Source organism: Bufo bufo, chromosome 3 (assembly GCF_905171765.1).
Source record: "Bufo bufo chromosome 3, aBufBuf1.1, whole genome shotgun sequence".
Lineage (NCBI taxonomy): Eukaryota > Metazoa > Chordata > Amphibia > Anura > Bufonidae > Bufo > Bufo bufo.
In genome coordinates, this window is record NC_053391.1 from 201,869,594 (window position 1) to 201,941,682 (window position 72,089).

Here is a 72,089-nt window from a genome sequence, read left to right on the forward strand (position 1 = left end):
GCTCCGCAGTCAAGAACAGCTCAAAAAATCCCAGGGCCGAACCGATTTGAGCCGTCTCAACCCGAACTCCAGACTGGGCGGTGAAAGGGGGAACTAATGGTGCGGCTGAAGTTGGTGACTGACAATCAGGGTTTGTCAGCACCTCAGGGATTCTAGGGGCTCTACGGGCCTGTCTGTGCGGTGGCTGCGACGGGGTAACTAGTGCACGTGCCACCGTACCAGCTTCAACTGCCCTTCTGGTGCTCGCCACGTCACCATGTTGTACGGCAGTGCTGGTACTAGGTCCAGGGAGGGCTGCGCTGCTGGTGTATGCCTCACCACGTGATCCGGCAGCGACAGCCCCACTCTGCTGCTCTTGAAGCGGATCCTGCATAACCTGTGGTCTAGCGACACAGGGCCGGGTACGCCTGGTGCTGCCAGGGACCTCAACCTCCTCGTCCGAACTTTGGGTCAGAGAGCCACTGCTTTCTACAGGTTCATATTCTGACCCGCTAGATTCGTCAGATGAGGGTTCCCACTCCTCATCCGACTGGGTCAGAATCCTGTAGGCCTCTTCAGAAAAATACCCCCTGTTTGACATTTTGGACTACTAAATTTAGGGGTATTCCCTGAGACTACCCAAGAAAAAAAGCAAGCCTGTCTTACAAAGGGGAGGCTAGCGAAGTACCGGAGGCCGCTGCGGTTGATAAAAAATATCAAAACTGATTTTTTTATCGCCGCAGTGCGTGTAAAATGAATGTGCAGTGATCAAAAAAAAATATATTTTTTGTCACTGCGGTGGGGCGGGCGTGGGTGAACGCACGTGTGGGCGACCAATCAGGCCTGATCGGGCAAACACTGCGTTTTGAGTGGAGGGCGAGCTAAGGTGACACTAATACAATTATAGATATGACCGTGATCAGTTTTGATCACTTACAGATACTATAAAAGTACAAATGCTGATTAGCGATACGCTAAACAGCGAATAAGTGACTGCGGTGCGGTGGGCTGGGCGCTAACTCACGCTAAACTACCTAACCAAGGGGCCTAAACTATCCCTAAAACCTATCAGTCAATACCAGTGAAAAAAAAAAAGTGACAGTTTACACTGATCCCTTTTTTTCCTTTCACTAGTGATTGACAGGGGCGATCAAAGGGGTGATCAAAGGGTTAATTGGGGTGCAGGGGGGTGATCTGGGGCTAAGGTGTAGTGTTTGGTGCACTCACAGTTCAGTCTGCTCCTCTGCTGGATCCAACCGACAAAAAGGACCAGCAGAGGAGCAGACAAGCCATATAACAGATCATTTTTACTAATATGATCTGTTATATGACTTGTGATTGGATTTTTTGAAAATCGCCAGCCTGCCAGCCAATGATCGTTGCTGGCAGGCTGGTGACGAGATGACGCGTATATGCGTGATTGTGCGCAGCGCTGCCACCTCCGGAACGCGAATCTGCGTTAGGCGGTCCGGAGGTGGTTAAACACCCTTAATGACCAGGCCATTTTTTACACTTCTGACATTTTTACACTTCTGACCTACACTACTTTGACCGTTTATTGCTCGGTCATGCAACTTACCACCCAAATGAATTTTACCTCCTTTTCTTCTCACTAATAGAGCTTTCATTTGGTGGTATTTCATTGCTGCTGACATTTTTACTTTTTTTGTTATTAATCGAAATTTAATGATTTTTTTGCAAAAAAATGACATTTTTCACTTTCAGTTGTAAAATTTTGCAAAAAAAACGACATCCATTTATAAATCTTTCTATAAATTTATTGTTCTACATGTCTTTGATAAAAAAAAAATGTTTGGGTAAAAAAATGGTTTGGGTAAAAGTTATATCGTTTACAAACTATGGTACAAAAATGTGAATTTCCGCTTTTTGAAGCAGCTCTGACTTTCTGAGCACATGTCATGTTTCCTGAGGTTCTACAATGCCCAGACAGTAGAAAACCCCCACAAATTACCCCATTTCGGAAAGTAGACACCCTAAGGTATTCGCTGATGGGCATAGTGAGTTCATAGAACTTTTTATTTTTTGTCACAAGTTAGCGGAAAATGATTGATTTTTTTTTTTTTACAAAGTCTCACATTCCACTAACTTGTGACAAAAACTTCCATGAACTCACTATGCCCATCACGAAATACCTTGGGGTGTCTTCTTTCCAAAATGGGGTCACTTGTGGGGTAGTTATACTGCCCTGGCATTTTAGGGGCCCAAATGCATGCAAAGTAGTTTGAAATCAAAATCTGTAAAAAATGGCAGGTGAAATCCAAAAGGTGCTCTTTGGAATGTGGGCCCCTTTGCCCACCTAGGCTGCAAAAAAGTGTCACACATCTGGTATTGCCGTACTTCGGGCCCCTAAAATGCCAGGGCAGTATAACTACCCCACAAGTGACCCCATTTTGGAAAGAAGACACCCCAAGGTATTTCGTGATGGGCATAGTGAGTTCATGGAAGTTTTTATTTTTTGTCACAAGTTAGTGGAATATGAGACTTTGTAAGAAAAAAAAATAAAAATAAATCATCATTTTCCGCTAACTTGTGACAAAAAAAAAAAAATTCTAGGAACTCTCCATGCCCCTCACGGAATACCTTGGGGTGTCTTCTTTCCAAAATGGTGTCACTTGTGGGGTAGTTATACTGCCCTGGCATTCTAGGGGCCCTAATGTGTGGTAAGTAGGTAAATGACCTGTGAAATCCTAAAGGTGCTCTTTGGAATGTGGGCCCCTTTGCCCACCTAGGCTGCAAAAAAGTGTCGCACATGTGGTATCGCCGTATTCAGGAGAAGTTGGGCAATGTGTTTTGGGGTGTCTTTTTACATATACTCATGCTGGGTGAGAGAAATATCTCGGCAAAAGACAACTTTTCCCATTTTTTATACAAAGTTGGCATTTGACCAAGATATTTCTCTCACCCAGCATGGGTATATGTAAAATGACACCCCAAAACACATTGCCCAACTTCTCCTGAGTACGGCGATACCAGATGTGTGACACTTTTTTGCAGCCTAGATGCGCAAAGGGGCCCACATTCCTTTTATGAGGGCATTTTTAGACATTTGGATCCCAGACTTCTTCTCACGCTTTAGGGCCCCTAAAATGCCAGGGCAGTATAAATACCCCACATGTGACCCCATTTTGGAAAGAAGACACCCCAAGGTATTCAATGAGGGGCATGGCGAGTTCATAGAATTTTTTTTTTTTTGGCACAAGTTAGCGGAAATTGATTATTTTATTTTTTTTCTCACAAAGTCTCCCTTTCCGCTAACTTGGGACAAAAATGTCAATCTTTCATGGACTCAATATGCCCCTCAGTGAATACCTTGGGGTAGCTTCTTTCCGAAATGGGGTCACATGTGGGGTATTTATACTGCCCTGGCATTCTAGGGGCCCTAAAGCGTGAGAAGAAGTCTGGAATATAAATGTCTAAAAATTTTTACGCATTTGGATTCCGTGAGGGGTATGGGGAGTTCATGTGAGATTTTATTTTTTGACACAAGTTAGTGGAATATGAGACTTTGTAAGAAAAAAATTAAATATTTCCACTAACTTGGGCCAAAAAAATGTCTGAATGGAGCCTTACAGGGGGGTGATCAATGACAGGGGGGTGATCAATGATCAGGGAGTCTATATAGGGTGATCACCCCCCTGTCATTGATCACCCCCCTATAAGGCTCCATTTAGATGTCCGTATGTGTTTTGCGGATCCGATCCATGTATCCGTGGATCCGTAAAAAACATACGGACATCTGAATGCAGCCTTACAGGGGGGTGAGCAATGACAGGGGGGTGATCAATGACAGAGGGGTGATCAGGGAGTCTATATGGGGTGATCACCCCCCTGTCATTGATCACCCCCCTGTAAGGCTGCATTCAGATGTCTGTATGTGTTTTGCGGATCCGATCCATGTATCCGTAAAAAACATACGGACATCTGAATGCAGTCTTACAGGGGGGTGAGCAATGACAGGGGGGTGATCAATGACAGGGGGGTGATCAGGGAGTCTATATGGGGTGATCACCCCCCTGTCATTGATCACCCCCCTATAAGGCTCCATTCAGATGTCCGTATGTGTTTTGCGGATCCGATCCATGTATCCGTGGATCCGTAAAAAACATACGGACGTTTGAATGGAGCCTTACAGGGGGGTGATCAATGACAGGGGGGTGATCAGGGAGTCTATATGGGGTGATCACCCCCCTGTCATTGATCACCCCCCTATAAGGCTCCATTCAGATGTCCGTATGTGTTTTGCGGATCCGATCCATGTATCCGTGGATCCGTAAAAAACATACGGACGTTTGAATGGTGCCTTACAGGGGGGTGATCAATGACAGGGGGGTGATCAGGGAGTCTATATGGGGTGATCACCCCCCTGTCATTGATCACCCCCCTGTAAGGCTCCATTCAGATGTCCGTATGTGTTTTGCGGATCCGATCCATGTATCAGTGGATCCGTAAAAATCATACGGACGTCTGAATGGAGCCTTACAAGGGGGTGATCAATGACAGAGGGGTGATCAATGACAGGGGGGTGATCAGGGAGTCTATATGGGGTGATCAGGGGTTAATAAGGGGTTAATAAGTGACAGGGGGGGTGTAGTGTAGTGTGGTGTTTGGTGCTACATATTACTGAGCTACTTGTGTCCTTTGGTGGTCGATCCAAGCAAAAGGGACCACCAGAGGACCAGGTAGCAGGTATATTAGACGCTGTTATCAAAACAGCAGCTAATATACCTGTTAGGGGTTAAAAAAAATCGCATCTCCAGCCTGCCAGCGAACGATCGCCGCTGGCAGGCTGGAGATCCACTCGCTTACCTTCCGATCCTGTGTACGTGCGCGCCTGTGCGCGCGCATTCACAGGAAATCTCGCGTCTCGCGAGAGGACGCGTGTATGCGTCAAGGAGGAATGAATCGACCGCCTCCAGGACGCGTCCCTGCATTCGGCGGTCTGGAGGCGGTTAAGGGGAGTTTTATTGTACCTGTTAAGACATTGCGACCATGGCAGTTCAGACCAGAAGTGTTGGAGCTGGGATCGCATACTTTGCAGTAGGGGAGTACCCTCCTAGACTTATTATCCCTGAGTATATATGATAAATATGTATCAAAGTATAGGTATGGCAGGGACAATTAGGTTCTTAAGCTGGAATGTCAGAGGGGTTAAGGACAACAACAAAAGATGGGCTATAATGGATAGTATAAAACAGTATCACCCATTAATATGTTGTCTACAGAAGACACATTTATTGGACGACCAAACCTCATTACTTAGTCCTCGTTGGGCGGGACACGCTTCCATGCTACTTACTCTACATATGCAAGACGAGTAAGCATCCTTGTTCATTAAAATATTCCATTTACATGTGTATCTCATAAAATAGATAAGGAGGGCAGATTTATATGTCTACAATGTAATATTTATACTACCCAATGCATCATAATAGGTATATATGTACCGCCACCATATTCTCCAAGGGTGATAAGAACTGTTCTAGATTTTATAATGGAACTACCGGCTGGGAGATTTCAATAATGTTATACACACTGGCATGGATAGAATGAGTGTGGGTTCTCAGCCTATAGTAGGTGGGGTTACTTCATTTGGAAAATTGATCCAGGAGGTCTTCCTACTGGATTACTGGAGAATGAAACATCCGCAAACGAAACAATACTCATTCTACTCTAGTAATTATAAATCCTTGTCAAGGATAGATTTCAGACTAGGTAACGAAAATATGGGGAACCTTATAAAAAACATGGAATACTTACCACGCAGAATTTCGTATCATTCTCCAGTGATGGCGGTGGCTGATTTTCTGCCCCCCCCCCCCAACAGAGGGGCAATAGGGTGTGGAAATTTAATCCATATTGGCTGGCTGGCTGAATGTACCGCCGGATATTGGTGGAATTGGGGAGAAACTGAAGGAATTTTTTACATATAACGGCCCATCGGCTTCTGGAAAATGATGAAAACCTTTTTAATAGCTGACATCAACAAAAAGAAAAATGAATCCAGGATTAGAGCGCAGAAGCTGATAACGGAGGTAGAGACGGTAGAGGCGGAGTATATTGTTACTCCTGATGAGTTGCAGGAAAGGAAATGTCAAGAGGCACAACGAAAGCTAAATGGTAATCTATTATTAGGTGCACAAAATAAAAGTTTTTTTCAAAAACAGATTTGTTACGAAGAAGGGGAAAAAGCAGGCAAATTGCTTGCAATGATTTCTAAAGCTCAACAGCAAACAAACTACATAGCCGCCCTTAAAAACAAGGAGGGGCATATTCATACGTCGCCAGAGCACATAATCAAAATCCTTTACTCATTTTATTCCTCTTTATATCTATACATCTAATGAGAAGCTGCAGGGGTTCCTTCAACCACTGCACATGAATACCCTATCTGAAGAACAGTGGAACATGCTAGATGGCCCTATTACGGTAAAGGAGATGGAGACAGCCTTGAGTGACATGTCTAATAATAAAGCCCCAGGGAAAGATGGGATACCAGTGGAAATATATAAAACGTATACTTCCATAATCCTGCCTCACCTATTAGAAGTATGTAATGAAGCTAAGGAACTGGGTGCACTACCGCCATCTATGAATGAGGCCATAATTGTGTTAATTCCAAAACCCGGTAAAGATGTTTTGGAAGCAGACTCATATAGGCCCATATCTTTACTTACAGTAGATGTGAAGATATTAGCAAAAGTGCTGGCGAATAGGTTAAATATGGTAATAACGCATACTGATCAGGCAAGATTTATGCTGAACATGTCTGTCAACGGTGAATATTAGACGACTATATTTAAATATTCAGGCGGGCCAGGTGCACACCTCGGATGCGGCGGTCGCATCTCTTGATGTGGCCAAAGCATTCGACAGTGTGGAATGGCGCTACCTGTGGTCTGTTCTTAAGAAACTGGGTTTTGGGCCTGAGTTTGTAAAATGGATACAACTATTATATGCTAGTCCTAAGGCATTGGTGAGAGTAAATGGTTGCCTCTCGGACTCGTTTCAAACTTATAGGGGTACGAGACAGGGGTGTCCACTGTAGCCGCTGTTATTTGTGATAGCAGTGGAACCTTTAGCAGAAGCTCTGAGAACTGCGGGCTCAGGGAAGGTTTTCCAATACGGGAATCTCACTGAGTAGGTCGCTTTTTATGCGGATGATTTACTTTTATTTCTAGAAAAAGGGAGACGTCTCTTCCAGCAGCTATTAAGGTCATAAATGATTTTGGTCAGCTGTCTGGACTGACTATAAATTGGTGAAAATCTGTTGTAATGCCTTTGTCTACTGCAGGAAACTTAACCCCGGTGGAAGTAATGGATCTTAAGGTTGTTACATCATTTAAATATTTGGGGATGGTAATATCTGCAGATCCAGGAGAATTTGAGGAATTGAATCTGACACCATTACTTGATAGGTTTAGAGGTAAAGTACAGGCGTGGGTCAAACTCCCCCTTACAGTGATTGGCAGAGCCAATCTCATCAAAATTATTCTTATGCCCCAATTGTTGTATCTTATTCATAATGCACCAATTTTGTATTCCGCTTAGGTTCTTCTGTAAGGTTAATGCGATCTTTAGAGACCTTGGAAAAAAGGTATCCCGCTCATAAAATTAACTACCTTACAGAGACCAAAAAATCAAGGAGGGTTAGCCATACCTGACCCTTTGGTTTATTATATAGTGGCTCAACTACAGCACCTCAGAGGCTGGGGAGATAGTGAAAATATGAATACGGCAGGGAAAATAGTGAAACATCTTATTGGAAGACAATGTTTACTGTCTGCCCTAGAAGATGGCACTTTTCACAGTCAGAGCCACAGATATAGGATATTAGGCATTGGAGACCTGACTGAGGAAGTCTGGGAGGAAGTAATGGAAAATTTCCCAATACTAGCGGTGAGTGAAGCACAAAGAGTGTCACAGCTTTACCTGATGCATAGGGTATACAGGACCCCAGTATTATAAAAAAAAAAAATGGGATACAGAATAGAGGATAAGTGTCTAAGGTCTAATGGACATTCTGCAGACCTAATTCACTTAATGTGGAACTGTCCCAAACTTAGGAGATATTGGATAGAAGTTGTAGACCTGATAAATGGTATATTTCAATCAAGTATAGAAATTACATCATTAACGTGTATTCTGGGAAGTGTTAAAGTATTGGCAGGTATAGCAAAAAAAAAAATGCCATTATGCACATTTTATATCAGGCAAGGAAAAGTATTGCTTTCCACTGGATAGACGCTCAACCCCCAACACTGCAGGAATTAATAGAGTGCATACTTTGGTAAAGTTGGAAAGATATGTTTATCAGAAGGGAGGTTCTATTTAAAAGTTTGATTTTATATGGTTCTCATGGCTAAAATACTACAATATTATGTAGGAGTGTATCAATATGGTAAATCAATAAGGAAGTAAATATGACTAGTTAGTGAAGAAAGGAGGGACGACTGATAATTATATGTCCGATATGAGAAATATGGTCATAAGAAATCGGATAAAGTCATACTAGAGAAAAGTGACTGTTTGAGATGTGTGTAGGGAGGTGTATGGTTGATGAATGGTCTTGCGAGCCCTAACACGGAATGCATATGATGGACTCTACATGGTTGCTGGACTACAATGGGAAGAGAGAGGGGAGGGAATAGGGAATGTTAATGTACTATTTACTGTTTTGTACAAAACTTTAATAAAAATTATCTGATTTAAAAAAAGAGATATATCTCCATGTGTAGCTGGCTTCACTTAAGATTTAGAATATTTATATGAAAATATTCTGCAGTTGCAGATATGGTAAAGTATTTAAGAATAAAATTTATAACAATAATTGATTCCCGTTGTATGGAGGATTTGGCCGCAACTAGCACCCCATTGATTGATCCTAATGTACAGTCCTGATTAAAAGTTTAAGACCACTTGAAAAATGGCAAAAAAATCATATTTTACATTGTTGGATCTTAACAAGGGTCCAAGTAGAGCTTCAACATGCAACAAGAAGAAATGAGAGTGAGACAAAACATTTTTTGAGCATTCAATTAATTGAAAATAACAATTAAACGGAAACAGGCTGTTTTTCAGCTGATCAAAATTTTAGGACCACATGCCTTTAAAAGGCCAAATCTGTGCAAAGATGTGGATTCATTGTCATTTTCTGTCAGGTAGTCACACGTTGTGATGGCAAAGGCAAAAAAACTCTCCCTTTTTTAACGTGGTCGGGTTGTTGAACTGCATAAGCAGGGTCTCTCACAGCGCGCTATCGCTGCTGAGGTGGGACGCAGTAAGACAGTCATTTGGAATTTCTTAAATGATCCTGAGGGTTATGGAACAAAAAAGTCAAGTGGAAGACCCAAAATAATTTCAATAGCACTGAGCCGGAGGATCCAATTGGCTGTCCGTCAAGACACTGGACGATCCTCGACCCAAATTAAGGCCCTTACTGGTGCTGACTGCAACCCCATAACCATCAGACGGCATCTGAGACTGAAGGGCTTCAAAATCAAAAAACGTCTTCAAAGACGTTGTCTCCTTGAACGCCACAGAACTGCTCGTTTGGACTTTGAAGAGAGCACCAAACATTGGACATTCAAAGGTGGAAGAAAGTTTTATTCTCTGATGAGAAAAAATTTAACCTTGATGGTCCTGATGGTTTCCAACGTTACTGGCATGACAAGCAGATCCCACCTGAGATGTTTTCTACGCGCCACAGTGGAGGGGGCGCCATAATGGTCTGGGGTGCTTTTTCCTTCAGTGGAACAATGGAGCTTCAGGAAGTGCCGGGGGCGTCAAACGGCCGCTGGCTATTTCCAGATGTTGCAGAGAGCATTCCTCATGACTGAGGGCCCTCGTCTGTGTGGTAACGACTGGGTTTTTCAACAGGACAACGCTACAGTACACAATGCCCGCAGGACCAGGGACTTCTTCCAGGAGAATAACATCACTCTTTTGGCCCATCCTGCGTGTTCCCCTGATCTAAATCCAATTGAGAACCTTTGGGGATGGATGGCAAGGGAAGTTTACAAAAATGGACAACAGTTTCAGACAGTAGATGACCTTCGTGCGGCCGTCTTCACCACTTGGAGAAATGTTCCCACTCACCTCATGGAAACGCTTGCATCAAGCATGCCGAAACAAATTTTTGAAGTGATAAATAATAACGGCGAAGCTACTCATTACTGAGTTCATGTTTGGAAGTTGGATTTCTGTTTTGGGGGGGTTTAGTTTTTTTTGGAGGTGTGGTCCTAAACTTTTGATCAGCTGAAAAACAGCCTGTTTCAGTTTATTCGTTGTTTTCATTAAATTGAATGCTCAAAATTTGTTTTGTCTTACTCGCATTTCTTCTTGTTGCATGTTGAAGCTCTACTTGGAACATTGTTAAGATCCAGCCATGCTAAATATGAACTTTTGCAATTTTTCAACTTTTAATCAGGACTGTATATGGTACTGTGACTTTTATATAGAGAAGATGGATACCAGACAGCAATGCCCCAACTTCCAAGAACTGAAAGCCTTTCAATAAACCTGCTCCAATATATAACCACTAAAACCTATTATGTGTAACAACAAGTAACTAATATAATATCTGAACATGAGAAGATGCCGACGCACCATTGTATGGCCTCTTGCAAAGGATATGACAGTTCCCTTAGACTCAACAAGTCCGCTCATATTGATCAATTTGACCACATCACCCATGTTAGTCTACTTTCACACTGGCGTTTTGACTTTCCGTTTGTGAGATCCGTTCAGGGCTCTCACATGCGGTCCAAAACGGATCAGTTTTGCCCTAATGCATTCTGAATGGAAAAGGATCCGCTCAGAATGCATCAGTTTGCATCAGTTCAGTCTCCATTCCGCTTTGGAGACGGACACCAAAATGCTGCTTGCAGCGTTTTGGTGTCTGTCTGACGAAACTGAGCCAAATGGATCCGTCCTGGCACACAATGTAAGTCAATGGGGACGGATCCGTTTTCTATGACACAATCTGGCACAATAGAAAACGGATCCGTCCTCCATTGACTTTCAAAGGTGTTTAAGACAGATCCGTCTTAACAATGTTAAAGATAATACATACAGTTCCGTTCTGAACGGATGCATGCGGTTGTATTATCTGAACAGATCCGTCCATGACTGATCCACACAAAACGCGAGTGTGAAAGTAGCCTTATTCTTACAAATCCAATATTCTTTTCTTCCACTTTTGCCACTGCAAGGGAAGGAAGGGGGGGCAGTTGGGAGGCCCTAGAAGTGGAATTACCCATAGGCACAATTGGTATTGATGGCAGCCCCTTTAAAGGGCATTGTACACTTATATGTACCCAAGGAGTAGTCATATGTGTCTAGGACTAGGAGATTAGGAGAGACACAACTGGAAAGCTGTAGAGAGTGCGGGATGACACTAAGTTTATGGCATTCAGTTTTAGCCACAATTAAAGGGGTTATCCCATGAATAATGTAAAAAATGAAAATTAGATATCATATAGTCCAGGACAATTTCCTTCTAACAAAGCTAGAATCAGCCCTGTACCTCCTATGGATCCTGAGATCTCCCCATTCATTGCTCTGCTAGATTTATATCAAGCTGACAGCTCAAGGGGAGTGTCTTTTCTGCTGCAGCTAAGGGGGCGTGTCTCAGCTCTCCCTATCACAGCTCAGGAGGCAGTTGAAGGATGAAAATGAGCATGTGCGGCCTTCTCAGTGAGCAGGTCAAAGAAATAACAAATTAAGTGGCACTACACAGATACATTTTATTGAATAACTCAATAGCTATACAACATTTTTAATTACATTAAATTACAAAAGTATTCAGATCCAGGTGCTGGTTTGAAAACTAGAATATTTTTTGTGGGACAACCCCTTTAAGGCTACTTTTACACTAGCGTTTTTCAGAATAGGCAGGGTTCAGCAAAAACCCTTCTGTTACTGATAATACAACCATCTGCATCCGTTATGAATGGATCCATTTGTATTATTTTTAACATAGCTAAGACGGATCAGTCATGGACGCCATTGAAAGTCAATGGGGGGCGGATTCATTTTCTATTGTGTCTTGCTCCGCATCCCATGATGGAAAGTAAACCGCAGCATGCTGCGGTTTGCTCTCCGGTATGAGAACGGAACAAAATGCATTTTGGAGCATTCCATTCTGTTCAGTTACATTTTGTTCAGTTACATTTCAGTTACAATGAGTAGGGACAAAACGGAAGCATTTTTTTCTGGTGTTGAGACCCTATGACGGATCTCAATACCGGAAAATATTAACGCTAGTGTAAAAGTAGCCTAATTTGCAAATAAGAACATCTATCAAGGCGACTATCCCTATTAAATTAGACATACTTTCTGGTTAGGTTTATCCTGATGATTAAGTATCGTCCCCATTTAGTTTTCGTTTTTTCCTCCCCACGGTCCAATAGCCATAACTTTTTAAATTTTCCATTCACATAGCCATTTTTTTTGTGGTATAAGTTGTATTTTTTAAGGGCACCATTAAATTTACCATTTCTGTTATTGGAAAAGGGAACAAAATTATTTGTAGGGTTAAAAAAATCCAACTATTTCACCAATTTTTTGGGGGTTTTGACATAATGGCGCTCACTGTGCTAAAAATGACATGACTTTCTTATTCTGCGGCTCAACATGAATACAGCAACAAACTTGTTTAATTTTCTTTTGTTTAACTACTTTGCATCACTATTTTCTCACAGACATAACTTTTATATATTTCCATCCACAGAGCTGTATAAGGGCTGTTTTTTTGCAGGACAAACTGTCATTTTTATTGGTACCATTTTTTAGGTATGAACAACTTTCTGATCACTGTTATTCAATTTTTTTTCAGGAGGAAAGGTGACAAAAAAATGGCAAATCATGTGTTTTTCATTTTTTTTTTCTGTTACAGCATTCACCGCACAGAAATTTCTAAAAAATATTTTAAAAGTTCAGACATTTTGGACATGGTGATACCTGATCTTTTTATTGTTTATATTTTTTTATAATGTAAAATATTAAAGGGAGTGATTTCAACTTTTAGTATTTATTATTATTATTATTATTTTTTTTTAACTTTTTATTCAATAACTATTATCCCCCTTAAGGGGGCTAGAGCCTGGGATCTTTTGATCCTTTGTCCTATTCAGCCTAATAGAGATCTATTAGGCTGAATAGGATTTTCACATGCTCCCTGCTATGCTGTGCTTTGTGCACAAAGCAGCAGGGAGCTTACCATGGCAGCTTACCATGGAGCTTACCATCCACAAGCATCCAGGCTGCCATAGTAACCGATCAGAACCCTGCGATTTCACTGTGGGGGCTCTGATCAGAAGGCAGAGAAGGCCGCATCCCTCTGTCTCACCTCACAAGTGCCGTGACAGTGTTGATCGCAGAACCTGAGTGGTTAAATGACTTGGTTCATGTGATCATTGCTCCATACATTACCTCAACCACCATGATATACCGGTACCTCATGGTGATTGAAGGGGTTAAAATAATACCTCATTAAAATTTGTAGCCCCATTCTTGATAAATCAGCCAATTGTTAATTATGCCAATAAAGGCTTCAGTGCACCAAGGGGTGGGCTGTAGCCTCCCAGTGCACTGAACCCCTCATTTTGTTCCCAATGCTTGTAACCACTTGCCCCATACAAATGATCAGTATAAATTGCGACCCACTGTGCCAGATTGTAGGATTTTTACTAGACACAGCTAATCCAGGTTGTTCAGGTAGAGACACCGGGCACAGGCAAAATCATAGCCAGAGGAACAGCTTAGGTCAGGGAAGGCCGAGTTTGTACAATCGGTTATTAGGCAAAGGTCGGGGCAGGCAGCAAGGGGTCAACATGAAAGTCAAACAGAGGTAAGGCAGCTGAGGGTCAAATCCTGTAAATATGCAGAAGTTTAACATGGGACATCTGAACTGAAGATACAGTAGCACAACTTCGCAGGAACTAGCAAGCTAGAAAACCTATTGCTCAGGCACCATCCCATAGGGGAAGTTATCTAAAATAGTGAAGAGCAAGCATACATGCTCCGACTGGCCTACGAGAGAACCAGAGGATCCTCTGGTGGGCCTATGTTCTGACAATAATGGACCCCTAGTAAAACAGGGTCCTTAAGGTCCTCTATACAGATAGGTTGGGCCCTCGGAATCATATCCTCTGGTGGGCCCTAGGGACTTCAGTCCAAAACTGCAAGAATCCTTTGGCTGAGGATTGATTTGGTAGCCTGCTCTGGTCGTTTAAGTGCAAAAGAGAGCACATGTGTCTTGAGGAAGCAGAAAGAAGCAAAGAGGAGACAGTGAACCAGAGCAGATATACTGTATGCCAGTGGCGGGCACTAACAGCTAGCTAGATGGCGCTGCAGGAGACGTTAGTAATCTGGCTACCATTGCTGCTGAGAGCTGCGACAAACCGATTGCCACGGACCACCAGTATTAAACTTAATTTATTGCTTTTAATTGGTTTGTTGCCAGTGTCTAATAACATACAAATATATTTAGTTTTTATGAATTACAAGCAGATAAGAAATTAGCAGAACATCTTTTCGTAAAGGCCATTCCCAGGCCACAGAGCATACGTATTCTGAATACTGATCCCTCATTGATTTTTTTTAGCTTCTTCCCAAAGATCTACATCTTATCACTTTTAATTACTTTTTCCTTGATGTCAATGATAAGTGCATTAAAGCAAAGAGACGTTCGTGGCTCCCTGAGAGTGGTGCTTTTTTTTCTATTCCCTTGTAAGAGCCGCGTAACTTGATTTTCTGATCATCTCCTTCATAATTACAATAGGATTAGGCAGGCAGCTCCGATCAGAGTGACCGCTTCATTTAGATGTGAAGGGCTAGAACAGGAAAGGCCAAGGTTATATATAATTCAATGAAGCAGCAATCAATATGGTTCATTAGAGAGGGAAGACACAGGATAAGCTTTGTAATTTGGTTATATCTCACTGCTTGCTCAAGGGTAAAATCTTATGACACCCCACTCCCCCGATAATGTGCATCTATCATCTCCAACTGATTTGGAGTCAGTACCAATGATTGCAAACATTGCCTGTGCTGCACAATCTATTGGAACCTCACTTTATAAATCAACACTTAATATGTAGTTTGTTGCACTACAACCATCAAATTAATAAATAATAGAAAATCTGAATATTTTTTTAAATAAAATATGTTGCTCCCAAGTAAAAACAACATGAAAAAAAGATTCAGATTACAACCAGAGAACAAAGGACGCATTGTATATGTGGCTTCCGATCAGCTTTGAGAATGGTATTCCATGCTAAAAACCCTACGCACAAGAAGAAGTTTTTCCCGTTAGATTTCCCTACCCCGTGAGATTTCCCTACCCTCGTCACTTCCGGCTGCACCGGACATAACGTGAGGAGGTGTGCCGCGCCGCGCAGGGGCACAACGATGGGGTAGGGAAATTTCACAGCAGAGTTAGCTGGACACCGGCCAACAGTAGTTAGGGTAGGGAAAAAGCACTGGCCTGTAATTTTTCCCTTCCCTAACCGCTGGTGAGGCTTCCAGCGCAAGCGCAGTGTCGGCCGGTGTACGGCTGAGAACATCCATCCGATCACTGCGCCTGCGCACTGGCCCATAATTTTTCCCTACCCTAACCGCTGGTGAGGCTCCCAGCGCATGCGCAGTGTCGGCCGGTGTCCAGCTAACTCTGCTGTGAAATTTCCCTACCCCATCGTTGTGCGCCTGTGCAACGCGGCACACCTCCTCACGTCATGTCCGGTGCGGCCGGAAGTGACAAGGGTAGGGAAATCTCACGGGGTAGGGAAATCTATAGGAACAGGGGCCTAAGTGTTTGACTGTGATCTGCAAGGAGGCCTAGCAGCAGGCTAACGAAATTAAAAGAATTGTCCCACAAAACAATGTTTCTCACATAGTCAGAATAGGTTATAAGTGTGGGTCTGAGCACTGGCATGCACACTACTGGGACCCCAGTGAATCTGGGAATTTCCAAGTCCTATGCTCCATACACTGTCTATGTGACTTATAGTGATACTGTAGCTGAGTACAGTGCTTATCGTCACTCCATTCAAACAGAGACACAAGATGCTCATTCTTGTGATAGGTACAGGTCCCAGGGGTAGAACTCCTTATTAAACACTTATCACCTGTGGATAGGTGAATCAGTTATATGGAATCCAAATTTGACCCAAATTTTTATCGCGTTCTGTAGAATCAGAATCTTTGGTGACTCGGGATGAATTTTTGGAGAGAGACAATGAAAGAGGGAAAGAGAGATTCAGGAAGACTTGTTTTGAAACAATCATCCATTTAAGAATTACTGTACATAGTGCTCACTGAATGGGGTTGTGCAGGCAGTTTATATTGATGGCATCCTCAGGATCGGTCATCAATATCTAGTTGGCAGAAATTCAACAACCAGCACCCCTGCCGATCAGCTGTTTGAAGAGGAGGCGGCGCTCCATGCGAATGCTGCTTCCTCTTCATTACACTGCACTGCAGCGGCGCGGTGTGATTACAAGTACTCTTGCTATTCAACTGAATGGAACATGCACTTGTAATTACACTGTGGCACCAAGATTTCCAAGATGACAGGTAGTGTAATAAAGAGGAAGCAGTGCTCGCATGGACCGCCGCCTCCTCTTCAAACAGCTGATCAGCTGGGGTGCCGGGTGTCGGACCTCCACTGATCAGATACTATTGACCTATCCTGAGAATAGGTCATAATTATATACTGCCTGCCCAACCCTTTTAATTATCTATCAGTATAATACACAGATGCTCATACAACAGGTCCTGAATCAAGAGTTCCCCTCTATTAACAGAGAAAGGTCTAACAGAGTATTTGAAAATAGGTTTTTCTTTGCCCAAATTCGTAACACTTATGTCAAGTTGTCTGCTATGCATATATAATCTAAAAAGACACTGAATAGCCCTTATAAATGCAGTGAGTAGACTGACAGCTACATTAGATTGTGAGCCAAGTGGTCCAGTTCTATTCAGATAAACACTGCCTTGTTCAGTTATTTTTTTAGCTATTTTCTTTGTAGACTATGTATAAAAGAATATATAAGCATATACCGTACATATATTTCTTTATAATTCTAGATATCCCATTCATTTCTGAGCTAGTTTACATGATAAGATATTGATAAAATGGAAAAAAAAATTTTTTACTGGAAAATAAGGCAGCATATTATGCTGGCAGATCCACTTTAATCAGAATATATTGTTTGGCCTAAATAATCATGGCGTTAGGGGGTAAATATTCAGTTCACAATTTAGACACTCTGTGCCAACATACCTAGATGTAAATGTACCTGCCATATTAATCAGTGCAAGTGATTGTCTATGGGCCTGTGCTGGGCCCTTTTATTGATGCCGCTTTCCCTGGATGCTTTCATAGTGGTTATCTTCAGTCACCAATTATAAAAATGCCCCTCATAATGCCTGGCCACTTCTGCTATTGACTGCACCCCCTGTCACCAGATATTTTCATCCGCGTGACGGGGAGATGCAGTGGTGGCCGTGCACGGATCCAGAGTGATGCGGTGCCAGGGAGCAGGGTAAGTATGATCTATAGGAGGACCCCGGCCATTGTGGGGGGAATTTTTAGAATTGGATAACCCCTTTAACCCCTTAAGGACCGGGCTCATTTTCACCTTAAGGACCAGGCCATTTTTTGGAAATCTGACCAGTGTCACTTTAAGTGCTAATAACTTTAAAACGCTTTGACTTATCCAGGCCATTCTGAGATTGTTTTTTCGTCACATATTGTACTTCATGACACTGGTAAAATGAAGTCAAAAAAATTATTTTTTTTGCACAAAAAAATACCTAATTTACCAAAAATTTGGAAAAATTTGCAAATTTCAAAGTTTCAGTTTCTCTACTTCTGTAATACATAGTAATACCCCAAAAAATTGTGATGACTTTACATTCCCCATATGTCTACTTCATGCTTGAATTGTTTTGGGAATTATATTTTATTTTTTGGGGATGTTATAAGGCTTAGAAGTTTAGAAGCAAATCTTGAAATTTTTCCGAAATTTACAAAAACTCAATTTTTAGGGACCAGTTCAGGTTTGAAGTCACTTTGGAAGGCTTACATAATAGAAACCACCCAAAAATGACCCCATCTAAGAAACTACACCCCTCAAGGTATTCAAAACTGATTTTGCATACATTGTTAACCATTTAGGTGTTGCACAAGAGTTATTGGCAAATGGGGAGGAAATTTGAGAATTAGATTTTTTTGTCTAATTTTTCATTTTAACCCATTTTTTCCACTAACAAAGCAAGGGTTAACAGCCAAACAAGACTGTATCTTTATTGCCCTGACTCTGCTGTTTACAGAAACACCCAATATGTGGCCGTAAACTACTGTACGGCCTCACAGCGGGGCGTAGAGTGAAAGGTGCGCCGTTTGGTTTTTGGAAGGCTGATTTCTATGGACTGGTTTATTTACACCATGTCCCATTTGAAGCCCCCTGATGCACCCCTAGAGGAGAAACTCCCTAAAAGTGACCCCATCTAAGAAACTACACCCCTCAAGGTATTCAAAACTGATTTTACATACGTCGTTAACCCTTTAGGTGTTGCACAAGAGTTATTGGCAAATGGAGATGAAATTTGAGAATTTCATTTTTTTGCCTAATTTTCAATTTTAACCCATTTTTTTCACTAACAAAGCAAGGGTTAACAGCCAAACAAAACTGTATCTTTATTGCCCTGACTCTGCTGTTCACAGAAACACCCCATATGTGGCTGTAAACTACTGTACGGCCACACAGCGGGGCGTAGAGTGAAAGGTGCGCCGACTGTTTTTTTGACACCATGTCCCATTTGAAGCCCCCCTGATGCACCCTAGAGTAGAAACTCCATAAAAGTGACCCCATCTAAGAAACTACACCCCTCAAGGTATTCAAAACTGATTTTACAAACTTTGTTAACCCTTTAGGTGTTGCACAAGATTTAATGGAAAATAGAGACACAATTTCAAAATTTCACATTTTTGGCAGATTTTCCATTTTAATATTTTTTTTCCAGTTACAAAGCAAGGGTTAACAGCCAAACAAAACTCATTATTTATGGCCCTGATTCTTTAGTTTACAGAAACACCACATATGTGGTCGTAAACCGCTGTACGGGCACACGGCAGGGCGCAGAAGGAAAGGAATGCCATACGGTTTTTGGAAGGCAGGTTTTGCTGGACTGTTTTTTTGACACCATGTCCCATTTGAAGCCCCCCTGATGCACCCCTAGAGTAGAAACTCCAGAAAAGTGACCCCATTTTAGAAACTACGGGATAGGGTGGCAGTATTGTTGGTACTAGTTTAGGGTACATATGATTTTTGTTTGCTCTATATTACACTTTTTGTGCGGCAAGGTAACAAGAATTAGCTTTTTTGGCACCGTTTTTTTTTTTTTTATTTACAACATTCATCTGACAGGTTAGATCATGTGGTAATTTCATAGAGCAGGTTGTCACATACGCGGCGATACCTAATATGTATTACATTTTTTTAATTTATGTAAGTTTTACCCAATGATTTCATTTTTAAAACAAAAAAAAGTTTTAGTGTCTCCATAGTCTAAGAGTCATAGTTTTTTCAGTTTTTGGGCGATTATCTTAAGTAGGGTCTCATTTTTTGCGGGAGGAGATGACGGTTTGATTGGCACTATTTTGGGGTGCATATGACTTTTTGATCGCTTGCTATTACACTTTTTGTGACGTAAGATGACAAAAAATTGCTTTTTTTACACAGTTTTTTTTTTTTTTTTTACGGTGGTCACCTGAGGGGTTAGGTCATGTGATATTTTTATAGAGTCGGTCGATACGGACGCGGCAATACCTAATATGTATACTTTTTTTTTATTTATGTAAGTTTTACACAATGATTTCATTTTTGAAACAAAAAAATTATGTTTTAGTGTCTCCATAGTCTAAGAGCCATAGTTTTTTCAGTTTTTGGGTGATTATCTTAAGTAGGGTCTCATTTTTTGCGGGATGAGATGACGGTTTGATTGCTACAATTTTGGCGTACATGCGACTTTTTTGATCACTTTTATTACCTTTTTTTGGGAAGTAAGGTGAGCAAAATTTCAATTTCATCATAGTTTTTTATTTTTTATTTTTATGGCGTTCACCGTTCGGGTAAAGTAACATGACCGTTTTATAGATCAGGTTGTTACGGATGCGGCGATACCAAACATGTGTAGGGAATGTTATTTTTTTAATTTTTAATCAGTAATAAATGTGTTTTTTGATTTTTACTTTTTTTTTTACCCAGACCCACTTGGTTCTTGAAGATCCAGTGGGTCTGATGTTTGTATAATACAGTACAGTACAATATATATTGTTCTGTACTGTATTTTACTTACACTGAACAGATCTATGCTTTCAGCACAGATCTGTTCAGCACCATGGACAGCAGGACGCCTGAGAGGCGTCCTGTTGCCATGGGAACCTTCCCCGTCTGCTCAGAACTGCGCAGACGGGGAAGGGTAAGGATGGGATCTGGCGGGGGGCTGTCTGGGAGCTCTCTCCCTCTCCATCGGGGGGCTGCAAAGGCACAGCAGCCCCCCGATCGGAGAGGGAGGGAGCTCCCTCTTACTGTTAACTTTTTCCATACAGCGGTCCGTACGGACCGCTGTATGGAAAGGGTTAAACGGCTGACATCGCATCACCGATGTCAGCTGTTTATACCAGGGTGTCAGCAATGTGCTGGCACCCTGGTATACCCACTCTACACCAACGATTATTCAATGGGAGGCGGGCGGGGGATCGCGATCCCGCCTGCCGCACCGCCCGCCTCCCGCACCGCCCCCACCGCCCGCAACACCCCCCCTGCACCTCCCACCGGGCTAAAATCATTCAGAGGTGCAGGGGGGGTGATAAAAATATATTTTCGGCACACTAAAGTTTCTGATCGCCGCGGTCAGGGACCGCAGCGATCAGAAACTGCAGAAAGCGTAACAAACCGCAGGTCTGAATTGACCTGCGGTTTGTTGCGATCGCGGACATGGGGGGGTCACGGGACCCCCCCGCGCATTTAGCCGAGGTGCCTGCTCAATGATTTGAGCAGGCACCTTGTTCCGATCACAGCCGGCCGGGCGGCAGTGATCGGAACAACACATGACGTACCGGTACGTCATGTGTCCTTAAGGACTCGGGAAACATGCCGTACCGATACGTCATGTGTCCTTAAGGGGTTAAGTAGAGCCTCTGGTTACATGCATTAGATTGGTATGTAATGGTAGCTTTAGTAAGAAATATGAGATCATTAGTATACATAGTTGCTATTTTACCATTTTCTATATGCCAGTTTTTATTATATGTCTTACATAAGGGCAGGAGCTTTTCGGGACACAACATTTTAACAGCTCACCCGAAATTGCTAAAACGTTTCAAGTGGATTTCTTAGGGAGTGCAGTCTGCATTGCTGCTTATGTCTTTATTAGTTTTGATCGAGCATGCTCAGCCGAACACCAGTTCGGCTCGAGCATCTCGATGCTCTGCACATGACTACGCAGCCAATAAACGTGCAGGTAAGTACTGCCTTTCACTGTATTGCCGTAGCCATGTTTGTTACTGGCATTACAGTGATTGGCTGGCTGGAACGCATCATCGGGTGTTATATAGCACCCAATGACATGTGTTTGGCTCAGCGTTAGTCAGGGAGAGCTATGCTGAAGAAGGGAAAGATAGTGTAGGGAGTGGATTATTATAATTTTTTAAGTTGAAAAACTTGTCAGAGACCCAAAAGTCCTTTTAAGGACTATTGTTGTGTGTGGCAGCAGCAATATATATTTTTAGCACAACCTGCTCTAAATTGCTAAAACTTTACAGACCCAAAAGTCCTGCGCTAAATAGCGTGCAATAGTTAGGCCGCTGCAGACAGCGACATTATCTGCGCTACATTCTCTGTGTAACGTGTGCGCATCCCAAAAATATCTGTGACATTCAGTGTACTTTTTCCTTAGACTGTGTCCGCTGCGGACAGTGACATTAGCTGCGCTACATCTCCTGTGTAACGTGTGCGCATCCAAAAAATATTAGTGACATCCAGTGTACTTTTTCCGTAGACGGTGTCCGCTGCGGACAGCGACGTTACCTGGGGTACATCTCCTATGTAACGTTTCCACATCCCAAATACCTGTGACATTCCCTGTAATTTTTTATTAGCCGCTGGTGACATCAGCAACATTATCTGCAGTCTTTCTCCTGTGTGACGTTTCCACCTCCCAAATACCTGTGACATTCCCTGTAGTTTTTTATTAGCCGCTGGTGACAGCATTGACATTATCTGCGGTATATCTCCTGTGTGACGTTTCCACATCCCAAATACCTGTGACATTCCCTGTAATTTTTTATTAGTCGCTTCTGACATCAGCGACATTATCTGCAGTATTTCTCCTGTGTAAAGTTTCCACATCCCAACTACCTGTGACATTCCCTGTAATTTTATATTAGCTGCTGCTGACATCAGTGACATTATCTGCGTTTTTTCTCCTGTGTAACGTTTCCACATCCCAAATACCTGTGACATTCCCTGTAATTTCATATTAGCCGCTGCCATCAGTGACATTATCTGCAGTATTTCTCCTGTAAACCTAAAAGTAATCAAATCCACACATACAAAAATAACATCTTTATTAATCAATACAGAAGCGCACTTTGCGAAACGTACGTCAGGCTTTCGGCTCTCCCCAAACTGGTTGGTATTTATCACTACAGGCATTTTGCCTCTTGTATTTATGCTCAGGGTGTGGTTGGTTGTTGGTTGTGGTTGGGTGTTGGCCATGCCACCGCATATACCCTGCTATACCCAGTTTTTCGCACAGTGAATTTGCTGCTCACAATTAAGGCTGACACTTTGCATGTGGAAGAGGTGGAAATGGGGGAAGACATTACACAGGGTGATAGCCAGACCACCCACACAGTTCATCTTCTCAACACACAAATTGGATGATGATGAGGAGGAGGAGGAGGAGCAGGAGATGGTTGCCTCCTCTACAGAGGGTAGTACCCATGGAAGTTTAATTCCATCTGTTCAGCGTGTATGGGCAGAAGAGGAGGAAGGGGATGAGGAGATTGAGAGTCATCCTCCTGATGACAACAGCGAAGTCTTGCCTATAGGGACTCTGGAAAACATGGCTGACTTTATGTTAGGCTGCCTTTCCAGTGACCCACACGTTTTACGCATTTTGGACAACACCGATTACTGGTTATTCACCATTCTCCGCCCCCGCTACAAAGAGAACTTCTTATCTCTCATTTCTGTGGTGGAGAGGACAAGAAAAATGGTGCAATTCCAGAAGGTCCTTGTGGAAAAATTTCTCCAAAAATTTCCAGCTGACAACACTGGCGGCAGAGTACGTAGTTCCTTGGGCAACCGAGGAGGGGAGATGAGGGGAACATACAGCAATTCCAACAGAGGCAGGGCAACACTCTCCAAAGTCTGAGACAGTTTCATGACACCCCGCCAGCACCCTCACCCTGATGCGAGGCCTAGTGTCACAAGGAGGGAAAAATGTTGGAAAATGGTAAAGGAGTACATAGCAGACTGTGTCAGCATCCTCAATGATCCCTCTGTGTCTTACAACTACTGTGTGTCCAAGCTGGACACGTGGCACGAACTTCTGCTCTACGCCTTGGAGGTGCTGACCTGCCCTGCCACCAGCATTTTGTCAGAGGGGGTATTTTGTGCTGCTGGGAGCATAATAACTGATCAGCGCATCCGCCTGTCAACTGAAAATGCTGACAAGTTGACTCTTATTAAAATGAACAAGGCCTGGAATACACCTGACTTCTTTACTCCACCAGAGGAAAGCGGCAGAACATAAAGGCACTTTAAATGTGTTTTTATAATGTACTGAATACACTGTATTCCCATGCTCCCCTTCCACCACAAAAAAAGGTATATGGTTGAATCTTCCTTTTCTCATCTTCCTCCCCTCCTCTTCCATCATATCAACATGGTTATTAGTCTGCCCTCGCTTTTAATGTTGTAGAGGGTCAGCTCTCCTGCAGGCCCTCGCATATAATGTTTTAGAGGGTCAGCTCACCAGCAGACCCTCACCTACAATCTTTTATAGGGCCAGCTCACCTGCAGGCCTTCACATGTAATGTTTTAGAGGGTCACCTCACCAGAAGGCCATCACCTACAATCTTTTAGAGGGCCAGCTCACCTGCAGGCCCTCACATGTAATGTTTTAGAGGGTCAGCTGACCAGCAGGCCCTAACCTACAATCTTTTAGAGGGTCAGCTCACCAGCAGGCCCTCGCATATAATGTTTTTGAGGGTCAGCTCACCAACAGGCCCTCGCTCATAATTTTTTTCAATGGTTAGCTAAGCAGCAGGCACTCGACCATAATTTTTTCGATGCTCAGATACAGCAGCAGGCACTCGCCCCTAATGTTTTAGAGAGTCAGCTCTGCAGCAGACCCTCACCCCTAATGTTTTAGATGGTCAGCTCAGCAGCAGGCCCTTGCCCGTAATGTTTTAGAGGGTCACCAGCAGGCCCTTGCTCCTACTGTTTTTTGGGGGTCACCAGCAGGCCATCAATCATAATTTTTAAAGGGTGCATGATTTCCCTCATTTATCTGTAATAAAGGGTGTATTGTAGTGCCAGTTCCTTGTAATTTTTGGCAGCCCTTTCACTTAGTGCATAGGCTTTATGAGTGTTGGAGTCCCACTACCTGAACAATTGTACCACAATGTAAATGAGGCCCTCCATTATGTGATATACAGGTTGTATCGGATTGCCTCTTCCTTGTAATTTTTGGCAGCACTTGCACTTTATATACAAGAAAATATACAGGAAAGAATGTTTCCTAACAATTTTTCCTCTAAAATTGATTTTATCTTCGGTTTTATGCGTATTTTTGTTAGTCTGCAAAAGTGGCGTACTACTCGGACAACATTGTTACCAGCAGCGACCTGGGAGTCCAAGATGCATCCAGACATCATCCCCATGCTGTTCCAGAACCATTTCGGTGGTGTTTCCATCACATTCTGACCTTTTCCTATGAACCAGACACCCTCTCCTTTTCACAGCAGGGGGTGCCTGGTTTAATACTCGGGTTCTCCCATTGACTTCCATTGTGCCCGAGGTGTTCGACCCGAGCACCCGAACACCCGAGCACTTTGGTGCTCGATCAACACTAGTCTTTATATCAGTATAAGAAGCATTTACAAAGATTGGCTGTAATGATCCAAACTAAAATGATTACTGACATTTTAATGTCCTAGTGAAGCCTTCTAAAATGATGTAACATAATCTGTGTTGTTTATAACATTGAGAAAAAGGGAGTCATTTATAAACACTTCCCTCAGAGTCATATACTGTAATTACTTGCCTCATTTTTAGTTACTTATTGAATTTACAGAATGTTTTGGTGCTTTAATATAAAATGAAAATAATAATAATACAAATTATGAACAAGCTGTAATTCAAATTATATATTTTAATAGCAACATTGATAATAATAATAATCCTAAAAAATAATAATAATAATAAATAATAAAAATTCACACTTTTACCACTTGGTGGTGCTCAATACCAAAATTTGTATCTCCTGTATGAGAGCTTTTCCTAAGAAAAAGCAAGAAAGGTACAAGTTCTGATAAGAGCAAAATACAAATATGGAATATAAAGTAAACAAAAGAGGATAATTGAATTGGAAATTTGCTGATTTTACTCTCCAAATTCTTTACTTCTATATATTTTTTTGCCAACTCATTTTCATAATTACATGTTGCTCTGCAACATTTTAAGTAAAGGAATGGAAAAAGAACATACAAAACATAACCCACAGGGTCATATAATTATAGTGGGAAGGTGTTTTCTTTTTCCTTAATGTTAGTTATGCATGTTACATTCAGCAAGTCAAACTGAAGTATGAATTTGCATACCCATGCAGTCTTAAAACTAAAAGTTCCATATTAAATTAATTTATTGGACAATTATTTTTTACTTTGTTTGACCCTTTTTTACTTTCAGAGCAGCCTTCAAATGAATGTCCACCTTTTAACATTATGTCATTTTAGACTGTATATTCTGTGCTAATCAGTGTTGCTGCATGCTATAAGGGTTATTACTGAATTCACTGTATTGACAGTATTCTACTAAGCTCCCCTAGTGGGAAATGCAGGCAGCCAATTATTTATCATTTACAGACATTTTTAACCTTATATTTTTTCCAGATGACAATGGTATGACATAAAGGAGTGATATTCATCTTAATGAGCTTCTGCTGCTCATGCGCAAACACTTTCCTTGTTCTCTACCAGTCGCCCAGCTTCAGTGATGGTGTGTCATTTTAAATATGATTGGCTGCAGTAGTCATGTGCTGGCATGTCACTTTATCTCTGCAGCTTGGTAAACAGGCCAAAGGAATGTTTGAATTTATTGGCTTGGGACTAGTAATGCAAGTGTTACTTATTTTGTTATTTTTTATCTTTGATACATTTTTGTAAGATTTCATAGGGCTGGAGAACATCTTTAACACCAAGTCCATGTAAGGAATTTGGAATTCTGTATCAAAAAAATGTCCTTCCAAATCACTGTGAAAATATATTAGGATTAGGATTCAGCTGGACAAAAACTGCTGCAGCACCGAATCCTGGTACTAATGCCAGAAACAGGCTGGATCCCTGCTGGGTCCCATTAAAATCAATGGGCTTCGATGGGGAAAGGTAGTATCTGGTTAGGCCGGATACAATAAACTCCAACAGGCTGTTCCACTGGTGGAACAGCCGGCCGCAATATTTTAGAGGTAGTGCGAAACTAGGCTAATGTTTGTGACTCATTTTGATTTTGTTATCTTTATCTAATTTTAGGACAAAGTTATGTAGAACTATAGAAATTTCTGAATGGTTCACAAACTCTCAAGCATCACTGTATGTAACATGTGCATCTTTTCCACAATAGTGCATTCGGAAAGTCTTCAGACCTTTTCACTTTTTAAAGGGATTCTGTCACCAGGTTTCAGCTAAACATATCTGATGTTCAGGGCCTCATCACGATTTCTAATGTGGGCTTATAAATGTGATCTGTAGCCTTATTTTGCTAAAAAACTGCTTTTACTAACCTGTCACTCAAAGAAATAAGGGGCCCAAGGGGATGTTAAGGGATGCAAGGTGCCCTCCGCACCCACCGCCGTTCGTGCCCAGCGCCGCCTTTCCAGACTTCTGCGCCGCCTCCTAATCCTCTGTGCCGCCTCTCGCTCTCCCTCCCTCCCCCCTCCTCCTGCTGTAAGATCTCGCGCATGCGCACAGGGCTCTGCCTGATGCGCCCGTGTGGACTTCTCCATTTGGCTTCTTACAGCGAAGTGCGCATGTGCCGTCACTTCCCTCAACCCCCTGTATGACCTGCACTCTGGCGCCAGCCTCTCAGAGCCCTGTGCGCACGCGCGAGATCTTACAGCAGGAGGAGGGGGGAGGGAGGGAGAGCGAGAGGCGGCACAGAGGATTAGGAGGCGGCACAGAAGTCTGGAAAGGCGGCGCTGGGCACGAACGGCGGTGGGTGCGGCGGGCACCTTGCATCGCTTGACATCCCCTTGGGCACCTTATTTCTTTGAGTGACAGGTTAGTAAAAGCTGTTTTTTTAGCAAAATAAGGCTACAGATCACATTTATAAGCCCACATTAGGAATCGTGATGAGGCCCTGAACATCAGCATATGTTTAGCTGACAGGGGTGAAACCTGGTGACAGAATCCCTTTAACATTTTGTTCTATTGCAGCCTTGTGTTAAAATAAAAATACAATTCAAGTTTGCCTCCATCAATCTGCACTCAATACCTAAAAACGAAAAACTAAAATTTCAAATTCAAAGTCTAAAGACCCTTTGCTATGACACTTCAAATTTGAGATGTGTCTGCGCTTTGATTACAGTCCACCTATGATAAATTCAGTTGATTGGACATGATTTGGAAAGACACATTCCTGTCTATATAAGGTCTAACAGCTGACAGTGCATATCTGATCAAAAACTAAGCCACTTGGAGAAAAGAACTGCCTATAGAGATTAGAGACAGGATTGTGTGGAAGCACAGATCTGGAGAAGGGTACAAAAAAGTTCTGCTACACTGAAAGTTCCCAGTATCACAGTGTCCTCCATAATCCTTAAATGGAAGATGTTTGGAAAAACCAGGGACTCTGACTGCCCCACCAAACTAAGTAATCAGAGGAAAAGGGCCTTGGTAAGAGAGGTGAGTGCAGATAAGAGAATCTTCAAGAAGGCCAACCATCCTTGCAGCATTCCACCAATCAGGACTTTATGGTAGACTAGCCAGAAAGAAGCCTTTCCTCACAAAAAAAAATAAAAAAATATGAAAGTTTGCAAAAAAGTACCTAAATGACTCTCAGACTGTGAAAAACAAGATTCTGATGATGAAACCAAGATTCTGATGAAACCAAGATTAAACTTGTTGGCCTCAAATTCTGCAGAAACCAGGCACTGCCTAATACCATTCCTACAGTGAAGGATGGAGGTGGCAGCATCATGCTATGGGGTTGTTTTTTAGCACTTGGGACAGGGAGACTTGTCAGAGTTGAGGAAAAGATGAATGGAGCAAAGCACAGATATATTCTTAATGAAAACCTAATCCAGAGTGCCCTGGACCTCAGACTGGGCCAAAGGTTTACCTTCCAACAAGACAATGACCCTAAGCACACAGTAAAGTCAATGCAGGAGTATCTTAGGGACAACTCTATGAATATCCTTGAGTGGCCCAGGAAAAGCCCTGACTTGAACCCAGTATAATATCTCTGGAGACACCTGAAAAAAACACCTTTCTAACGATGGTCCCAATCCGGCCTGACTAAGCCTAAGAGGATCTGCAGAGAAGAATGGCAGAAATTCCCCAAATCCTTGTGGCATCATATTCAAGAAGACTGGAGGCTGTAATCACTGCCAAATGTGCTACATATGAATACCTATGTCAATGCAATATTTTAGTTTTTCTTTTTTAATAAATTAGCAAAGTTTTTGAGCATTCAGTTTTTATTTTGTCATTATGAGGTATTGAGTGCTGAAGAAAAGCTTGTATGTTTTTTAATATATAGCACAAGGCCGCAACATAACAAAATATGATAAAACTGAAAGGATCTGAAGACTTTCCAAATGCACTGTATATGAAGTTTAACCTTTTGGAGTAGATCGGTTTTACCATGATGAAATATTCAATATCAGTTTGTTTTATATGTACTGTATGTTTTCTCTATAATCCAACAAAAAATGGAGTAAGTTTAAGATCATATGTGCTTTGGAAACTCCATTGAGGGCTTCAGTGGCAGAATCCATCAAAAACACTGAACAAAAAAGTCCTGCATTTAGGAATTTTGTGTCTGGTAAAAATGAAAATGAAGTGGAAACCAAACAGACACTATTACAGTCAATTTATTTATGTGCCAGAAATACCAGTTCCTTTATTTTTGGCAGTTCTGCTCCCATAATGGGGCAGAATAGCAGGAGTTGATAGCCCTGGTGTGAACTCAGCCCAATTTAGATCTAGAATTGCAACCTGCATTAAGATTTAATTTCCAAATGTTAAAACAACATATCAGAAATTTAGATTTTCGGGATCCAAGTGTTGAGACCTCAGCCTATCCCTAAAACGAGAAGTTAGAAGCATTTAGCTGAGTGCTGTCTCTCTTCGCTGCTGAAGATGGAAATGAAGGTGGTCTCATGAACCTTCTACTGAGGCCATCTATATTTCTTTAAAAACAGTGCCACTCCTGTCTATGGTTGTGTTTAGTATTGTAGTGCATCTCCACTGAAGTAAATACGGGTGAGATGTAAAACCCCACACAATCAGCAGACCGGTGTGGTGTTGTCTTAAGGGAAAAAAAAGCAGCCATATTTTTCTAATCCTGTACAATGTTTTAATTCTGTGTTCTATGGAAGATTTCTGCTGCATGAACACACACACACAGACAATCTGTCAGACTGACAATCAGTGGGGGTAAGTTTATCTTCCGCCTAATTTCTCGGTTAATTGTTCTTTTAACCCCTTCCCAACCACCCAACTTAAATTTATGGTGGAAGTCGGGTATTTAAATATGGCACCTGCCAGCAGGTTGACACCCGGAACTAATCTCTGGCAATAACACCAGTTGTAGACATTAAACCCTTCAGATGCCATGGTCAAATGTGGCCATGGCATCTGAGAGCCAAAAAAAACCCAGAAGCGCAGAACTTCTGGGGCTGAAATGGCTCCCCTGATTAGCAATCAGGGGAGCCGTTATTTTGGAATGTAATAGTTGCAAAATAAAAATATAATTGCCGTTCAGCGGTGCAGTTATATGTTCTAAAGCCCTTTTTGTCGTGTATTAGTGGCAAAGTAAAATATATTTGCCGTGCAGCAGTGTAGTTATATGCTCTAAAGTCCTTTTTGTCGTGTATTAGTGGCAAAGTAAAATATATTTGCCGTTTAATAGTGCAGTTATATGTTCTAAATGTTCTAAAGCCTTTTGTGGCATGTATAAGTGGGAAAAAATAAGGGCCTATTTGCTGTTCAGTGGTGCAGTTATATGTTCTAAAGCCCTTTTTGTCAGGTATTAGTGACAAAAGAAAAATGTATGTGCCGTTCAGCGGTGCAGTTACAGTATATGTTCTAAAGCCCTTTTTGGCGTGTATTAGTGGCAAAAAAAATATATATATGCCGTTCTGCGGATATGTTCTAAAGCCCTTTTTGGCTTGTATTAGTGGGGAAAAAGAAAAAGTGCTTATTAGCCATTGTGTGTTGAAGTGAGAAAATTACAGCCCTTTTTGGTGTGTATTAGTGGCAAAAAAAATATTTGCCATTCCGCGGTGAACTTTCTTTGTACTACAGCCATTTACAGGGTGTATTAATAGGATAGATACGTACGTCCTATTTGCGGTGAATTGTGATTGTTATATTTATTTTTTGGGGGTGTATTAATAGGAAAAGAATACGGGAAAATTGATGGGTGATTGTAGACTTTCTTCTGTATGAACCGAATTACATCGATTAGCCATTCATTGGTGAATTTTTTTTGTGAAACACCCTTTTTTGGGAAAATTGGTCGGTAGTTGTAACTATGGTCAAGGACAATATATTTCCTTTACGGTCCACTGGGTAAATGTGGTTCCTGCCCAGCCACACCAGCAACTTGGCCAGATGACGCTCCTTCCGCCTTCACGTTCTCAAGCCGTTGGTCCTGCGACAATGTCCGCCTCGACTTCCTCATCCTCCACCGTGTCCTCATCCTCCACTACAGGGACAATTCACAGTGCTCCTCCAGAATACTACATGTGCAGGGCATGGCGGTGTCACGCTGTTCTACACCTCGTTTGCCTGGGTCAATGGAGTCACACAGGGGAGAAACAGCTCTGTGTCCGTCATCAAGAAATTGAAACATGGCTTTCTCCACGACCACTAAAAATCGGAATCATGGTGACTGACAACGGGAAAACCATGGTGTCGGTGCTGCGTCAAGGAGGTCTGAGCCATGCGCCCTGCATGGAACATGTGCTCAATCTGGTTGCCAATCGGTTCCTGAAGTCTTCCACCTATATGCAAGACATCCTAAAAATGGCCAGGAAACGTTGCATAAACTTCATCCACTCGTACACCGCAAAGCACACCCTCCTTGAGTTTTAGCAGCAGAACGGCATCCCCCAACATAGGCTGATATGCGACTTTTCCACCTGTTGAAATTCCACCCTCCATATGTTGGACCTACTATGCAAACAGAGAAAGGCCATAAATGATTTCTTGATGATCCAAGTGGACAGGAGTACTCCTCTGTGTAACTTCGATGTCAGCAAATGGCAGCTCATGCGTGACACCTGCCGTTTGCTCAGGCCCTTTGAGGAGGCCACGTTCTTTGTCAGTTGCCAGGACTAAGGGATGAACAATGTCATTCCACTGCTTCATGTCCTGGAACAGATGCTGGTAAATCTGGCTGGTCAGGGCACTGGAGACGTGGCGCCTAGAAATATGGTGGCAGAGTTTGATACATTTGTCATTGAATGGGAACAACATTTATGACAAGAATATGCAAACACCTATTGATGGGGTGTAAACCCCCAGAAGTAGGTCATCGGCATGAAGAAGCAGTCATTTTTACAGATCGAGGTATCCTCCCGGAAGCTTGACCTTTGCACGTCGACAGTCTGCATTGCGAAGCTTGTCTAAAAGACACCCCCTTGGGTGTCAAAAACAATGGACTTTGTACAGTGTGACACCTTTCTGCCCACATAGCTACCGAGAAGCAGAAGGGTCTAGCCATTGAAGTGGGCTCAGAGCTGAACCTAAAAGCAAAATTTTTCTGTTTACCTGGACTAAAGGAAAGGACAGAGATCCACTGGCGGGATGTACACATAGGGAGAATCTATTGGAGGTGTTACCAGAGACATTTACTTGCCTCTCGCTCTCCCTGTATAACGGCTCTGAGGCGCTCACGGCTATCGTAGGGACGTGGTTCCAAAGAAACTTTGACTGTTGTTTCGGTAAGCTGGTGATCAGTTCTCCGGACCTTACATGGCTAGCAGTGATGTGGACTGGGTATGACGCGTCTGGATCAGTGTCGGCCACAGAGCTTGTTTTCTCTGTGCCCGTCGAACCTCGCATGGACATTTCTTATGCCATCCATTCAGAGGACTTCAAGACGTTATGGAATGATATTTATAAATCAAAGGACGAGGTCACGTTGGAGGAAGTGGACAATATATTCCAATGTCTTTACTCGCATTTCTTTAGACACTTCAGAATCCACTTATCAGCAACCCAGCTTGTCAAGGTGACAGCGTTCAGCTCATTGTGAATGAAAAGTGAAGTTCCTCAGTAAGGACTACCTAATCCGAGTGCTGGTATTCATCGCGGAGCTGGCCATCAATAACATCTAGTATTGAACACATGGACGACTCTCATCTCGGACCTTGTCCACAATGTTCGGGACCCCCCGGATGTCTTACATGTCTTAGACATGATCCCTGCAGTGCTTACTACATGTTATACCACTTCTTACCGTTCTGTTACATTGGCTGTGAGACCTGCACATACTAAGGATTATTTATGAAGATTTTCAGGTGTTGCCTGTACCGACCAGTTACCTTCCAGCTGTGATTGTGTAGCCTGCACTATAGGAATGAGCTGCAGTCGGCTTGCTTGCTGGACTGTCCTCCAGTAATCAGCCATAACCCCATACATTTCATGATCAATATGCATTACAGTCGTGGTCACCCCGACACTGGTCGGCAATCCATTTTTCTTGATGAAGCACTTTTTTTTCAAGATATAAAGGTGACAGGCACACTCTCATCCGGGGCTACGTGGAACACACAGATACATTTAAATTGAATACACCCTTTAATTAGAATACATATGTAACACGTACTATAGGTTACTAAGTTGCGCTAACTCTTCGCCTTTCAACATATAAAAATAAAATTTAATATACAGTAAAATAAATCCCCCCTATATGAAACGTTTTTATGTGTAGCGATATGTCCAACAGCTGCAAGATCTGAGTAGGTCAAATGTATAGGCCAGGTATATATTTCATAAAACAGTTATTAGTAGGGTAATGCTGACAATGCTTTAAGATGGCTGCTATACATATAATGATGGCAATGCAATATATATTGCTTATGTATCTCAGCCACTTCTTGCCAGAAATTCTATTTGTTAGTATCGTTATAAAGTCAATGAAAGTAATGGTAACACATATGCTTGTAAGCATTCAGTACATTACCACTCCGACGGTATGAGGATTGTCTCGACAAGTCTGCTTTTGTTGCCTTCTGTGTCTTATATGGAGGTCATCTATTTGCCTTGTCGGAGCATCTTTTTCGCTGTCCTTTGGGAGTAGGTAACGGACGCTCTGTTCGGCATCCCACGTGGGTGTTAGATGTGGGTGTGGCTTGTCTTCCGTTTGGATTCCTCTGCTGATAGTGTAATGTTCAATGTGCACCGAACACTTTGATATACGGCAGGTTCTTCAAAGAGGATTTTCCTTGAATTTTGGGAAATAGGGCAAAGTCCTCTATAGTGATATATAATAAATGAATATCTTATAATAACCAAACGCGTTTCAGAGCTTAACCTTGCTACTTCTTCAGTGGCTAATCTTATATTGTCCTGTTATAGGTAGGTTTATATATACTTGGCTTTAGGGAGTGACTAATAATCGGGTTGGAAACAAGTTAATCCCGGTCTGGATTTTTCAAGGTAGTTGTTATTTTCACAAGGTGTGTCTTGTTGTATAGTTTTCTTGTAGATATATAAAAGTGACATATATTATATTAAAAGATATATAAAAATAACATATAGTATAATAAAAATAAGTGTAAACAACATAATAAAACCTAAATACATATACAGAACTGAAAGTCCTATATGAAAGCTTGAAAAAATGCAAGAAACGCTTCTGCTTTTCCGGTGCGTTTCCAATGCGGTGCATTTCACAGAATAATTCACTCTGATCTATAGATATATATACAATAATGTAGTTTATGAAATAGTGAATTGGAGGGTGAATATCAGATATAATTCGGGAAAAAGAGTGTTGATAGTAGTATTTAAAATCGTTCATATAGGGTGGTGTAGAGATATTTTGATAGAGGCTGGGGATGGTGGGCTCGATGAGGAGGAGAAATAGAGGTGCTGGTAAAACAGCCTGACCTCTATTTCTCATCCGCAACAGGCACCCCTCCCATTTCATAGAAATCCAAAGACTTCCATTTCTGTGTTGAGACCTGCAGGTATTAATGTATTGAATTCGAAGATTCGTCTTGGTTCCATACGTGACATATTTTCTATATGATTTCCTCCTCTCCATTGTTTCGTGACTTTCTGGAGTGATGTTGGGTCACTATTATGATGTATTTTATAGTGTTTACATACTGAGTGTTGTCCGAACCCTTTTCTTATGTTTGCAATGTGTTCCGATATCCTTTTCTTTAGTGGTCTTTTGTTTCTACCAATATATTGTTTCTGGCACAGACATTGTAGAAGTTAAATGACGTCTGTTTAATTACATGTTATACATTCTTCTATTTGATATTTGAACATATTCTGGGTAGACACAACCTGTTTTTTCTCAGAAAATTGGTAACCTTACAGTTTATGCAGCGCCCACATCTGAAAAAACCTTTCAAGGTAAGCCAACTAGTTTGCTTCATATTTGCCTTTCTTTTGATTGTAGGAGCTATTTTAATCCCCAAATTTGGGGCCTTTGTATAGATAATCGATGGTACAGTGTTAAATAATGGTCCAATGATGTTGAAAGTGTTTGTTAATAATTTTTTCAATGTTTTTATGTTCGGCGTTATATGGAAGAATTAATCTTATTTGTTCATCTTGTTTAATGTTTTTTTCTTTAACAGTGAAGAATTCCTCTCTATTCATATTTCTCACTTTTTCTAATGCATTGTCAACTAATTTTTCTGGATACATTTTGTCGAAAAAACTTATTTTCATCTGGATAGCTTCCTCTTCAAATTTATTGTTCTCAGTACAATTGCGTTTTAGTCTCAAAAATTGACTTGATCGCTATGGATCTCATAGGCCCAGTACCGAAGTCCGCTAGAGGGCACTAACACATCTTAGTTGTCCTCGACTATGCCACTCGGTACCCGGAGGCAGTGCCCCTGCGACATACATCGGCCAAACTCATAGCTAAGGAGTTAATGGAGATGTTTTCTTGAGTGGGTTTGCCTAAGGAGGTTCTGACTGACCAAGGGACCCCATTTATGTCCAAGGTCATGAGGGAACTCTGTAAGTTGCTCCACATAAAACAGCTACGGACGTCCGTGTATCATCCGCAAATGGATGGCCTGGTAGAGAGGTTTAATCAAACACTAAAAAATATGTTAAAAAGAGTGGTGTCTAAGGATGGGAGGGACTGGGACCTTCTTCTGCCCTATCTCATGTTTACAGTGCAAGAAGTGCCCCAGGCCTCTACTGGGTTCTCGGCCTTCGAACTGCTATACGGCAGACACCCGCGCAGTCTGTTGGATGTCGCCAAGAGGCGTGGGAACAACAACCCACACCACACAAAAGTGTTGTTGAGTACGTCACCCAGATGTAAGGGTGGATGGAAACAGTGTTACCTCTGGTTAGGGAGCATATGGAGACAGCACAGCGAGCCCAGAGTAGGGTTTATAATAGGCAGGCTCGGGTCCGGAACTTTAACCCGGGTGATCGGGTGTTAGTTCTGGTACCGACTGTAGACAGTTAATTCTTAGCTAGGTGGCAGGGGCCCTATGAAGTACTTGAAAAAATTTGAGAGGTAGATTACAAGGTACACCAGCCAGGGAGGCGGAAGCCGAAGCAGGTGTACCATGTGACTCTGCTCAAACAATGGAAAGATAGGGAAACCTGTACGGAAGACAGCCCACGTCCAGGGTTCTTAGGGGAAGCGGTTTCGGCCCCTCTGTCTGAAGCAAGGGAAGCGGCTGCCACAGTGAAAATTGCTGACAGCATCTCCTCTAAACAGGTTCAGGGAGTTCATTAGTTGGAACACGGATGTGTTCTCGGACCTCCCTGGATGCACGTCCAAAATTCGGCATGACATTGTCACTGAGCCTCAGGCAAAAGTCCGGTTAAAACCATACTGGGTACCCGAGGCTCGGCGACAAGCCATCGCAGAGGAAATGCAGCTAATGCTCCAGCTAGGTGTCATCAAGGAATCAAAAAGTGAATGGGCCAGTCCGATAGTCTTAATACCCAAGCTGGGCGGGACATTGCGGTTCTGTAACGATCTCCGCAAACTGAATGAGGTGTCCAAGTTTGACGCATAACCCATGCCCCGAGTGGATGAGCATATTGAAAAGTTAGGCCAAGCCCGGTATTTTTCTGTGTTGGGCCTCACCAAAGGGTACTGGCAGGTACCCTTGACAAAGGCTGCCAAGGAAAAAACAGCTTTCATCACACCAGAAGGGCTGTATCAGTACAAGGTAATACCCTTTGGTCTACATGATGCTCCCGCCACGTTTCAAAGGTTAATGGACCTTGTACTCCGTCCACATCGTCGGTACTCTTCGGCGTACCTGGACGATATCGTTGTCCATAGCACCAACTGGGAAAGTCACCTACCTAAAGAACAGGCTCTAGTTGACTCCCTTAGGAAGGCTGGCTTAACCGCTAACCCAAAAAAGTGCGCAATAGAGTTAGAAGAGACCAAGTACCTGAGGTATGTAATTGAGCGCGGAATGATCAAACCAGGTGAACAAAATTGAGGCAATTAGGAATTGGCCCCGACCAGTCGCTACTCGGCAAGTAAAGTTGTTCCTGGGTATGGTGGGGTACTATATGAGGTTTGTCCCCAATTTTGCTACAGTCACCACACCATTGACAGGCCTTTTGAAGAGGGACGCAAGTCAGTGACGGTGCAGTGGAATGAGCAGGCGGAAAAGGCTTTCTCCGTTTTGAAGTCGGCCCTGTGTGGGTCCCCGGTATTGGTGATGCCCAACTTCAAGAGGGAGTTTGTGGTACGGCCCGATGCCTCTGAAGTAGGCCTCGGACTTGTAGTCTCTCAGGACATAAATGGGGAGAAAGATCCCGTTGTTTTCCTGAGCCGAAAGCTTACCCCAGCCGAGCCTAGGTACAGTATAGTGGAGAGAGAGTGCCTGGCCATCAAGTGGGCACTCGAGTCTCTCCACTATTATCTGTTGGGGAGAATGTTTTGTCTGGTGACCGACCACTACCCTCTCAAGTGGATGAGCCAAGCCAAAGAGAGGAATTCTCGGGTCACCATAGAAACATAGAAACATAGAATGTGTCGGCAGATAAGAACCATTTGGCCCATCTAGTCTGCCCAATATACTGAATACTATGAATAGCCGCTGGCCCTATCTTATATGAAGGATGGCCTTATGCCTATGCCATGCATGCTTAAACTCCTTCACTGTATTTGCAGCTACCACTTCTGCAGGAAGGCTATTCCATGCATCCACTACTCTCTCAGTAAAGTAATACTTCCTGATATTACTTTTAAACCTTTGCCCCTCTAATTTAAAACTTTGTCCTCTTGTAGCAGTTTTTATTCTTTTAAATATTCTCTCCTCTTTTACCTTGTTGATTCCCTTTATGCATTTAAAAGTTTCTATCATATCCCCTCTGTCTCGTCTTTCTTCCAAGCTATACATGTTAAGGTCCTTTAATATATCCTAATAAGTTTATCCTGCAATCCATGTACTAGTTTAGTAGCTCTTCGCTAAACTCTCTCCAAAGTATCAATATCCTTCTGGAGATATGGTCTCCAGTACTGCGCACAATACTCCAAATGAGGTCTCACTAGTGCTCTGTAGAGCGGTATGAGCACCTCCCTCTTTCTACTGTTAATGCCTTTCCCTATACACCCAAGCATTCTGCTAGCATTTCCTGCTGCTCTATGACATTGTCTGCCTACCTTTAAGTCTTCTGAAATAATGACCCCTAAATCCCTTTCCTCAGATACTGAGGTTAGGACTGTATCACTGATTGTATATTCTGCGCTTGGGTTTTTACGCCCCAGGTGCATTATCTTGCACTTATCAACATTAAATTTTAGTTGCCAGATTTTTGACCATTCCTCTAGTTTTCCTAAATCCTTTTCCATTTGGTGTATCCCTCCAGGAACATCAACCCTGTTACAAATCTTTGTGTCATCAGCAAAAAGACACACCTTACCATCAAGGCCTTCTGCAATTTCGCTGATAAAGATATTAAACAATATGGGTCCCAGAACACATCCCTGAGGTACCCCACTGGTAACAAAACCATGGTCTGAATATACTCCATTGACTACAACCCTCTGTTGTCTGTCCCTCAGCCACTGCCTAATCCATTCAACAATATGGGAGTCCAAGCCCAAAGACTGCAATTTATTGATAAGCCTGGTGGTTCTTGTCTTTACAAAACTTTATATTTTTCGCGGAACATAGGGCAGGCAGGTTACAGGGAATCGCGGATGTCCTGTCCCGCGTACACTGTCTGGCAAGTGTTCACCCCCTCACGGTAGAACAAAGGGGGGAGGTATGTAGGAAGCCGCAAGGGTCTGTCATTGACGGAAGGTATGTGTTACCGAGATTCCTGACCTCGGTGAGGTAATAGCTGGTAATTTTAAGTGTCAACGGCAGTTAGTACTGACTGACACTATTTGCTATTTAGTATGGCTGTAAAGCCGTGCCATGCCGGCTCTTACTGGGAACAGCCAAAGTGTAGGGTTAATGGCTTCTCCCCACATTCCAGGCCGGGTTTTGGTTTGGGATATAAAAACCCAGCCAGCAGTCTCAGCTGTGTGGATTATCCTCCATTTCACAGTGAAGCTGTGGAGACTCTGTGATTTTGGGATCTGCTTGAGGTGTGCCGTGCTAAAGGGTTGAGAGCCGCATTGCTGGAAAACAGGCCCCCTAAAGCCTGCTGTGGATGGCTGATGAAAAACTGCTAACAAGGTGAACGTTTGTGTTCTGTGGACTTTCCATGGTGTGAACAAACACCAACATTGCAAACTGTTATTTTGTTTTGCCTTCTGTGTGAATAAACACTGAACTATTTAAGTTAAAGACTTTGTGATTGCCTCTATACTGCGTCCGCTAACCTGCCTACCAGAGCGAATCCCCACAATGTCTACAGAACCTGTTCTATTAAATTCTTAAACAAGTAGAGACCCCCGACAGAGTGGCAAGGGTGTTATCAGTAAGTTTGTGTTGACATCACAGATTTTTTTGCCTTTCCTCTGATCCATCAGAACAATAACCCACTAAAAACAGATCCTGTCTGTGAAGCATCTGCCTTCACTCGGTCAGCGTTTGGTCAGTAATCCATCAGTATTGCTAATGCCCAAAAAACAGGAGTGGATACAAAACAGAGATGACATGTGAACGGAATATTAGCATGTCTTCTGTGTTTTGTACCTACTACTGCTTTTAGCTACCAAATCACAAGCCAATTATGATGGGACCATACAGGCCTTACAGCTGCTACACAGACAGTATCCGTTGTGCTTCTCATTTTTCCTTCCTTCTGACAGATCAGAAGAAGGGTCAAATAAATGATGATGTCAGCCAAGCTAAAAGGCAAAATAGTGGCCCAGTCATGAAGTGGGGAGGCCCACATGAGAAGCCCACATAGTGGCCCTATGACATAGTGGTGAGGAGGAAGCAGCATAAGGAGACCACAGAGTGGTCCAATGAGTGTGGAGGTGGCAGCATCATGAGGAGGCCACAGAGTGGCACAATGATGAGATATTGTGGAGGTGGGAGCACCATGATAAGGCCACAGTGTGGCTTGAAGACAAAGTGTGGAGGTGTCAGCAGCATGAGGAGGCCAGAGTAGCATGACGATGAGAGATTATGGAGGTGGCAGCAGCATGAGGAGGCCACAGAGTGGCACGACGACAAAGTGTGGAGGTGTCAGCAGCATGAGGAGGCCAGAGTAGCACGACGATGAGAGATTGTGGAGGTGGCAGCAGCATGAGGAGGTCACAGAGTAACACAGCGATGAAAGATTGTGGAGGTGGCAGCAGCATGAGGAGGACACAGAGTGGCACAACGACAAAGTGTGGAGGTGGCGGTAGCATGAGGAGGCCACAGAGTTGCACGATGACGAGAGATTTAAATAAAAAAATTAAGTGTTGCCTTAGCAGAGAATCGGCCAATCTTCTGGTTATTCGACGACGTGGTTGCGATGGAGAAAGCATTCCAAAAAACAATTTCTCTCCACCTGGAGACGAATCCTGTCAGGATTGATGCAAGTGCATTATTGGCTGCTCATCGAGCCAGATACTTCTGCCTGGCATAAACAGGCCTCTAGTAGCTACAGACAATGAGAAGACAAAGCTTCAAGATTGCTTGGAGCCCGGAAGAGTCGCTAAGTTCATCAAGATTCAAACCATAACTTCCCGACCCTGGTCTCTTCATCAGGGAAACGTCACAAGTTCCCTGTCATCATAAATGGGAAGGAGGACATCCTGTGGTGCACGGAGATGGAGAGGGTCTTCGGATTCCCCCTGCACTATATAGACATCTCAGAAATGAACTTCTGCTTCCGACAGAAGCTCCTGGAAAGGTCATGGAGCGTCTTAGTCATCCAGCATATATTCGCCCCACTGAAGGATTATTTTGAAAGTGTGCAGAAGCCACACGGGGCCCCCAAGCTGCATATTTATCATGGAGACACAGGATTTTTATAATATTACATTATTATATAAAGAAACAAAAAATTAAGCCCCTTCGTCACCCGGCTCCCAAGTGCGATCGGCTACATCATCATCATCGAGTACTGTCTGCACGTCACTGATGTCCTCCTCAACCGTCTGTGGGTCAGAAGCCTGACCGCTCACAACACCAGCTCCCACGCCACTCTCCTCATCACTACTTGCCTGCCTAGTAGAGGAAAGGACAGAGGCAGGTTGAGGACAGTTGAGGGCACAGGGCCTGCTCCTGGGCCATGCCAACTAAGGGTTGTGTCTGACGAACCCACTGACACTTGCCTGGGGGTGTCTGATGTCACTTGCGACGAAGTCGAAGATCGAGTAAACAACTCAAGAACCGCTGGGTTGCAGGTCACGACATGACTGCCAGTTGACACTGGGAGCTCAGGCCTCTCGAAGTGACCCCTGCTGCCACGGCCCCTTACTCTGTTGCGACCTCTGCCTGCACCAGAAATATTTAGGCCTCTGCCACTCCCCTGTGCAGGGCCTGGCACTTCTCTGCCTGAAATTCTGTTAGATCAAATAATTAAAAAGGAAATTAAAACTTTACTACAAATAACTGCACCGCTGAGCGGCAAATGTATTTTTTCTTTTTGCGCTAACACACGTCAGAAAAAGTTTTAAAAGAAATAGCTAAGCGGCAAATATATAAATAACTGAGCGGCAAATATATTTTTTCTTTTTACGCTAATACACATCACAAATAGAGATGACCTTGCGGTTCACCCGAACTTTGCTCGTTCGTGATTCGCTGAACATACGAACATATGGAGATATTCGCACGTGCCATATTCTTTTTGCATAGCGCCGAACTTTGACCCATGACACATCCATCAGGTGGGACAGGACAGCCAATTGAGAAATATCAGCACATGGACACACCCCCACCCTATAACAGAACCTGATCTGGCAGCCATTTTACATTCCGTTTTTTTGCCAGTGTAGGGAGAGGTTACTGTGTGGAGCAGGGACAGACTGTTAGTGACACCAAACGCTAGCTAATAGGGCCACAAAAGTCCTTTTAAGGACTGGTATAGGTGTGCTATCGATAGGTGTGACATACAGAGGGGTTTGATATACTTAAGGTTCCAGCAGAGTTGACCCTTTAAAACGTAACTTTTACTGATTTAATCAAATAAAATAAAACCACCTTTGTGATTCACCAGTGAAACAATTTGTGAAACAAACGATATACAGATATAAACACTTTACACGGGATAACCAACCAGTGGTCTGGTTATAGAGGTATGGTGTACAAAGGGCAGTATACAGGGGAGTATGTAGATAACTAGTCTGTCCCTATACTCACCCTGAATCACTACTCAGCCCAGGGACGTCCCCTGATGGTGGAGACTCCCTGTCCTCGTTCCTGGACTGACTGCCCTATGTATACCCTCCTCTCAATAAGTGATATCTGGCTGTCCCGCATAGATAACGGACATTAACTGTGTCACAGCCAAACGATGCCTGTGTAATACACAGCCCACATAGATGAAAAACTGAGACAAATAATATAATATAAAAGTGCAGAGGGAAAGATAAATCCTACAGCACCATTATGAGAAGCCTAGAAGGAAAATTTGATGACACGATGTTCCCAGGCTATTACTCATCAATACCCCGACGCGTTTCCCCTATTGTTAGGTTCATCAGGGGGTCAGAAAACAGTCATGGGTAAACCGTTACATAAATAGATATTCAAAAGATATACTCATGATACATATGGAGAACATAGGATCGGATACGCAGACGTTGATGTAAATGTGGGACCAAACGGACCATATGATATATCCCACCTGTAAATGAAAGTAAGAGACATATCAAAATAAGCCCTCATGTAAGGTTACTAATATTCCAACCCACAAGGGGGTCACTTACTTATATTCATGGTCTGCCAGCTTGGTCAAAAAGCCCATTTAGATGAGGCCATATTATCCAAAGACTGAAAAAACATATATAGTGTAAAATTCCATTACATGCCAAAGTCCAGATAAGTCGATCAGAAGCAGACCAAACGGTCCCCACTTACATTTCTCTGGTGTTCCGACAGCTTCCTATGTCTCCAGATGGATACACAAACCGGACTGCCTACCTCTTTAAATACCCCCTCCTCAGCTGTTTTGAATCTGGCGCTTTACAAAACGCCATACGCGTCACTTCCGGTTTCCTAAGGTCTCTGATTGCATCACTTCCGGTCTATGGACCGCACGTGTACCGCACTTCCGCCCAGTGGAACGCAGCCGGACGTCACATCCGGTTCCACGATATTGCCGGCTGATAATCTATTCTGGCCAGCAATAAGCCGCGCCTCCACCATCAAATGGATCGCAAACAGAGATGGTATCCGATCCTGTGGAACGCATCACCCTATTCAATCAGGTACAAGGTTCAAAAGACATTCCATCTATGATATTAATTCACTAGATAGGTGGAGGATTATCAGGTGATGAATTTAATGTGATATATATTAATACTGCCTGTAATAAGTACATTGCAGTCTCATATATCCACAAAGCGACATTGGGAGTAACCTACAGAGACGAGTGACTTATATTCAGCTAGATCAGCGCAGATAACATTAGATTGATTACATATTGAGGATAATGGAGCATATGGGGGGGGGGGGGGGGGGGAGGTCGGTAAGGGCCATAACTTGATAGAGAAAAAATGTTACACAATATTTCACTTGCGGTGCATGCCCAAGATGAAAGGCACCACTAAGCGTATATTTGATGAATAGCGCTTAAAATTTAATATTAGGATGCAAAGGTATCCTAGTCTTTTTATCCTGATTTGTATCTTCGCCGAGTAGGCTCATCCGTGTTCAGGGAGAGCACGCTGAGCACATATTCCATTCAACCTGTTCATAAGAAGCATGAGAAGGTGAGCCTTTCATTGATGCCAAGGGGTGCCTGGCATTTAAAACGATGGATCCAGACACACTCTTTTTGGAGAATTTTGCGATCCCAATCGCCACCCCTTGGAGAAGGGGGGATAGCCTCCAAAATGGAGAAACTAAGACAGTTGGGGTCGCCGCCATGGATATCATTGATGTGTGTTGCGACCGGGGTGATTTTTTTCTTGGCCACATCATTTACGTGCTCACAGATCCACCGTCTGACTTCCCTAACCGTTTTTCCTACATAATCCATAGGACATGGACACTGACATATATATACTACCCCCTTGCTCTTACAGTTAAAGAAGTCCCTGATTTCATATGTCTGACCAGTAACTGAGCATCTAATAGATTTAGCAGTGGAAATAAATGCGCATGCTTTGCATGAGCCGCATTTAAACATGCCACATGGCTTTCGATCGAGCCATGTTCCCATTCCACTAGGTGTTGTGTAGTGGCTGTGGACCAGCCGGTCTTTAAGGCTCCTCCCCGGTCTGTATGTAACACTAGGTTGTGCAGTAAGTACATCCTTAAGATCTGGGTCCATATGTAGGATAGGCCAGTATCTTTTGAGGATTGAAACCACCTGGCTATTTGCCGAGTCAAAGGTCGAGATGAGTCGTATTAATTGTTGTCCACTTTCTGTCCTAGATTTAGGAATAAGAAGTTCAGTGCGATTTTTCTCTAAGGCATTTTGAAAAGCGCCCCCAAGGACCGTCTGGGGATAACCCCTTTCCTTAAATCTCATCTGGAGTTTTTTAGCCTCACCCCAAAATGCCCCATCCTCAGAACAATTTCTCCGAGCACGGAGGTATTGGCCCCTGGGTATGCCACGTTTTAGTGGTGTAGGGTGGTGACTTTCCCAGTGTAGCAGTGAGTTGGTTGCGGTTTCCTTCCTGTACATGTTCGCAGAGAGTTTATCACCCTCTTTCGTTATGCGGACATCCAGAAAAGGGATAGTAAAAGGATCAGACTCAAAAGTAAACCGCAAGCCAACATCATTGCTGTTTAAGGCCATTACAAATTCTCGGAGTTCCTCTGACCCACCTTTCCATACCATGAAGATATCGTCAATGTATCGTGTCCAGAATATGATCCTATCAGACCACCAAGGATCAACATCCGGAAACATGTACATATCCTCCCACCAGCCCAGGAAGAGATTGGCGTAGGTCGGGGCACACGAACTCCCCATTGCCGTCCCCCTGAGCTGGTGGTAGAAACGACAGTTAAAAAGGAAAAAGTTGTGGGTCAGAGTAAACTCGAGAAGTCTGAGGATGAAGGCATTATGAGTTCTGCAATGGATGTCCCTTGTTTTTAAAAAATACTCTACAGCAAATAGACCTTTGTTGTGCGGGATTAAGCTGTAGAGGGATTCGACATCCACACTTGCCAATATGCATCCAGGGTCCACACTGATCGTCTCTATCTTACTGAGGAAGTCCATTGTGTCCCTCGTGTAAGATGGTAGGGCCACAACGAACTCCCTCAGCACACGGTCAATGTACACCCCGCAATTCTGGGTCAATGAATTGACCCCGGAGACAATCGGGCGACCTTTAAGGGGTGTAATGCCCTTATGGACTTTGGGTAGACCATAAAAAGTAGCTATGGTGGGATGGGCCGGAAATAGAAAATCAAACTCCATAGTTGAGATGACCTTCTCAACTAATGCTCCAGTAAGGATATCTTTCAGGTCATTGGAGAATATAGTTAAAGGATTAGCGGGAAGTACTCTATAACCGTCCTTGTCTTTAAGGAGATCAAGACACATGTTCTGATAGACTTCATGGTCCAAAATGACCAGGTTGCCACCATTGTCTGACGGTTTAATCACAATGGATTTATCGTTTTCAAGGGATATCAGTGCCTGCATTTCAGTCCGAGACAGATTAAAATGACGAGGGGACACATGCTCTAGTTGTTCAAGGTCATTGACTACCATCTGTAGAAAGATGTCCACACATTCATAGTTCATTGGTGGGGGCATCTTTCTACTACCGAGTTTAAGATCCGTATATGGACCCTGACCTGGGCGACGGCTACCTTCCTCCCCCAGTTGACATAACGATTGTAAGGCAACAGAGTCGCCCTCACTGAGGCCAAGTTTTTCACAAGATTGTCTGTCACTATCCTTGAAAAACTTGTGCCATTTAAGGCGCCTACTAAAGAGACTAAGGTCCTTCGTCCACGAGAAAAGGCAGAAGTTAGTAGTAGGCACAAATGATAGTCCCTTGCTGAGTACATGAAGTTCTATTGTGCTAAAGACACGTGATGTCAGATTCATAATCTGAAGACCTCCCTTCAGACCTTGTCCGCCCTGCCCCTGTCTCGTAACTGATATGGGGCCTGGCTTTTCTCTAAAAAAGAGGATGGTGGTACTGAGGAGGTATGGCTGGAGGAAGAGGCAGCAGAGTAGGAAGATGGTCCGGCGGGGTAACTCATACCACCTGCCCGACCCCTCCCAACGCCTCCACCCTTCTGCCATCGTCTACCCCTTCTTTTGGTTTGTGCGGCACCTCTACCTCTATATGTACCAGTTGATTGTTCAGTGTCAGAGGAGTCCACCTCTGATGTGGACACCTCGGACACTGTTGGCACACGATTGGTGGGTTGTTGAATATAGGCCCGGTTCTCCCTAAACTCGGCCAGGTCCCGAGTAAACTGTCTATGTTTTCTGTCTTTAATAAGACTCTGGAACCTTTCAACAGAGGTCTGAAGGGAGGTTTCTCGTCTCCCAAAGTCAGGGTCGTCCTTAAACGTAAGGGCGAGCTCAATCTGCTCTTGTAGACTGACAGACGTTTTTTCAAACATTAATTTCTCCTCTTCCAGGAGGATCGTCATCAGATTAAGTGAACTAATAGTAAGTTGTTCCTCCCACCTATTCATTAGGGGCTGTGATGTTATACGCTCTGCCGGTCTCACCTGGAGACGAAGTCCCTTGGGGACGATTTTATATTCAAGATAACTCTCGATCGAGCGTACCTCCCACCAGGATTTTATATTCTCCTTATACCTATTATAGAGGTCCCAAAAGACCTGTTTACAGGTTGCTGATGTGCTCAGTCCAGGGATCTCCCTGTCGGAAAAAATATCTCTAGCCTCTTTGATTAGGGCCTCGGTAAATACAGTACCGGATAAAAAGTTGGCCATAACGTAATACAAAGAATAAATATCCAGCTGAATTAATATATAATTTATGAAGGGGTCATAAAGTACAGAAGGTTCCAGCAGAGTTGACCCTTTAAAACGTAACTTTTACTGATTTAATCAAATAAAATAAAACCACCTTTGTGATTCACCAGTGAAACAATTTGTGAAACAAACGATATACCGATATAAACACTTTACACGGGATAACCAACCAGTGGTCTGGTTATAGAGGTATGGTGTACAAAGGGCAGTATACAGGGGAGTATGTAGATAACTAGTCTGTCCCTATACTCACCCTGAATCACTACTCAGCCCAGGGACGTCCCCTGATGGTGGAGACTCCCTGTCCTCGTTCCTGGACTGACTGCCCTATGTATACCCTCCTCTCAATAAGTGATATCTGGCTGTCCCGCATAGATAACGGACATTAACTGTGTCACAGCCAAACGATGCCTGTGTAATACACAGCCCACATAGATGAAAAACTGAGACAAATAATATAATATAAAAGTGCAGAGGGAAAGATAAATCCTACAGCACCATTATGAGAAGCCTAGAAGGAAAATTTGATGACACGATGTTCCCAGGCTATTACTCATCAATACCCCGACGCGTTTCCCCTATTGTTAGGTTCATCAGGGGGTCAGAAAACAGTCATGGGTAAACCGTTACATAAATAGATATTCAAAAGATATACTCATGATACATATGGAGAACATAGGATCGGATACGCAGACGTTGATGTAAATGTGGGACCAAACGGACCATATGATATATCCCACCTGTAAATGAAAGTAAGAGACATATCAAAATAAGCCCTCATGTAAGGTTACTAATATTCCAACCCACAAGGGGGTCACTTACTTATATTCATGGTCTGCCAGCTTGGTCAAAAAGCCCATTTAGATGAGGCCATATTATCCAAAGACTGAAAAAACATATATAGTGTAAAATTCCATTACATGCCAAAGTCCAGATAAGTCGATCAGAAGCAGACCAAACGGTCCCCACTTACATTTCTCTGGCGTTCCGACAGCTTCCTATGTCTCCAGATGGATACACAAACCGGACTGCCTACCTCTTTAAATACCCCCTCCTCAGCTGTTTTGAATCTGGCGCTTTACAAAACGCCATACGCGTCACTTCCGGTTTCCTAAGGTCTCTGATTGCATCACTTCCGGTCTATGGACCGCACGTGTACCGCACTTCCGCCCAGTGGAACGCAGCCGGACGTCACATCCGGTTCCACGATATTGCCGGCTGATAATCTATTCTGGCCAGCAATAAGCCGCGCCTCCACCATCAAATGGATCGCAAACAGAGATGGTATCCGATCCTGTGGAACGCATCACCCTATTCAATCAGGTACAAGGTTCAAAAGACATTCCATCTAGGATATTAATTCACTAGATAGGTGGAGGATTATCAGGTGATGAATTTAATGTGATATATATTAATACTGCCTGTAATAAGTACATTGCAGTCTCATATATCCACAAAGCGACATTGGGAGTAACCTACAGAGACGAGTGACTTATATTCAGCTAGATCAGCGCAGATAACATTAGATTGATTACATATTGAGGATAATGGAGCATATGGGGGGGGGGGGGGGGTCGGTAAGGGCCATAACTTGATAGAGAAAAAATGTTACACAATATTTCACTTGCGGTGCATGCCCAAGATGAAAGGCACCACTAAGCGTATATTTGATGAATAGCGCTTAAAATTTAATATTAGGATGCAAAGGTATCCTAGTCTTTTTATCCTGATTTGTATCTTCGCCGAGTAGGCTCATCCGTGTTCAGGGAGAGCACGCTGAGCACATATTCCATTCAACCTGTTCATAAGAAGCATGAGAAGGTGAGCCTTTCATTGATGCCAAGGGGTGCCTGGCATTTAAAACGATGGATCCAGACACACTCTTTTTGGAGAATTTTGCGATCCCAATCGCCACCCCTTGGAGAAGGGGGGATAGCCTCCAAAATGGAGAAACTAAGACAGTTGGGGTCGCCGCCATGGATATCATTGATGTGTGTTGCGACCGGGGTGATTTTTTTCTTGGCCACATCATTTACGTGCTCACAGATCCGCCGTCTGACTTCCCTAACCGTTTTTCCTACATAATCCATAGGACATGGACACTGACATATATATACTACCCCCTTGCTCTTACAGTTAAAGAAGTCCCTGATTTCATATGTCTGACCAGTAACTGAGCATCTAATAGATTTAGCAGTGGAAATAAATGCGCATGCTTTGCATGAGCCGCATTTAAACATGCCACATGGCTTTCGATCGAGCCATGTTCCCATTCCACTAGGTGTTGTGTAGTGGCTGTGGACCAGCCGGTCTTTAAGGCTCCTCCCCCGTCTGTATGTAACACTAGGTTGTGCAGTAAGTACATCCTTAAGATCTGGGTCCATATGTAGGATAGGCCAGTATCTTTTGAGGATTGAAACCACCTGGCTATTTGCCGAGTCAAAGGTCGAGATGAGTCGTATTAATTGTTGTCCACTTTCTGTCCTAGATTTAGGAATAAGAAGTTCAGTGCGATTTTTCTCTAAGGCATTTTGAAAAGCGCCCCCAAGGACCGTCTGGGGATAACCCCTTTCCTTAAATCTCATCTGGAGTTTTTTAGCCTCACCCCAAAATGCCCCATCCTCAGAACAATTTCTCTGAGCACGGAGGTATTGGCCCCTGGGTATGCCACGTTTTAGTGGTGTAGGGTGGTGACTTTCCCAGTGTAGCAGTGAGTTGGTTGCGGTTTCCTTCCTGTACATGTTCGCAGAGAGTTTATCACCCTCTTTCGTTATGCGGACATCCAGAAAAGGATATACTTATACTCATAATATACTTTCTAACATAGAAAGTATATTATAGTGCATTTGTATAGTGCTGCAGTTGTGTGCGGTTCTGCTGAGATACTGCAGCTAGATAGCGAGACAAACGCTATTGGAATAACTAATTGCAACTAGTGTTATATACCTGTTTGCCCCCCCCAAAAAAATCTGATTGAGTGGTGCGATATACCTATAATATACCCTCTAGCATAGAAAATATATTATAGTGCATTTTTATTGTGCAGCAGTTGTGTGCGGTGCTGCTGAGATACCGCAGCTAGATAGATTTTTAAAAGAAGATGAAAGCAGAAGCAAAAATAATGCACCACTAGCTGGGTCAGGCTCAGACTAGTTCGCACTAGACGCGTTTCGGAACCGTAGTTCCTTCCTCAGTAGGCAAATGTGTAACGAGCATTACACATTTGCCTACTGAGGAAGGAACTACGGTTCCGAAACGCGTCTAGTGCGAACTAGTCTGAACCTGACCCAGCTAGTGGTGTGTTTTTTTTGCTTCTGCTTTCATCTTCTTTTAAAAAGATTTTTGCCTTGATCATCTCATCTGGATACAGTTTGAAAAGGGTGAGCACAATATCAGCCATAACCTCAAGCGGTGCAAGCGGTTTAACACTATTATAGTGGACTGACTTATTGGTGCGCTAATATTGACGTTTTTGCCGAATACACCGGCGCGGCTCTGCTACATCAACTTCCGCTACTTCGACCGGCGCAGGTGGATAACATCACCGACCAGCAAACCACTCTCTGGTCGGATCACGTGAGACGCCGCGAAGAACGAGCAGAGTGACTACCTCGTGGCAGGAGGTAGGAAACTAACCGCAATATTAAGCAACATAGTTGCTGAGACTATCTATCAGCGACCGCTAACGGAATAGTGGCTGAACAATCTATGTTTAGATCAAGGCAAATCAACAGATAAACTATCTGAACATTAGAGATATTCTATCTCAATACGTAGCAGACGGACACCACATAGCAAAACCAGAGGTCATATTTGGAGTACTCCCGTCATTTAGGTATATGCGAGAACTCCGCATTTAAAGTACCTATTTATATATGCTGTTATGTTGACAATTAACTAGGATATGTGTAACATTGTATTAGGTCAATAATTTTAATAAATGCAAAAATACTGTGAGCCAGTCTGATTGTTTTTTACGGATTTACTTGGTTTTCAGTTGGTAACTGAAAGACTGGGCTCCAGTAGGTTGCTGGTGCAGCTTCTCTATATTGTTATATGTTAACACCTTTGTCTGTGTCGTGAAGAGATTTACCTTTCCTTACACAATGTCTGATGCGAGCGGATTTCTACTAAAAATATTTCTATTACAGATGGCGAGCTAGCCAGGAGGATCCAACAGATTTTTTATCTGCCCAGCAGGTAAAAGGGGAGAGAAAAGTAAACTGTAATTTTTTCTGTTGCGTCAGAGGAAATTTCTGCTTGGTGAAAGAACGTTTTCGCTCTGTTTGTGTAAGGACGAGGTAAGTGCTTTTCCATTGTGTAGTTTTTAGTGGATCTGAGTTGATTGTACAGAGATTGTGATGTGTGTGCTGAGCAGTACAGAGTATTGTGTTTTTTTGTTATAACTTCTTAACTTTTATATTACTGTGATTTTGTAGAGGCAGCAATTTGTTTTAGTGTTTGCACATTAGAGACAGCATTTAGAGAGGATTTTTATATTGTTAGCCTGTAAATCACCCGCAGAGTGGAGGTTTGCTCTGGTTTCGGGGGTGGGGCACAAGGAATATAGAAACTGTTTTGTTTAATTGTGGTTTTTCTATTGCTGGATTTTGTCTTCCTTTGTGTGTCAAGCCATGTGGTTTTGTCGGCCATCTTGTCTTCCTTTGTGTGTGAAGGCCATGTGTTTTTGTCGGCCATCTTTGATTTCCTTTGTGTGAGAAGACCATGTGGCTTTGGCAGACATCTTGATTAGTTTGATGCTGCAGGTTTTACAAGGAATTAATTTTAGTTTGAGCTGGTTCAATTTTAGTTTTGGTGTCTATGGAAAACAATTTGGTTGTTTTTGCCTCAAATGTCAGTTTTGTCCAGAATAGTTATCTTGTCTTTTTGTAACCTTTCTATGTACAGTTTGATTTTGTTTTGGTAAGTTTTGTGCTGGATATCGGTTGAGTGTTTGGTTATGGTATAGCTCAGTGACCAGTCTGATACAGGAATCATTGTGTGAGCATTAGTGGCAGTTTAGCGGTGAAATTGTTCTATAGTTGATGATTCTGCTTAATGTTTGTATATCTGTGGCTGTTACACTGAATTGTAGAATTATTTGGCATAGGTAATACGGGTACTACATTGTAGAAAGGAGGTGCTTGTAGGTCTGTACCAAAATTATTGGGACAATTCCTAGAAATCGGTACCAGTTTTTTTTTTTTTTTGTAACAACCATTGTGTTTGTATTCCTGTGCAATGGAAAGTATTTTTAAAGAAGTTGCAAAGTTGAAGGACACGGCGTCCATTCTTAAAGCTATGCAGGGATCTACTGATCCATGGTTGCAGGCTCAGAATTTTGTAGCAAACCTGATCAGTACCAGAAAATGGCGCAAAAGGAAAGGCAAGCGTGCTCTGATTTTTGCTCCTGGGTGGATAGCGGATAAATATCAGGAGTCTTGTAGGCTGAAGCTGAGTTTGGAAGGAGAAGTGGACGATTTAAAAGTGTAAATTGGTAAATTGAGAACTCTTGTCCAGCAGGCAGCTGAAGCTAGCCCTGAGTATGAATGTACTGTGAGGTGTAATACTGAGCTGCACAGGGAGAATGATTGGTTGTCTGAAAGCCTTATGCATGCACAGGGTGCTGTAAGGGAATTGTCTGCTCTCTGCAGGAGGACAGAAGTTGAACATTCTCAGTGCTTAGTGCAGCCAGAGTCATTGAAACAACCGTTAGAGAGTAATGTGTCTGGGGCTAAAGGCAATGTATGGGCTGTAAGTATGGAGAAGTCTGAGGACTGTGGGTCACATAATGGATCCGACTCAGGGATGGAGATGGACAATTTGTCTGACCCTGGAGTTGGAAGTGTTAACACAATGGAAGAAGATTCCTCAGATGAGTTCGTGGTAAGTGGACTCAATACAGATAGTAGTGTGGGATCTAGTCATGCTGGGATGGTTAATGTTGTGCAACAAGTCAGATCACCATGTGCCCAGAGAACGTATTGTGCAGGGAGACAAGCTATTCCATGTTTTGCATGCAGTGAATTCGGTCACATGGCACGATATTGTGACAGACAATGGCAACAGACACAGGTATGTTAACCCCTTAAGGACCGGGCTCATTTTCACCTTAAGGACCAGGCCATTTTTTGGAAATCTGACCATTGTCACTTTAAGTGCTAATAACTTTAAAACGCTTTGACTTATCCAGGCCGTTCTGAGATTGTTTTTTCGTCACATATTGTACTTCATGACACTGGTAAAATGAAGTCAAAAAAATTATTTTTTTTTGCACAAAAAAATACCTAATTTACCAAAAATTTGGAAACATTTGCAAATTTCAAAGTTTCAGTTTCTCTACTTCTGTAATACATAGTAATACCCCAAAAAATTGTGATGACTTTACATTCCCCATATGTCTACTTCATGTTTGAATTGTTTTGGGAATGATATTTTATTTTTTGGGGATGTTATAAGGCTTAGAAGTTTAGAAGCAAATCTTGAAATTTTTCAGAAATTTACAAAAACTCAATTTTTAGGGACCAGTTCAGGTCTGAAGTCGATTTGCGAGGCTTACATAATAGAAACCACCCAAAAATGACCCCATCTAAGAAACTACACCCCTCAAGGTATTCAAAACTGATTTTGCATACATTATTAACCCTTTAGGTGTTGCACAAGAGTTATTGGCAAATGGGGAGGAAATTTGAGAATTTAATTTTTTTGTCAAATTTTTCATTTTAACACATTTTTTCCACTAACAAAGCAAGGGTTAACAGCCAAACAAGATTGTATCTTTATTGCCCTGACTCTGCCGTTTACAGAAACACCCCATATGTGGCCGTAAACTACTGTACGGGCACACAGTAGGGCGTAGAGTGAAAGGTGCGCCGTTTGGTTTTTGGAGGGCTGATTTTTATGGACTGGTTTTTTGACACCATGTCCCATTTGAAGCCCCCTGATGCACCCCTAGAGGAGAAACTCCCTAAAAGTGACCCCATCTAAGAAACTACACCCCTCAAGGTATTCAAAACTGATTTTACATACGTCGTTAACCCTTTAGGTGTTGCACAAGAGTTATTGGCAAATGGGGATGAAATTTGAGAATTTCATTTTTTTGCCTAATTTTCAATTTTAACCCATTTTTTCCACTAACAAAGCAAGGGTTAACAGCCAAACAAGACTGTATCTTTATTGCCCTGACTCTGCTGTTTACATAAACACCCCATATGTGGCCGTAAACTACTGTACGGCCACACAGCGGGGCGCAGAGTGAAAGGTGCGCCGTTTGGTTTTTGGAAGGCTGATTTTGCTGGAATGTTTTTTTGACACCATGTCCCATTTGAAGCCCCCCTGATGCACCCCTAGAGTAGAAACTCCATAAAAGTGACCCCATCTAAGAAACTACACCCTTCAAGGTATTCAAAACTGATTTTACAAACGTTGTTAACCCTTTAGGTGTTGCACAAGATTTAATGGAAAATAGAGACACAATTTCAAAATTTCAAATTTTTGGCAGATTTTCCATTTTAATATTTTTTTTCCAGTTACAAAGCAAGGGTTAACAGCCAAACAAAACTCATTATTTATGGCCCTGATTCTGTAGTTTACAGAAACACCCCATATGTGTTCGTAAACCGCTGTACGGGCACACGGCAGGGCGCAGAAGGAAAGGAATGCCATACGGTTTTTGGAAGGCAGGTTTTGCTGGACTGTTTTTTTGACACCATGTCCCATTTGAAGCCCCCCTGATGCACCCCTAGAGTGGAAACTCCAAAAAAGTGACTCCATTTTAGAAACTACGGGATAGGGTGGCAGTTTTGTTGGTACTAGTTTAGGGTACATATGATTTTTGGTTGCTCTATATTACACTTTTTGTGCAGCAAGGTAACAAGAAATAGCTTTTTTGGCACGTTTTTTTTTTTTGTTATTTACAACATTCATCTGACAGGTTAGATCATGTGGTAATTTTATAGAGCAGGTTGTCACGGATGCGGCGGTACCTAATATGTATACATTTTTTTTATTTATGTAAGTTTTATACAATAACTTCATTTTTAAAACCAAAAAAATGTTTTAGTGTCTCCATAGTCTAAGAGCCATAGTTTTTTCAGTTTTGGGCGATTATCTTGAGTAGGGTCTCATTTTTTGCGGGATGAGATGACGGTTTGATTGGCACTATTTTTGGGTGCATATGACTTTTTGATCGCTTGCTATTACACTTTTTGTGACATAAGATGGCAAAAAATGGCTTTTTTTTACACTGTTTTTATTTTTATTTTTTTACGGTGGTCATCTGAGGGGTTAGGTCATGTGATATTTTTATAGAGCCGGTCGATACGGACGCGGCGATATCTAATATGTATACTTTTTATTTATTTATGTAAGTTTTACACAATGATTTCATTTTTGAAACAAAAAAATCATGTTTTAGTGTTTCCATAGTCTAAGAGCCATAGTTTTTTCAGCTTTTGGGCGATTGTCTTGAGTAGGGTCTCATTTTTTGCGGGATGAGATGACGGTTTTGGCGTACATGCGACTTTTTTGATCACTTTTATTACCTTTTTTGGGAAGTAAGGTGGGCAAAATTTCAATTTTCTCATAGTTTTTATTTTTTTATTTTTATGGCGTTCACCGTGCGGGGAAAGTAACATGACCATTTTATAGATCAGGTCGTTACGGACGCGGCGATACCTAATATGTGTAGTTTATTTTATTTTTTTAATTTTTATTCAGTGATAAATGTTATTTTTTTTTATCTTAACTTTTTTCACTTTTTTTTACATTTTTTTGACCCAGACCCGCTTGGTTCTTGAAGATCCAGTGGGTCTGATGTCTGTATAATACAGTACAGTACAATATATATTGTTCTGTACTGTATTTTACTTACACTGAACAGATCTATGCTTTCAGCATAGATCTGTTCAGCACCATGGACAGCAGGACGCCTGAGCAGGCGTCCTGTTGCCATGGGAACCCTCCCCGTCTGCTCAGAACTTCGCAGACGGGGAAGGGTAAGCACAGGGCTGAGGGGGGCTCTCTGGGGGCTCTCTCCCTCTCCATCGGGGGGCTGCAAAGGCACAGCAGCCCCCCGATGGAGAGGGAGGGAGCTCCCTGACCGATGACAGTTAACTTTTTCCATACAGCGGTCCGTACGGACCGCGGTATGGAAAGGGTTAAACGGCTGACATCTGCACAGATGTCAGCCGTTTATACCAGGGTGCCAGCAATGTGCTGGCACCCTGGTATACCCACTAGAAGCCAACGATCATTCATGGGGAGGCGGGCGGGGGATCGCGATCCCGCCTGCCGCACCGCCCGCCTCCCGCAACGCCCCCACCGCATGCGACACCCCCCCCGCACCACCCGCCGGCATCAAATCATGCAGGGGTGCAGGGGGGGTGAAAAATATAGATTTTAGCCACTCTAAAGTTTCTGATCGCCGCGGTCAGGGACCGCGGGGATCAGAAACTGCAAAAAGCGCAGCAAACCGCAGGTCTGAATTGACCTGCGGTTTGCTGCGATCGCCGACACGGGGGGGTCACATGACCCCCCCTGGCGTTGTCACAGGATGCCGGCTGAAGGATTTCAGCCGAAATCCCGTTCCGTTTAACCCCTCGGGCGCCGGAATACAGATTTTAAGTCAGGACGTACCGGTACGTCCTGTGTCCTTAAGGACTCGGGAAATAGGGCGTACCGGTACGTCCTATGTCCTTAAGGGGTTAAGTACCCCCAGAACCACACCTAGAAGTGAAGTGGTTTATTCAGCAAGGTGGAGTAATGGTCCCAGACATGGTTCTTTGCAAAGGCATAGAACCCAGGGACATCCAAGGTCATGGATCAAGGAAGCAGATTTTAAATCCCAATATGAACAGTTAAAATGTGAAAATGTGAAGAAGAAAAAAAGGTAAATTAAGATATGTTATTGAGGTCTTTGTAGACCATTTTACTGTTTGTATTTAAAGAAAATGGAGGAACTCTAAGACCTAATTTAAATTGACTTTTCACTTCCCCTGGAAACCGGTTTTGGGACCTTTTGGGACCTTGTAATGTTAAATCCTGCTTCTTTGGTAAAATGAATCTGAAGTTGGTTTGGGGCTGGGCAAATTAGCATTTCAATGACTGGGTGGGAAAAAATTCTCCTGTCAATGTTTACGGTTTCAGGTGAAACCTCCAAGACATTGATGTGTTAATTCAGTCCTATACAATTGTATGTGTTCGTAAGTTTTTTATTTTTTTTGTATTTGAGTTTCGGTTTTTAAGTTAAAATTTACTTTTTTCTTAATCTTAATGTATATAGCAAGACTTCCTGTAACTGAAGTTTTCTATGTTGTTTTTTTCTCTCCTTTTTACAGGTCTTCTTTTACTAACCCATTTTTATTTTTAGGTTTTATTGTTGTAATCAAGTTTTTTCCTTTTTCATCTTTTTCGGTTTTATTTTCAGTTATTTTTGTCTATTTTTGTTTGGGTATTTCTTTGATTAATTTATATTTACATTTTTCTGCAGTTATATATCCAATCTTAGCATACTTTTTTCCTTCTATTTCTCTTTTCCAAATGACGGTTCTACACTCCAGGACTCTTCTCTCTTTAACAACCAGAGGTTAACCCCGTATTTCTTTTTACTTTATCAGCAGGAGATTGACTGGAGGAGCCACATTGAGCTGGAGAAAAGCGGGTCTCATTTATTGGGCAGCCGTTGCTGGCCAAACACAGGCGTAGCTCAGCTATGTGTATAGCCCTTTAGGAGACATACTGGAAATCCAGCAAAAGGAGCTCTGGCTTAAAGGCCCTGTGGGAGTGGAAATAGCATTGAGAGTAGCTGTCCGACATAGGCTGTGTAAAAGTTGGGGTCGGACAGACGTACTGTAAGAAGGAGCCGGGCGGTACTCTCCGTGTACGGTCAAAAGCATGTCCCTGGACTCAGGCAACACTGGTAAGGCTTGGTTAACCAAGGATGGGTTGTGGCAGATCCATGTTCGGAGGGGGAAATAGTCCCCTCGTGGGGTCAGACGGCTGCTCAGTACATGAGATCTAGTTATGGGGTGAAGGCCGCAAAGCCCCTTAAAGAACAGAGTAGGTGGTCCAAGGGAACTAATTGGAGTATCCCTCTGGAAGGTAGGTAGCGCAATGGTGGCTGCAAAAGTCAATCATGGTAATTAAGCAGGGTATACAGAACCTAGTTTCAATCCGGAAGAACCGAGTGATGTACTCCTGGCCTGAGGGGTAAACTGATTTTAGGGATCCGATGCAGGAAGCAGAGGAGGCTCTATCTGGGCTGACTTTGTTGAAACAGGCCGGATCCACTAAACCCAGGCCTACTGAAACAACCAGTACCGGAGGTAAGTGAGTCCCCAACTGTCACTTCCACCTCCACTACTGACAGGGTCGCTTTTCTTTCTCTCTCTCTCTCTCTCTCTCTCATCCCTCCCTCATCTCTTCATCTAACCTTGAGACGATGCACCATGTTGAATCCAGCTTCTCTTCATCCTGGTTTTAAGGACGATGAGAAGGGGGGAAAGTGGTGCAGAAAACAACAATCTTTAGCTTTTTACTAACCATTCTAACCTCTCAACTGTCAATCAATTTTCTTTTGCAAAGAAGGTAAAAATCATGGCCGATCCATGGCCTGAATGTTCCGCTGTAACCCTTTATTCCATCAGGTATGCCCCCAGGCAGCCCCACAGGTTATCACCCGACGTCCACCACCGGGTTTGGGAGTCTCTCCTGGACCCAGACTCAATAACCAATGTTCATTCTAGTCAACCAGGTGATTGGGTTATGCTAAAGAAACATCTGAGGACGGGATTAGAGCCAAGATATCTTGGGCCATTCCAGGTGCTGCTGATGACGCCAACCTCTCTGAAGTTCGAGGGATAATACAACTGGATCCACACCAGTCACTGCAAGAAGCTGCTCAACTATGTCAAAGAATGAAGAGTATCACTTTTGTTTATTTGTTTAGTTTAATTTTTAGGGAGGGAAACACACCTCAAACTAGCAAGGGCCACAAGGAGACATTTGTTGATAGCACATAATGATACATTCCTAGAGGGTAATATCAGCTATAGGTTTAATATTAGCTCTGGCTCCTGCTCCTCGCTTGTTAATCCTGTATGGGTGTCCGGGCAGCTAGGTGGCCCGTAGATGTGGTAAAGGGCATAAGGTTGTGGGATCCTCCAGTTGTGAGGAAGGTATAATGGTCAACCTTACTAATGAAACCCACAATCTCTTTAATAACACCCATAGACCAGATTATATCTGCCCGAAAGAAGGATGTGACGTTCAGACTCAGGGAGCGATCCCTCAGTCTTTTCAGTTATTACTGGAGGCCTATGACCATCAGAAGTTCTTGTGTGGAGTTGACGGGTCCGTACTATTTCCTATGCGGGTTAGCCGCTTATAAGGTAATTCCCCCTAATGCCAGAGGTTCATGTGTCCTAGTAAAGCTTGTTCCTGCATCTTACGTTGCAGCTGATTGGGAGGAACTGATGGTGTGGAAGGAGGCAAGAAGGACAGGGAGAGCTGGAAGGGAGTTGTTTTCTGGCTGGACGGGATGGGGAGTTGGACTTATGAAGCGATTGAACAATTTCTCGTCCATAGTGGATGAGATGTTCAATGAAACCGTTGAGGCAGTGAGAGAGATCAGGCCCATACTGACAGGAGCAAGGCAGAGGAGGAACCATGACTAGTGAGGGTTGGAATCCTTTTTAAAGCTTTGGGAGGTCTGGGGGCTCACTGGTTTTCCATTGGATCCGGGCGAAAGGAAATAGGACATGTACTTATGTTTTTTGGTTTCCATTCCTTCTATACGCTGGAGTGAGATGTTCCTGATGTCTAATCGACCGAGTTACCGAAGCCCGAACAGACAAGACGCCCTGAAGACCAAACCATGGACCAGATGCGTAGGATTCCAAACCAGCCGGCGACCAGCATGAAACGCCACCTCCTGAGTCACCTCCCGAAGAAAAGAATCTCCGAGTCAAGCTACGTGTCAAGATTGACTTTCTGTTTTCCATCATCTGTTTTGTTTTATGGATTCTTTTTTCAAAGAAGAAGATCGAAATTAATCGAGGGACACTGGGGAGCATATGACAAAGAGGAGGGACTGTTGTGGAAATTTTATTAGGATGTATATTTAATATATTGTGTATTGTGATCATGTCTCTCAGTGTTTTAGGGTAAACCATTGGAGTGGATATCTTTCTGTGTATGTTAAGACATAGCTGCCGGGCGCAGAGGTCTCCGTCGGCGAATGGTCCATGTGCTATGCACTGGGCTGTGGGCCGGGGGAGACTGATGTGTTCAGCAGAGCAGTGTTTTCCTGGCTGATGTATGGACGCCGGCTAGGGCCGCGGATTTATTGGCTTGGCGTGGATGCATTTGCTAAGAGAACAATATATGAAAGTAATGTGCGTTTGTTGTCTCTAGTGCGCCTGATCAGCCACTGGAGATAATGATGTTGTCCTGTAAATAAACATGCATGAGGATCATAGTAACTTTATTTGGCATTGATCACTGAGCAAGGCTGGATAAAGTTCACTCCAGTGGTCTTGGGAGATTATTGTATACATGTGTTTGTTAGCTGGCTATGTTATTCTAAATGATGGTGGTTTCTCATCTTCCTGTGTCATCACTTCCTGTATCCTTGTTACATGAAGTAAGTGGTCGGGTGAAGGGCCGGCCCCTATTCTATTGTTAGACCTTTTTGTGACTAAATAAAAGTGAACAGACTGGGCAGGAGGGGGAAGTGCTCAGCAAAACTGAACATGTTAACACCTTTGTCTGTGTCTTGAAGAGATTTACCTTTCCTTACACAAAGTCTGATGCGAGCGGATTTCTACTAAAAATATTTATATTACACTGCTGAGATATCGCAGCTAGATAGAGGGATAAACGCTATTGGAATAACTAATTGCAACTGGTGTTATATACCTGTTGCCACAAAAAAACATATTAAGGGGTGCGATATACCTGCTTCCACAAAATACTGATTGTGGGGTGTGATACACCGGCTTCCGCAAAATATTGATTGAGGGTATTGATATACCGGCTGCCACCAAATATTTATTGAGGCCTGCAATATACCAGCTTCCATCAAATATTGATTAAGGGGTTTGATTTACCAGCTTCCAGCAAATACTCATTATTGGGTTCTATATACCTGTTTCCATAAAATACTGATACAGGGTATTGATATCCTGGCTTCCACCAAATATTGATTGAGGCCTGCGATACTCCAGCTTCCCACAAATTTTGATTAAGCGGTTTGATTTACCGGGTTCCAGCAAATACTCATTATTGGGTTCTATATACCTGTTTCCACAAAATATTGATTGAGGCCTACGATATACCTGCTTCCACAAATACTGCTCTTCTATAGGGACTTTGTCACAGGGTTATTTTGAAAATGACAGGCAGAGAAAGAGGCAGGCCACTCCGCAGGGGTGGTAGGGGTCAGGCAGGTGCACCAGGCCGGAGCCTAAGTGGGAAGTTGGGGAAGGTGCGTGTGATTACGTCAAAGGACGCACCAGAGTTGGTTGAGTGGCTCACTCAGCCTTCCGCTTCTGCACCCTCCTCACTCTCTGCTGTTTGCACCCCCAAAGACACCACCACCACCATAGCCCCTCCACTCGAGTCAGAGGAATTATTTTCCCATCCATTTCCAGACCTTACCGATGCGCAGCCATTCTTGGCATCGGATGAGGAAGAGGAGGTAGCAACGGCTGCCACCCAGTGGTCTGACGACAGTATCCAGATCAGCCCAAGGAGGGTGGTCCCAGCTGTTGCTGCTTACTCCGAGAACTCTAATGTCAGTGTTGGTGAAGGTGACGATGATGACGTGTCGATGGACGTCACATGGGTGCCCACAAAAGAGGAAGAGGAGGGGAGATCAGAGGGAGAGACGGTGCAGCAGATAGGGAGGAGAAGGAGGAGAGGCAGGCAGAACTCACAGTGCACAGGAGGCAAAAAGCAGACTGCAAATGAATCTGGAGCAAGCCATCCACCATGCACGTTCACATCTGGCGCTCCCAGGATGCCAGCACATGGCTCCGCAGTGTGTTTTTTTTTTTTTAACGTGTCAGCTGCTGACAATAGTGTTGCCAACTGCAGCCTGTGCTGTCAACGCATAAGTCGCGGTAAGCCCAACAATCACCTAGGGATGATCGCCTTAAGAAGGCACCTGGCCTCCCATCACCGAGCCCAGTGGGAGCAACGCCATCAGAACCCACAAAGCAACACTCCCGGCTCTCCACGTTGTGCCTCTTCTCCTTCTCCTCTCTCCTTTCAGTTGTCCTCCACTTCACCTTCCACCGTGCCGTCGCCGCGTTAATCTGGCAAAAGGCAGGCTTTCGTGGCCCAAATGTTCGATCGTAAAAAGTTGATGACGCCGGATAACCGTCTTGCCCAACGGCTGACCGCCGGCTTGTCGGAACTGCTAGCCCAACAACTACTGCCATATAAACTGGTGGACTTGGAGGCCTTTCGAAAAATTTGTGGCCATTGGCACACCGCAATGGAAGATCCCCGGAAGGAAATATTACTCCCAGAAGGGCATCCTAGAGCTACATGGCCATGTTCAGCGGCAAGTGAATGTATCTCTGGCACACAGATTCATCTGACCACAGACACGTGGTCTAGCAAACACGGGCAGGGAAGGTACATAACATTTACTGCCCACTGGGTGAACCTTCTGATTACTGTCAAGCATGCAACCCGTGGCACCCGTGTGGATTTGGTGTTACCTCCACAGATTGCATGCAGACCTGCCTCTTCTTCTCCTCCTCCTACTCCATCTTCCATCTCCTCCTCGGCTGACTCCTCCTTTTCCACTGCTACCGCCTCTTCCGCTGCATCCCCCAAGCTCCCCAGAACCTATTTGACATGCCAGGTGAGACGTTGCCATGCTGTGCTGCGGCTGTTGTGCCTGGAAGCCAGAGCCACACCGGTACTGCACTCCTTTCAGCTCTGCGGTCACAGGCCGATTAGTGGCTAACCCTGCTCAATTTGACAGTTGATAAAGTGGTGTGCGACAACGGTGCCAATCTGCTGACCGCGGTGATACAAGGCAAAATGACACACATGCTGTGCATGGCACATGTCCTGAACTTAGTCATGCAGCGATTCTTTGCCAAATACCCCGGGTCCAGGACGTCTTGCAGCAGGCCAGGAAAATCTCTGGCAATTTTAGAAGATCTTACACGGCCATGGCTTGCCTTGCTGACGTTCAGCGGCGACACCACTTGCCCGTCAGACGTCTGATTTGTGACTGGCCGACACACTGTAACTCCACCTTGTATATGCTTGATAGGCTGCTGCAGCAGAAACGTGCCATTCACGACCACTTGTACGAACTCTGCGGCAGGACAGGTTCTAAGGAGCTTGGTTTTGTCACCGCGCCAGTGGCTGCTCATGCGCGACACGTGTAGACTTCTGCGGCCATTTGATGAGGTCACCAAACTGGTCAGTCGCAGCCAGGGCACCATTAGTGACATCGTACCTTATGCCTTCTTTCTGGATCGTGCATTACGTTGTGTCATTGATCAAGCTGTTGAGGAGCAGGAAGTTGAGGAAGTCCCAATGCTAAATGAATTCCCAGGGGGGGGCTACTCTATCTGAGACAAGTCAGCAGGAGTCTGAAGAGGAGTCAAAGGAGGATGGTGCCTGGGGGGAGGAGGAGGAGGAGGAGGAGTAAGAAGAGCAGGCTTTAAACTTTTCTGGTATCCCTGGTGTTGTACGTGGATGGGGGGAGGAGACCGAGGACAACATTCTCCTGGCTGATGAGCAGGAGCCAGGCCGTTCCACCTCTTCCAATTTAGTGCAAATAGGGGCCTTCATGCTCCAGTGTTTGAAGAGGGACCCCCGTATAAAAAGCATAAAGGGCAAGGACCAGTATTGGGTGGCAATGTACTTAGACCCCCAATACAAACACAAAATGGCAGACATGTTATCAGCATCACAGAGGTCTGTCAGAATGTAGAATTTCCAGGCCTTGCTTCGAGAGATGCTGCATTCTGCTGTTGCGGGCTCTGGCAGAGGAATTTCCACCCACAGAGAAACAGTTGCGGGTACCAATCCTACAGCGCATGCAAGGCATGCAAGAAGAGGGCGGTTTGAAGATGTGTTGGTCACTTTAGATATGAGATCATTCTTGCAGCCAACCCATCGACAGACACCCTCCGGATCCAGCCTCAGGGAACGCCTAGACAGTCAGGTGTCCGATTACATCGGGTTAACGGCCGATGTGGACGCTCTGAGAAGCGAGGAACCCCTTGACTACTGGGTGTGCAGGCTTGACCTGTGGCCAGAGCTGGCAAAATTTGCCATTGAACTCTTGGCTTGCCCCTCGTCGAGTTTCCTGTCCGAAAGGATGTTCAGCGCAGCAGAGGGGATCATGACCGATAAGTGCACTCGCCTAGCTCACGACAGTGTGGACTACCTCACATTTCTAAAAATGAATGAGGCATGGATCTCTGAGGAATTCAACACATGTGACGACCACATTTAATTGAATTCCCTCATTCCAGCCCACACATATCCGCCACCACACAGAACAAATAATGGTCCCTGCCTTTTGTAAATACAGCAGCATAAAAGGCCTTTTCTGTCTGGTGAATGCCTAATGTTTGGGGCCACGGAGGAATTCAACACCTGTGACGACCCCATGATATCGAATTTCAACTATTATCATTATTTTTTTTTTCAAAAGGGGGGATTTCGTTATTCATGTTTTTAATCCAATTTTATATTTTTTGTTCTTTTAACCCCTTAAGGATACGGCCATATTTCACCTTAAGGACCAGGCCATTTTTTGCAAATCTGACCAGTGTCACTTTATGTGTGAATAACTTTAAAACACTTTTACTTATCCAGGCCATTCTGAGATAGTTTTTTCATAACATATTGTACTTCATGACAGTGGTAAGATGGAGTAAAAAAAAAAATCATTTTTATTTATAAAAAATACCAAATTTACTAAAAATTTAAAAATTTTTTAAAATTTCTATTTCTCTACTTTTATAATAGATAGTAATACCTCCAAAATAGTTATTATTTTACATTCCCCATATGTCTACTTCATGTTTGGATCATTTTGGGAGTGCCATTTTATTTTTTGGGGACGTTACAAGGCTTAGAAGTTTAGAAGCAAATCTTAAAAAAATTTCAGGACCAGTTCAGATCTGAAGTCACATAATATAAACCATAATATAAACCACCCAAAAATGACCCCATTTTACAAACTACACCCCTCAAGATATTCAAAACAGATTTTTTTGTTAACCCTTTAGGTGTTCCACAAGAATTAATGGAAAATAGAGATAAAAATTCCAAATTTCACTTTTTTGGCAGATTTTTTATTTGAATCCATTTTTTTCCAGTTACAAAGCAAGGGTTAACAGCCAAACAAAACTCAATATTTATGGCCCTGATTCTGTAGTTTACAGAAAGACTCCATATGTGGTCGTAAACTGCTGTACGGGCACACGGCAGGGTGCAGAAGGAAAGGAATGCCATACGGTTTTTGGAAGGCAGATTTTGCTAGACTGGTTTTTTGACACCATGTCCCATTTGATGCACGCCTAGAGTAGAAACTCCAAAAAAGTGACCCCCTTTTAGAAACTACGGGATAGGGTGGCAGTTTTGTTGGTACTAGTTTAGGGTACATATGATTTTTGGTTGCTCTATATTACACTTTTTGTGAGGCAAGGTAACAAGAAATAGCTGTTTTGGCACCGTTTTTATTTTTTGTTATTTACAACATTCATCTGACAGGTTAGATCATGTGGTATTTTTATAGAGCAGGTTATCACGGATGCGACAATACCAAATATGACTTTTTTTGGTTATTTGATTCAGTTTTACAAAACAAAGCATAAAAAATAAAAAATAAAGATTCTTTAGTGTAGGGGCATTCTGAAAGCCATAGTTTTATTTATTTTTTGGGCGAATGTTTTGTGTAGGGGCTCATTTTTTTCGGGATTAGATGAAGATTTGATTGGCACTATTTTGGGGTGCGTATGACCTTTTGATCGCTTGCTACTATACTTTTTGTGATGTAAGGTGACAAAAAATGGCTTTTTTTTTACACTTTTTTTTAAATTTATTTTTTACGGTGTTCACCTGAGGGGTTAGGTCGTGTTATATTTTTATAGAGCAAGACGCGGCGATACCTAATATGTATACTTTTTTTATTTACTTAAGTTTTGCACAATACCAGCAATTTAAAAAAAATGATGTTTTAGTGTCTCCATATTCTGAGCCATAGTTTTTTTATTTTTTGGGAGATTGTCTTAGTTAGGGGCTCATTTTTTGCTGGATGAGGTGACGGTTAGATTGGTACTATTTTGGGGGGCATACGCCTTTTTGATCACTTGGTGTTGCACTTTTTGTGATGTAAGGTGACAAAAATTGCTTTTTTTTTACACCGTTTTAATTTTTTTATGGTATTCATCGGACAGGGGGGATCATGTGATATATTTATAGAGCCATTAACTACGGACGCGGCGATACCTAATATGTGTGTTTTGTTTTTTATTATAAAATAATAGGAAAGGGGCGTTTTTTTTAATTTTTTTACTTTATTATTTTTATTACTTTATTAATTTTATTAACCCCTTAAGGACGCAGGGCGTACCGGTACGCCCTATTTCCTGAGTCCTTAAGGACTCAGGGTGTACTGGTACGTCCTAACTTTAAATCGTTATTCCGGCGCCGCAGGGGTTAATCGGAACGGGATGCCGGCTGAAATCATTCAGCCGGCATCCTGTCACAATGCCAGGGGGGGTCATGTGACCCCCCGTATCGGCGATCGCCGCAAACCACAGGTCAATTCAGACCTGTTTGTGAGCATATGAATTCGGCGCATGCGCAGTGAAAGTCTGACCGCTTTCTGCACAGACATTTCCACTGCGCCTGTTCCTCGGAGCACTATGACGTCATTGGCGCAGGCGCAGTGGAGATGTCTGAACAGGGAAGCGTTCAGACATTCACTGTGCATGCGCCGAATACATACGCTCACAGGGAGGATCGCATTCCGGAGGAGATGGGCGGGCTGGAGGGACACGCTGGGCGGCGGCATTTTGTGAAGGTAGACCGAGCCTCTAGGTGCTAATGACGCCCCCATAGCACCTAGAGGCTCATTAGCATATCAATATAAGTTCTTTTTTTAGTGAAACGGCTGCCCCAAAAGCAATTATATTAGGATGGTTCGGTAGAGCAGACACTAGCGAATCGCTAGTGTCTGAAAGCTAATTATGTGAAAACGAAGTGGTAGAAACCCTTTAGGCCTCATGCACACGAACGTTTTTTTTCACGGTCCGCAAAAACAGGGTCCGTAGGTCCGTGATCCGTGACCGTTTTTTCGTCCGTGGGTCATCCTTGATTTTTGGCGGATCCACGGACATGAAAAAAAAGTCATTTTGGTGTCCGCCTGGCCGTGCGGAGCCAAACGGATCCGTCCTGAATTACAATGCAAGTCAATGGGGACGGATCCGTTTGACGTTGACACAATATGGTGCCATTTCAAACGGATCCGTCCCCATTGACTTTCAATGTAAAGTCCGGAGTCCCTTTTATACCATCAGATCGGAGTTTTCTCCAATCCGATGGTATATTTTAACTTGAAGCGTCCCCATCACCATGGGAACGCCTCTATGTTAGAATATACTGTCGGATATGAGTTAGATCGTCAAACCTTATTTCCGACAGTATATTCTAACACAGAGGCGTTCCCATGGTGATGGGGACGCTTCTAGTTAGAATATACTACAAACTGTGTACATGACTGCCCCCTGCTGCCTAGCAGCATCCGATCTCTTACAGGGGGCCGTGATCAGCACAATTAACCCCTCAGGTGCCGCACCTGAAGGGGTTAATTGTACTATCATATCCCCCTGTAAGAGATCAGGGCTGCCAGGCAGCAGGGGGCAGACCCCCCCCCCCCTCCCCAGTTTGAATATCATTGGTGGCCAGTGCGGCCCCCCCCCCCCCTTCCTCCATTGTAATAAATCGTTGGTGGCACAGTGTGCGCCCCCCCCTTCCTCCCTCTATTGTAATAATTCGTTGGTGGCACAGTGTGCCCCCCCCCCCCCGCCTCCCCCCCCCTTCCTCCCTCTATTGTAATAATTCGTTGGTGGCACAGTGTGCGCCCCCCCCCCCTTCCTCCCTCTATTGTAATAAATCGTTGGTGGCAATCATTGGCCCCCCTCCCTCTATAGCATTTTCAACATTGGTGGCCAGTGTGCGGCCTCCCATCTTGCGCCCCCCCCCCCCCCCCGATCATTGGTGGCAGCGGGTTACTAGCAATACTACAAGATTCATACTTACCTGGGAGCTGTGATGTTCGTGTCCGGCCGGGAGCTCCTCCTACTGGTAAGTGACGGTTCATTTAGCAATGCGCCGCACAGACCTGTCACTGTCACTTACCAGTAGGTGGAGCTCCCGGCCGGACACGAACATAGCAGCAGCAGGTAAGTATTAATCTTCTACTATTGTACTATTGCTAAGTAACCATGGCAACGAGGACTGTAGTAGCGTCCTGGTTGCCATGGTTACCGATCGGAGCCCCAGCGAATAAACTGGGACTCCGATCGGAACTCCGCTGCCACCAATGATGATGGGGGGGAGGGGGGGGGGAGATGGGAGGCTGCACACTGGCCACCAACGTTGTTAATGCTATAGAGGGGGGGGGGCAATGGGGGGCGCACACTGTGCCACCAACGATTTATTACAATAGAGGGAGGAAGGGGGGGGGGCGCACACTGTGCCACCAACGAATTATTACAATAGAGGGAGGGGGGGGCCGCACTGGCCACCAATGATATTCAAACTGGGGAGGGGGGGGGAGGGTCTGCCCCCTGCTGCCTGGCAGCCCTGATCTCTTACAGGGGGATATGATAGTACAATTAACCCTTTCAGGTGCCGCACCTGAAGGGGTTAATTGTGCTGATCACGGCCCCCTGTAAGAGATCGGGTGCTGCCAGGCAGCAGGGGGCAGTCTTGTACACAGTTTGTAGTGTATTCTAACTAGAAGCGTCCCCATCACCATGGGAACGCTTCTGTGTTAGAATATACTGTCGGTTCTGAGTTTTCACGAAGTGAAAACTCAGCTTTGAAAAAGCTTTTATGCAGACGGATCTTCGGATCCGTCTGTATAAAAACTAAACTACGGCCACGGATCACGGACACGGATGCCAATCTTGTGTGCATCCGTGTTCTTTCACGGACCCATTGACTTGAATGGGTCCGTGAACCGTTGGCCGTGAAAAAAATAGGACAGGTCATATTTTTTTCACGGCCAGGAAACACGGATCACGGATGCGGCTGCAAAACGGTGCATTTTCCGATTTTTCCACGGACCCATTGAAAGTCAATGGGTCCGCGAAAAAAAATGGAAAACGGCACAACGGCCACGGGTGCACACAACGGTCGTGTGCATGAGGCCTTAACAAGAAATTAATGCACCGCATAGCAGGAAATGTATTTTTTCTTATTCCGCTAAAATACCCCACAAAAGGCTTTACAACAGATTACTGCAGTTGAGCGGCAAATGTATTTTTTCTTTTTGCGCTAACACACGTCACAAAAGCCTTTACAAGAAATAACTGCATGGCAGAGCGGCAAATATATTTTTACTTTTTCCGCTAAAACACCCCACAAAAGCCTTTACTACAGATAACTGCACCGCTGAGCGGCAAATATTTTTATTTTTTTTGCGCTAATACACGTCACAAAAGGCTTTAAAAGAAATAACTGCACCGCTGAGCATCAAATATTTTTTTTCTTTTTTGGCTAAAACACCCCACAAAAGCCTTTACTACAGATAACTGCACTGCTGAGTGGCAAATATATTTTTTCTTTTTGCGTAATACACATCACAAAGGCTTTAAAAGAAATAACTGCACCGCTGAGAGGCAAATATATTTTTTCTTTTTCGGCTAAAACCCCACAAAAGCCTTCACTGTAGATAAGTGCACTGCACAAGGGCAAATAAGACATAGAAACATTTCCTTGTAATAATCCCTGTTAATGCCTGTACAAAACAGCACTTGCACCCTAATAAGAACGGTTTGCTGGAATTACAGAGCTGTATAATGGCAATTTGGGTCCCCAGTCAGTACAGCAAGGTGTAATAGGATTGTTCCTATTACCCAGGCTGTAACCTCCCATACTGAACCCTGTTCAATATAAATGCTGTAGAATGATTCCTCCCTATTCTTTCCCTACACCTTGAATAATCTTTCCATGCACTTGTAAATCGTATTTTTTTTTGCACAAGGACGTTGTTTCCATCACTAGCACCTGCAGACGTCTCTCCCTCCACTAAGTATGCTGGTGAATGGCAGAATCGGTGATGGCTGCCGTATTTATAGGGCTGTGACATCACAGGGCTGACTGGCTGCTGATTGGCTGTATGCATGTCAGTATGGGTGATCCTGCCTTCCCAGAGTTCCTTTCTCCATGTCCTCACACGTGCAGCCGCCATTTTACGAAAAAATGTGATTCGTTACCACGAAGCGAGAGGAAATTAGCATTTCGTGTGAATCAAATTTTTCCTGAAATTCGGAACAAATTTCACTTCGTCAGCTTTGATTCGCCCATCTCTAGCAGTCATATTTATCTGTATGTCTATCAGAGCTATTCATCTAGAGGTCATAGTGTCTCTGAACACCTCAAGCTTTAGTGTTCTCAAACGTTACATTGCCATTTGGGACCCGGTAAAATGCATTCACAGGGACAGAGGTACTAACTTTGTTGGTGCTGCCAAAGCCCTTCAAATATTGACTACAAAGGCATTGAGAGATTCTTGAGTGACCAAAGTTGTACATGCAGAAAGAAAGGTGTGCAGGAGCAGCACAGCAAGCGGCTAGTGTAGAGCGATAATGGAAGTCATGCAAGAGATCACAGATCCAAAGCAATCCAAGGTATGTAGAAAAAGTGGAGGGCCACAGCAGCATATCCAAAATCCTTCTTTATTTCAATCGATCACCGCATAACACAGCATAAAAACAGCAGCAACGTTTCGGCTAGGAATAGCCTTTGTCAAGCATATTTTACAATTAAAACATCAAGTATATATCCAACATATCAATGCCGCCCACTATGATCGCAATCCAATCAACTGTTGTTTCTCCATGTTACACCCACCTAGTTAATATGCACCAAGCTGCTATACAACATTCATTAGCTGTTTCAAACAAACATGAGCTGAATTCACATATTCACCTGTGTGGTATAGTGGCGTGCAGGCATCCTCATAGTAGCTGGCGTCTCAAGCTAGAAAGTGCGCATGCACGTGAGCGTCATCAGAAGGCGACACAAACCGAGCCGTGCCGCGCCGCAACCACTATTGACAAAAAGCTCAACGTGGTGGCTAGCGTCCCAATGTTCACACTGCGCATGTCCGTAAACGTCATCAGAGGGCGGCCGGCTAGCGTCACGATGCCGCGCCTATTAGTGACGTGACAGGCAGCGTGACAGGGGAGGCAACATAGCTGCAAATGAGGAATGTCCGCGTTGCTAAGATACAAAGCAACGTGCAAACTGGTAGATACAATAACACATGGTAAGGATACAATGTGTAGCGTACCTCAATTAAAACGGAGATCGCCAAGTAGATGAATGGACGCAATACCCACACAGGTGTATACATATGATAATATACAAGAATACAAAAGTATAAAACATGTGTAGCCAGCGTATAGCATAAGAATGAAAGAAATCATCCTGACTGGTGACGTGTCAGTAGAAACTGATGATCGGATGGTTATCAATCGCAGGGCTATGCACTATACGCAAGAAGAACATGGACAAACCCGTCGCTAAACATTTTGTTGAGGCGGGACATTCTGTCAACCAGC